Below are 72089 nucleotides of genomic sequence, written 5' to 3' on the forward strand. Positions count from 1 at the left end.
ATATCCTCTGCTAGCCTTCTAATCTTTGTGGGTTTAGGTCTTAAAGCAAAACAAACAAAACACTTCCTATTTTTATGTTTGTTCAACAGGGAGGATTTTAATGCACATGTTCAGTCCACCATTTTAACTTCTAAGTTCAAAACTGTCCACTCATTCTGTAAGGTCCAGGTGTTCGGGCAGGCATTCTCTTGCCTCCTTTGCTTCTAGCAGAATTAATCATGTGTTCACTGCATTCAAAGATTTTTAGTGTGGTTCATAACAAATTGGCTGTTAGCCCATTTGGTTATTTTTTTTTTTTTTAAGATTTATTTATTTATTTATACAAGAACTGGGTACAGGTCAGAAGCGAGGGTGGGTGAGAGAATTCACTAGAGCCAGAGTGGGGAGCAGAACAGGCAGACGGACCGAAAACACTGCTGAGGGGAGCAGCGGGGGAGGCAGGAGGGGTCTGCTGCGCCATGTGGGGTTCTCCCTGGCCGGCGGAGAATCGAACCGGCGCTGCACACGCTGCGGACAGCTTCGTAGCGCGGCGCTCAACCGCAGCGCCACCGGGAAGGCCTCCATTTGTTTATATATGCTTGTTTCCTGAGATAAAATATTAATCCTAAAATGTCAGCACAAAGTTTTATCAACGGCACCTATCACAACATACACGAAACACTTAAGAGTTTGCTGCATTCTGGAACAGTACTATATGATCAGGTTCCAAAAAGGGTAGTTTTTTCAAATATCAAAAAATTACTCAGATAAATTGTCTACTGGCTAAAAAATTTTAGTTTCTCTCTTGTTTCTTCACAAACTAAGACTAAAAACCTGTTAGCTTCTGCACAGCACTGAACCTGTTTATACAGCACTTGGAACAATTTTTGTATCGATTGCCCTCTAGTGGAATTTCAAGAAACTAACTTCTTAGTCAACTTGAGGGTGGTGTTTAAAAAAAGGATATGTGGTACTGCGGCCATCAAAACCTCAAAGAACACAACTCTGTTTTCTTAATTTTCCCAGTTGAAGGTGCATGACTTTTATAATCAAAGAAGACCTATAATTTTCAAAATAATTTGATGTTTCTGATAGAATATAAGGACACTAGGAGGCTGAACAAAAGTATAAATATAAATTATGTGTTTTCAAAATATAACCAATTCCTAATGTTTACTTTCTTTTTCTTCTCAAATTGGCTCAGTTGAATATTATGGGCATTTGGTTTACAAATGACTCTTGTAATTCAAACAGTAAATAAATTCTGAAGTTCTGTATAATAGAAAATCCATTTTATTTATAAATCAAAAAACTCAAATTTTGTTTCTTCTGTTCAATTTCAAAATAAATCTGAACTATCCAATATGTAGGTTTAAGCATGTTCATTTTTTAAAAATATTTATTTATTTATGCATACAAGAACTGGGGTACAGGCCAGAGGTGTGTGTGGTGAGAGGATTCACCAGAGAAAGAGTGGGGAACAGAACAGGCAGACTGACTGAAACACACTGCTGAGGGAGCAGCAGGCGAGACAGGAGAGGCTCTGCTGCGCCATGTGGGGTGCTCCCTGGCCTGCGATCAAACTCTTGCTGCAGTGGCTGCGGATAGCTTCATAGTGCTGCGTCTTAACCCCTTGCGCCACCAGGGAGGCCCCTAAGAGTGTCCATTTAAACAAAAACATATAAATATGTGTTAAATAGTGTTTTGGACAATCTATTTAACAAAAGAGTGAAAATCTGTACATACCTCTCCTGTCATTGAGGGTGATCTTTACTTAGCAACAACACTATACATCCCCATGCTGTAGGTAAGGGGAGGGGACTCTTGTTTTGTGTTCAGGATAACATAGGGCATGATTTATACTCGTGTGCTTAGAAACACAAATGTTTCTGAGCAATTGCAAAAATGCCATGAAAGAAGAGAAACTAAAAGAACAAGGAATTATTTATTTGATTCATATTTATAACAAAAGTGAATCAAATTTTTTGTGTGTATTATTATTTTTAATTTTATTTTTTATTATTTAATTTAATTTTATTTTTTTGAATCAAAATTTTTAAACTTTCAAATGTTTTATGTAGCAAAGGATCTATGTTGCTGGGGTGTAAAGGAAACCATCCAGGTCTCCTCTGGGTTTTTCTAGGCTGGCAAATATTCAAACATGTATCAGATTGATAAGAGAAAAGGTGAAAAAATAAAAATAAAATGATTAATAATGAAGTGTGCACCTGCATCCACAGGAAAGACCAGCATGACTGAATAACTAACCATATGGCTTCAGATGCATCTTAAATAGCTTAGCTAAGGGAGGTTGGGGAAGAGCAAGAAAAGGGAAGGTCAATTAGGGAGTTTACCAAGGAAGACACAGTAAACAAAGATATGAACATTTAAGTTTTGTCTTCTCCTTTGAAAACAGATAAGGAGATTAGGTCTTCCTATTACAGCGCAGGAGCACCCTTACCAAGACAAGTTTACATGTAAATGTCTTTTTCAAAAGAAAGCTCCACTCAGCCTTCAGAGCCCCTCCCACCATATTAACCTTTTGCCAAATACATATTTTGGGGTGGCAGATTTTTGCCCCTCTGCAAATGTCAAGCAAATAGAAGAGAAAGGCATATTATCAGGTGGGAGTCACAGAAGACAAAAATGGAGGAGACACCCTTCTGTCCTCCCCAGCCCCCCAAGAACAGAAAGTGTTTACCACCGTTGAAGTTAAGCAGTTTAGGTACAGAGTCTTTTCAGTCCCTGTCAACCAGGAATTGGTTATTTCTATGGGCCAGAGACTATGTTTTCCATCCTTCTTATTGTTTTTCACATATGCAGTCTTATTGAAGTTCTGCTCTTCTCATGCTCTGTGTATGACCATGAAAAGGGGCAAACCTAGGGTAAAAGGGATTGTTAGAGGGCAGCCCCGATACAAAATGGAAAATGGGTTGCCTGACTGTGGGTCCTCACCTGCGCTCTTAAAAGGACTTATCAATACTTACTGCAGGCACACGCAAATGGTTAATAAAAGGTTTATTTACAAGGGAAGGGCAAATGAGGAAATGTACAGCTCAGGGAGAAAAGTGGGAGACAAAGTTTTAAATGCGTCCTATCCGATCTGCGATCAGGAATCCCAAATGGCACTCTGAGAGCTGGCCGTGAGCCAGGAGCCCTGAAGCCAGGAGGCAAGCAACAGAGCGAGAGACCCCAAGGCCCAAGTGTTCGGTTTTTTATACCCAACCTGGCTGCTTAACTCCACCCTCAGGTCCCAGTCACCTTCCCTTTGGTGGTGATGGGATTTGTCTTTCCCAATGTCTTGATGACTTTGGTCTGGAGTGGGGGTGGGGTCCACAAAGCCTGTATGGGATTAGCTCAGAACATTCTTTTCTCCTAACAGGATGATCTGGTTGGTGGGTCCTTACCTCTGTGATTAGAATGCAGAACACACAGAGAGAAACATTATAAACAGGATTTATTTACATAGGGAGTGAGAAAAGGAAGAGCTGAGAGAGAGAAAAAAAAAATTAAGGGAGTTCTGGGTTGATGCTCTGGAGCCTAAAACCCCTTCCACTCTCCACCCCCTTCCTCACCTTCTCCCCATTTTGCAATAGGCTGTAGGTTGCAGAGCACTAGCCTGAGAGCTTGGAGAGGCAACACTGACCCCTCTCTGCCACACAGAGTTTTCCTACAATGGTCAGAGCAAATAATTTCTATTTTGGTATATAAGTGACTGAACCATCAAGAGCCCCATCTAAGCTGAGGGAGAGGATTGCAAATCATCCATCCATCACAGACCTTGAACTGGAGGCATCAGCGGAATGGGACTTGGGGGTTACTGAGAGGGGCTAAGGAGAAAGGAAAGGGCGCATACCTAGAATCAGAATTTGCACATATACACAACATAGGCTACCTGCAAACATTACGTGATTAATAATTTGTTTCCTTTAAACTAAACTCTTATTTTGGACTGAAAGTTCTGCCCAGTGATGCCATCAGATAGCTCTGGACAGTGACACCATCAGGAAAGCAGGATGCTTTTTCCAGGCCCAGGAAAACAGGCTCTACAGTCAAGATGACCAAGGAGGTGACAACAAACTCTTGGGACATGATGAAGACCAGGCACCAACTGTGACAGGCAGCTGGTGGTGGGAGGTTCACTTTATGGCTGTCTTTGTTCAGTTCATTAGAAAAAGGCCGGCTTGAGAATGGGTTTTTGAAGTAAAATAACCCTGTTATTTCAGATCATCGGTTTTCTAACAATAAAACACATGTTATAGATTCAATTCCTATCTCTGTTCATTTGGCTTCTGGCAGTGACAGTTAGCCCGACTCCAACATTTTCTGGTTACCTCTTTTGGAGAAGGGTGTGCTTGATGTGCAGGAGAAGGGTGTGCCTAAATATACGTTCATAAGGATTGTGACTAAAACAGTTTGTTGTGCAAGTATTTGATCTCCCCTTCTACAACAAGAGACTTTCGTCTGTAATTAAGTGCTCACAGAACCAGGACATTTTCCCTAGCCTCTTCTGCAAGTAGTGTGTGGTCATATGACCAAGTCTAACAGATGGGATATGGGCATAAATAATGTGCATGACTTCTAAGCATGACCTTAAAGCAAACGCATAATCTCACTTTCTAATTCCTCCCTCTTTCAATGACTGGGAATACACACAGAATGCCAAGCTGTCTGGAACTTAGGAATGAGAACAACAGCTAGAAATGGTGGAACAAGAAGGTAGAAAGATCCTTGGCCCTTGACATCTTTGCATTGTAGAGCCAAACACTACCTTCTGAGAGAAATAAACTTCTATATCACTTAATTCACTGCTATTTAGTGTCTTTTTCATAGTCAAATATTTATTCTAAGGAAACATGGCACAGAGAGGTTCAGATGCTACAAGGGCAGAATCCAACAAAATTTGGGGATTTTGTTATCAACCTGAGTCATATCACTCACACTCAGAAGACCAAACTTTGAACCACAAGATTATTACTACAAAAGAAGCATTTTATTAGCAAGTGGTGCCACATCAGGGAAGGGCAGAGTCAGTAAAAGGCTGTCTCCCCATGTGACAAGTGAAGGAAAATTATATAGGAAAGAAAGGAATGCAGGGACATTCAGGTCATAGAGAGAGTTTCTTCATTCTCAGGTCTGGGAAGGGGCTGGGCAGTCTAGGGGCAGTTGATCACAAAACAATTGATGCATTCCTGGACTAGTTGTTCTTTTCTGCCTTACCAATTTAAAATGACAATTTTGGGTGTACATCAGACAATTTTGTTATCAACACCCTGCAAGGAAACTGAAATATTTCATTAAGCATTAAGCAACCCATTACCATGGTCCCGAGGAATGAGGCATAATGCATTAAATTAAACTGCTAGGTCAAAAATCCTAAAGGCAGGTTTGTGTCATTGTTCTTAGCTCAGCCCAGACACAATTTAGGAGAAACATTTTAGAGAAGTGAAGAATATTTTCTGATTAAGAATGAGAGAAACTAACTAGGAAGAGCCTTGAGATGGGGACTAGCATAATATGTTAAGGTACTGAAAAAAGTTAAGTATGCAAAAAAAAAAAAAGTTAAGTATGCAAAGATAAAGAAGGTATTGCATGACAAATCTGCTTATAGAGCTAAGCACAACTCAGATCATTCTGAGCCTTACAGCCTCATGGATTAAGGAAAATGAAGATGATGAAAAATCAACTGTGGATTGTTAAAAGGTTTACTGAGAAAAGAAACAACAAAGTGATAGGTTTGGGTGGGAAGGTGATTGAGTTCACTGCAGGGGAGCAAAAACCTGTCACCCCGAAATAGATCTTTGAAAAGAGGTTTATTTCATGAGGGTGTGGACTCTGAAGGCTGGGTGGAAGTTACTTTTTGAGGTTTCAATCTAAAGTTCTCTCTGTAGCAAGGTCACAGGAAGACCTAATGCCTTTATCTCTTCTCAATAGAGAAGCAAAAGTAACTTTGGTTTCCTCAGTAAATATCCTGACTTCCTCTTTCTTTACCCAACCTCTCTTTTCTTAGGTAAGCTATTTAAGATGCAGCTAAAGCACATGAGCATGCATTCATATCTCCTTGTATTCTGAACATGTACATGCTATTATTAAATTGTCTGTCACTTTTCCTCTTATTAATCAGTCTGATGCTTGTTTGATTATTTGATAGCCTAGAAGAACTCAGAGGTACAGGATGATTTCCTTTGAGTCCCAACATCACTGTTGGATAGGGTGAACTTGAGGTGGTCATGAACAGGCAGTTATGTGGATTTGGTGCTCAAAATTATGTTCTTGAATGGAATATTATGTCATTGGCAAATGAATGGTAAATACAGCAAGAAAATTGTTAAGATAACCTAGGGTGAATAGCTATATTGAGGAAAGAATATAAAAGACAAGAGGAAGTTCTAAAATTCAGCCCTGAAAGAAATGCTAAATTAAATGACTGACTATAAGAAAGGTAACTGACTAGGGTGATTGAGAAGGAATAGTCAGAAAGAAAGAAAAGAAGCCAGGAAAGCATGTTGCCATAGAGACCAAAGAAAGAGTTTCTGTTAATAAAAAATGGCCAACAATGTTGGCTGATGAAAGGTCATATAAGATGAGCTCTGACAAGAGCCTATGGGGTTTAATCACATGGAAATATTTGGTGACCTTAATGGAGAAGTAAAGGTCATGGACAGGGTGTGAGGAATTCAAATTAGAGTGCATTGTGTAGTGAATGGAGATGTGGGGAAAAGAGACAATTCCTTCAAAAGGTTTAACTCTGAAGGGTGGGGGTTGAGGGGGAGTGTGTGGGGGGAAGAGAAAGAGAGAGGTAGAGAGAGAGAGGGAGTTATAGGTATAAGGGTTTTGAGCCTGAGGGAAGTGCTTGGTGTTTGGTTTGGTTTTTTAGGTTGGAAAATTTTGAAATGAGTTCATTTAAATACAAAGGGAAAGTTCCATTTACACGGAAAGATTGAAAATACAGAAGGAAAACTGGATGTTGCAAATGCAAGATTCCCCAGAAGGCAGGAGAGCAGGGGAATTCAGAAATCATGTGGTGGTATTCACTGAGAAAAATGAAGGATGGAAGGGAGAATGAATGAATGCAGTAGTACTGGGACCAGGGTGAAGCAACTGAGGTACCCACCTTGGGCATAAAATTTAAGAGGGCCTTCCTGGTGATGCAAAGGCTTAGGCACAGCACTGTGAAGTTATCACCAGGAGTCCTATCCCTGGCCAGCCAGGGAGCAACCCACATGGCACAGCAGAACTCTCCTGTCTTGCCCGCTGACCCCCTCAGCGGTGTATTTCAGTTAGTCTACCTGTTCTGTTCCCCTCTCTGTCTCTGGTGAATCTTCTCACCACACACACCTCTGGCCTATTCCCCAACTTTACGCATAAATAAATAAATCTTTGAAAAAAAAATTTAAGAAATTTTTATGTTATGTTCCCAGTAGTGAACATAAACACTATTTTATTTTAAATAATGAGCGTACTATTCCCAGTAAGTCAACATTAATGCAAAAACCCATGATGAACAAAATATCAAAATTTTAAATAAACACAAGATCTACTATGGGTGGGCAGAATCGGTGGTAACATAAAGTGGTTTCCTTCAGAGGCTTTCTATTTTTTGTGAAGCAGGAGGGAGGTTGTCTGGTGAGAGCAGGTAGGGAAGTAGTCTGGAAGTCAGAGATGAGAGCAGAGAAGGTTTGCAGTAGACACTGCAGAGAAGGAAGGCAAAGAGAAACACAGTAGGGATGACAGGGAGGATTTGCACCCAGGTGAAGCACCATTTGACACTGATCTACTTGTTGTGTGATCTCAAAGGCGTGTATGGAGAAGAACTCAGAGCAAGTACGGAGAGGAAAGACAGATTTATTATCATCCAAGTTCTATCAAGGAAAGAAATTTAGAATATTGGCAAGAGATTTAGTAATGAGAATGCACCAGACATTTAGTTGGTAAGATAGTAAGTCAAAACATGAGAAATAAGATAAATTAAATGTGAAAGTATAGTTCCAAAACAGAATGTAAATGTCATATATTATGGGGTGGATTGTGAATCACCAAAACTCAAACACTGATGTTCTAATTCCCATATGAAGAAAGAGAGAAAATGGCCATCTCAGCCATGGAAAGACCTCTGAAGAAATCAACCTTGAAGACAGCTTGATCTTGGACTTCCATCCTTTAGAATTATGACAAAATAAAATTTCTGTTGTTTAAATAATCTGGTCTGGAATACTTTGTTATGGCAGCCCCAGCAAACTAAAGCACCATGTATCTTGATGGAAGTATAAATAGAAAAATTTAGGATGGAAGGTCTCACAGGATCAAACACCAGAGGTGGGGGTAAGGACAATTAATGAATCTTAAATGTTCAGATTCCTGGACATTTCCAGGAATCTGAGGTAGAGTCAGAAAAGACTATCAGCCAGAAGTGGGAGGCAGCGAGGATTATTAATCACAAAAGATCAATTCAATCTGACTCCAAGGTGATAATTTCCACAATAATTTCATCAAAGTTCACTACAAAGAAAACCAAAAAACAAACAAACAAACAAAAAAAGCACCCCTTGCTCTGGTAAAAGGCAGCTCTCCTAGCTACCGTGTCTATGCAGGCATTTCTTTTCTTACACTTAACACTTTTCAAAAAGGCAGCTCTTGTCTTTTAAGATTACCTGTCTGTGTCTATGTGGATGTGTCTTTCCTTTTTTTCCTTTCCTCAATAAACTTGCTGTGTGCTGATGAATGAGAATGTCTCCTGAGTTTTCCTAGAGGCAGCCAAGCCCAAGAAACCTACACACCGAACTCCATCATCTGGAACCCAACATCAATATTGTAGAAATGATAATGTAACTTCATCACTCATTAACTACCACCTTTTCTCATGAATCCTAGAGAATCTAGAATTAAGAAAACATGGATTTCAGAAATGAACATTCACCACTACAACAAAATAAGAAAATCCCAGGGAGTCTGAAGACTGTCCTGAAAAGGTATGGGAGGTATGGCTTTAATTGACAGGTGTGTGGGGGGAAGTGGTGGTGGTGGGGGGTTGGGCCTCAGTGAGGTGATGCTCAACATAGGCAAGCAAAACAGTCACGAGAAGGTCTGCAGAAAGCAGTAATCAGTAGCAACATCCCAAGCCTGTGCACGCCTTACACTAGGATAGAAGTACTAGGGTATCTGGTAGGGGAGAGGGGCTAACGAAAACAAGAACAGGCTGCACAGATCCCCTCAGGCATTGACTTCTTTACTCCAACCTCCAGGGCTGGTAGATTATCAACTGGGGACTTGGTCTCTCAAAGCTACTTCTGGAAAGATTACATGTAAAATTCTGAATAGAGTAGTTGATTGATAGAGAGGGTACAAATGGATGTGATAAGCACTCATTCTTTGAACCCATTGGTTTCCTTCTTGAATTCACCTGGAAGATCACAGGTCTCCTACCAGCTCACATTACCAGACATTCACATGAGCACATGAGCTTACACACCAAAATAACCTGGCACCTTGGAGGAACAAGGATACCATGAAATGCAGACAACAAATTGAATCAGACATACCAACTAAATCAGAATTGTTAGATTGAATGAACCAGGAATTCAAAATAGGCATGATGAATATACTTAAGCTGAGAAAGGAAGTATATGAATAAAGAATAAAAAATCATTAAAAAGTAAATGACGCAAGGGGTTAAGTCTCAGCACTATCAAGCTACGGCCAGTCACTGCAACATGAGTTCGACCCCTGGCCAAGGAGCTAACCCACGTGGCTCAGCAGACTTCTCCTGACTTGCTAGCTGCTCCCCTCAGCAGTATTTCAGTAGATCCGCCTGTTCTACTCCCCATCTGTCTCTGGTGAATTCTCTCACTCCCCGCACCTCTGGCCTACACCCCAGTTCTTGTATGCATAAATAAAAATAAATCTTAAAAAAAGAAAACTCATTTTAAAAAATTCATAAGAACTTTAGAAATTAAAAAAAATCAAGAGTATTTTTCTCACCACAAATAACCAATATAAATTAAAAACATAGTATATCATTCACATAGAAACTAATGTACCATTGATAATAGCAACAAAAACTATGTTTCTAGGAATTAACCAAGAATGTGAAACACATCTATGGAGAAAATTATAAAAATTTAAAGACATAAAAGGTGATCTGAAAAAAGTTACACTTTTTTCCATCCTTTTCAATAGGATGACTCAAAATTAATACATCAAATTCTCCTCAAACTGATCGAGTGAATTTAATTTTCATCACAATTTTTTATTCCCAAATTCTATAAATTTTATCCAAGAATGTATGTGAAAGATCAAAAATTCATATATAGCCAAGTCAGTCTTGAAAACAATCAGTAAAGAGGAAGAACTTGCTTGGTAAGATATTGAGACAAATTACAGATCCTAGCAACAAACACAAAGTGGTTTGGGTGTAAGAACTGACAGCACAAACTAATAGATCAGAACAGGAGGCGCAGCTACAGACCTAAACATATAAAACTAACATAACATGTGGCAGTAGGAAGCATTAGGGAACCTACTTGGGAACAAATAGCCATCAGCTCTGCAAAAGTGATCTATTTAGTTCAGCCTAGAACAATTTACAAATCCTGGTATCTAACAATACACAAATATCTATCACTTACATGGGACTGATCCAGGGACACTGTAGCTAAAAGGAAGGCAGGAAATTTTTCCACTGGAGAGAATAAAAAAACAACCAATTCTAAAACCTCTTTTTAAGGCTGTATCATACATGAAACATGGTGTATGGTGTCTTTTTGGTGTCAAACTATACACATTTTTTCCTTAGGCAGAGGCACTAATATCACCCTCCATATTCTGTGGCAAGTGACAGAAGAGTCAACATTTTAAAACATTTAGGTGTCCTGCATGCTGACAACACATATGAAAAGAAACTATGGAACACTAAGCATTTCTTCCACACCCCAGAGGACTTCTCAGTTCAGGGCCTTCTGTTGCTAGCTCTGCTTGCAATTCTCTTCTCCCAGATATGATCTGCTCCCTACCCTCCTTAGAGGTCTTTGCACAAAGAGTATACCATCAGTGAAGCCTGCAGTAACCACTCTATTTAAAAATTGTGGGCCCCCCTGGTGGCACAGCAAGTAGAGTGCTGTGCTGTGAAGCTGTCCACAGCCTCTGCAGCAGGAGTTCGATCCCCGGCCTGCCAGGGAGCAACCCACATGGGGCAGCAGACTCTCCTGTCTCACCTGCTGCTCCCCTCAGCAGCGTATTTCAATCTGCCTATTCTGTTCCCCACTCTCTCTGGTGAATCCTCTCACCCCTCCCCCACACCTATGGCCTATACCCCAGTTTTTGTATGCATAAATAAATCTTTAAAAAAAAAAGAATAAAAACTGCAATTCCCTTCCCCATCTGGGCACCCCTCACATTTCCCTTACTTTTTTTTTCTCCATGCAGTAACTGTTTTGTGTCACTTGTCTGCATTCCATTTCTTGACTGTAGTCTCCACTAGGATACACAATTTTTCTTTTTGGCCAATGTTTATTCCTGGCACATATTAAGGTGCTCCATAAATGTTTGTTGGTTATTTTATCTCTGAATTCCCCTTGGCACAGGTAACAGTACTGGAGTACACATCATTTTCAAAGAAAATAAATGATCCCTTCTTGATTGTGAATCTTCTTTACAAAAAGTTTAAGTGAAACAATCTGTAACTAGCATTTATTAATGTTTTTATAGTGGGGATTCTGGTAGTGTTCATTGAGTCATTTCTTTGAGAAAAATATATCTTCTAAAAGAAAGAGAGATGAGATGAGCAGTTCTTCTAAACTTCTCTGCCATTGTGTATCAGCACTCAAAAGTCATATTATTTGAACTGAACACATTCTAACAAAAAGATCATCAGTACAGGAGTTATGCCATAGAAATCTTGATAATTTCTGGGCATTTAAAACCTTGAAAGTGGAGCAGCAGTTGAGCGCTGGGTTGCGAAGCTGCCCGCAGTCTCTGCAGCGCAGGTTCTATCCCCGGCCGCCGGCGAGGGTCCCACATGGCGCGCAGACCTCTCCTGCCACGCCCGCTGCTCCCCTCAGCAGTGTACTTCGGTCCCTGTGCCTGCTCTGCTCCCAGCTGTGGCTCTGGTGAATTCTCTCACCCTCCCGCGCTTCTGACTGTACCCAGTGCTTGTATAAATAAATAAATAAAATCTTTAAAAAAAAAATGTAAAATAAAACCTTGAAAGTGGACGTAAGGAAATGTAAAATATTCTGCTAGGATTAGAATTCTCCTGTCTCTATTGGGCCCCTTCGTCATTCCTAGGAAACGCTGATCACAGCATTTACTCCGGCGCTCCCCCGGGCCCGCCAGCGTCTAGCGCCAGCACATGTGCAGCTCGGCGGCGCGGTGGCGGCAATCGCAGCTCGTTCCCGCGCGCGCGCCTCGGCTCCCCCTCATTTTCCCTCCCCTCGTGGCCAGACGCACTGGCGTTCCGCGCGCACCGCTCACTGCGCCTGCGCGGCGTGTGGACGCCGCACGCTCCCGGAAGTGGGAGGTGTCCTCTGGAGTTTGTGTGGCCGCCGCCGCGGGAACGCGAGCCCGGTGATTTTTCAAGGGAGAAAGACGAGGCTTTCGGGCTCGGCCCACAGTGAGCGAGCGTCGGGCGCCAGCAGTTCCCTGCATACGTGACACCTGGCATGGAGGATGGGCAGAGCAGACAGCCTGGCGGAGAGGCCGTGGCTCCCGCGCGACTGCAGACGCCGCTCTCGGAGTGTGGGGAGGAGACGCAGCCTCAGAACCCCGAGGTGAGGAGCCCGCGAAGCCCCGCTGTCGGGGCGCCCGGGTGCCCCTTTCTTTCAGGGTGCTGCTTCGAATCCGCGCTCTGCGTGCCCTTTGACCCGAACCCCGACCGCGTCCCCTGGTCTCCAGCTCCGGGAGCCGTGGGGTGGTTGTCCTTGAGCTCCCTCGGGAGGAGAGTAATTAATAAAAGGAGAAGTGTGTGACCGTGTTTTTGTAAGTTCGGAATGGGGATTCTGCCCTCAACATTCTGTGCACGCGCTGTTAGTGTCAGGCTCGCCCTTACCTGTAATTGGTAGGTTGTGTTTTGTTTGTTTTAAATCGTACCAAATGCCTTAGCTTTGTCCCTTCACACTGTCTTTCAGCCCGTTGCCTCCCAACAGATGATTGTGCCTTTTATGTGGAGCTTCATCCCTGATTTTTGCCCATTTATTACTCATGTAGACATAGCATGTGACTGATTTTCTGAACGAATTTGGCAGCTCACTGGTAGATGATAGTTACAGAGAAAAGATGGTAAAAAAGAGGTCTTAAAACTTCTTCATCCTAATAGGACTGTTGACCGGAGCTGTGGATTGTCGGTAATTAATACCAATATTGGTCATTTTTTTATTAATAACAAGTGTTGATCACCTTTCAGCAAGTTCCCTAGTTTCTGCATCTTCCATCTGCAGTCAGTTCTCTGCATAGTAGTTTGAGCTGGAATAAGACCGAGCTACTTTCCTAACCCTTCAGTTTGCTGCCTGCTGGCCCTTGCCTCCTGTTGTCTTTGCTAATCGCATCGCGAACAGTTCTTTTGCTCCCAGTCCCCTGGCTTCCTTGGTGCTTTTAGGATGGGTAGTCTTTCTGGTTAAGGATCTTTGTATGCTCCTTTTGCCCAGAATGTTATTCTGGTTCTTTGCAGTTTCTCATTTTCCTTAATGATAACATTTTAAACAATATCTCTCCAGTGTCCCTTCTCTCTAAAGAACACTCTTCTGCTTCACCTCTCTCTTCAATCTCAGATACTGTCAATAGCATCATCATATCAGTCAGTTTCAAAATAATTATTCATCTATTTATTTTTTAAAGATTTATTTATGCATAGAAGAGCCGGGGCACAGGCCAGAGGTGGGGGGCGGGGCGGTGTGAGAGGATTCACCAGAGACCGGATTGGGGAGCAGAACAGGCAGACAAACCAAAAACACTGCTGAGGGGAGCAGTGGGCAAGTCAGGAGAGGTCTGCTGCACCATGTGGGCAGCTCCCTGGCTGGCTGGGGATCAAACTTGCGCTGCAGAGCTGCAAATTGCTTCATAGTGCAGTGCTTAACCCCTTGTGCCACCAGGGAGGCGCAATTATTATTTAAAAAATAATTTTTTAAAGTTTATATATTTAATAAGTGCGATATGGTTATGAGTATACTTTATTACATTTGAAAGCCTATGTTCCAAATTGGTTTTAATGGTGCAAGGGTTAAGTCTTAGCACTATAAAGCTATGGTCAACCACTGCAGCACAAGTTTGATCCCTGGCCAGGGAGCCCAGCAGACCTCTCCTGTCTCACCCACTGCTCCCCTCAGCAGTGTACTTCAGTTAATCCACCTATTCTGCTCCCGCACTCTATCTCTGGTGAATCCTCTTACCACCTCCACACCTCTGGCCTACACCCCAACTCTTGTATGAATAAATAAATAAAATAAATCTTTAAAAAGAAAAGTTCTGAGGATCAAGCTATCAACTTAGAAAAGGAAAACAGTTCATGATTATAAAAAAGGAAAACAATTTTGGAATACCTGTCTATGTAAATGAAGATATGTAATTTCAAGTTCAACAATGCTTTTAAGTACTTTGTCACACAGGTTCTGGTTCAAATTTCTATTGCTAACTGCATCTCACAGTAAATCTTTGTTTGGTACATTAGATTTTCTGTAGTCGTTTCCCATTATGTAAAGATTCTCTTATTTGGATAATATGTACAAACCATACAGCCACTTACTTTGACACGTGGAAAGTAAAAAATGTCCCAGTACTGTGAAGGTATTTCTTTCCTTACTGTGGAATCTGTCTCCTCTTACTATATAAGGCCAGTACTGTGTGTGACATGGGACAGATGATACACAGAAATGGAGGAGGATGCCATTGTCCATCACTGTACTATTAAGTAAACTAATTTTGTGTTTTTGTAGGTTACTCCATGTAGGTTTTTTAATATTTTCTTCCTGCCCCTTTGTGTATTGACTTGAGTATTCTTTGGAAACCATTAATGTAGACCTGAAATTTGGAAGGACACTGGTCGCTGAGAATGGGACCTTGACTGTAACTCAAACTTGACTGAAAGAAGAGACTAGAGTTGAACCTTGAGAGGAAGCAGATCTCTCTTAGTAGAAATTATTCTTTATAGCCTAGCTGGCAGAGTCTAAGAGTTACTTGTGGGTAATTTTTTTGGTTATAGTTTTAGATAAGGTAGCGAATCAAAGAGAGAATCTAACCAAAGTGAAAATTTGCTTAAATTAACCAGGATATCTGTTTTGGTAGATAAACTGTTATTTGTTGTTAACCTAATTTTATTTTATTATTTTTTTAGATTTATTCATTTTTATACAAGAATTGGGGTACAGGCCAGAGATGCGGGGGGGGGGTGAGAGGATTCACCGGAGACAGAGCGGGGAACAGAACAGGCAGATGGACCAAAGTTCACTACTGAGGGGAGCAGTGGGCAAGATAGGAGAGGTCTGTCCCTCCATGAGGGTTTCTCCCTGGTCAGCCGGGAATCAAACTGGTGCTGCAGTGGCTGCAGATTGCTTCATAGGTTGCGCGTTAACCCTTGTGCCACCAGGGAGGCCCTGTTGACCTAGTTTTAGTCTTCCATCGAAGATGAAGTTTAAAATTCAAAATAAGTTTAGATACAAAGGCTATATTATCTGGATTAGATTGAGTGATAAAGTAACAGTTATCAGAAATTTAAAATGTTCTGGAAAGCTGATTGTTTTCTTTTTCATAGATCAGTATAATAGTTTATACATTTGTCAGCAGGGAGCACCTTAATTATTCCTTAATTTGTGGACAGTTCACACTTTGAAATAACTGACCTATTCCTCAAAGCAGATAGAAGTAATTCTTGAGTATTTTAGCATAGTATTACTTTTCCAATAAACGTGTTGTATTAAATTAAGACCTGAAAGTAGAAAAGAGTCCCTGAATCATCAGGATCAGTTTTAATTCAGGAACTGAATCAGAAACTGTGGGCCTGTCTATGGTTATCCCCTCCCCTTTTTAAAAAAGTTTTATTTTATTTATTTATGCATACAAGAACTTGGGTCTAGGCCAGAGGTTCATTGGGTGAAAGGATTCACCAGGCATAGAGTGGGGAGCAGAACAGGTGGATTGACTGAAACAGACACCAGGGAGGCCCTCGTTATCCCTTCTTAATTTGTAATTGCAGTTCACATGGGGGCAGTGAAGCAAATTATAACTAAATTAACAAGCTTTAATATGGATTAATAGTAAGAACTGAAGTATTTGGGGAATTCTGCAACATACCTAAAATTTGTAATATTGCATGTGGAACATTTAGTAATTCTGGACTAACTGGGAATGATAAGAATCAGGTCATGTTTTAACACCAGTTTTGATTTATGAAAAGAAAATAGGTTTTTGTCCATACAAAAGCCAATTAGTACATATGTAGCTTTTGTGTTTTGAAACTGAATGTTTCCTTCTTTGCGTCCAAGGAAGTTTTTAACTAGCCTTCTAGTCCATTTTGTTTTTATATTGGACATTTTCTTTGTGAAATAAAATCAGGTTAAAAAATTCTCAGAAGTCATTGATTTATGACAAACTTAAATGTTTGTCATTTTTAAATTTAAAATTGATTTGTCATTTTTAGAATATCATTAGTGAAAAGATTTGTTCTGCAGTGCGTGATTACAAAAATTATTAATAGCCACAGTGGCTATGTTATTAGGAGCCTGATATATATAACCTCATTTAATTCTTAGAATGGTCTTTCCCAAATTCTATTTACCATTACTAAATACTATTTGAGATAATTATTATTTTACTTTATTTTATAGATAAGGAAACTGAAGATCAAAGGCCAGTAAGTAGCTACCCAAGATCATGCTACTAGTAAATGGTCAGCTGGAGCTCTGTGCTGTGGTGGTTGTAATCCCAACATCGCTTCTTTTTACTTAGCATCATTGCCTTTAAGGAACTGCATTACTCATAGGAGAGAAGGGTAAATTGTATTGGAAACATATCTTCCTATACTTAACTCCCTCAGCAACTACAGTAGGCACTATTCATTAAATATGTAACATAAAGATGCCTTAGGATTTGAACCTTGAAGATGTTTGAACTAATATTAAACTGTGGCTGTGTTTCTTTTCTTTTGGTAGAAAAAGCAACGATGTAGATTCGATGGCCAAGATACAAAAGGATCCAAGTTCATTACCTCCAGTACAAGTGATTTCAGTGACCCAGTTTACAAAGAGATTGCTATCACGAATGGTTGCATTAATAGGATGAGTAAGGAGGAACTCAGAGCTAAACTTTCAGAGTTCAAACTGGAAACCAGGTAATTAAAAATAACTCTTTAAAATTATATAAGTAACTTTCTAGAAACTCTTGCCAAAAATCTTGGAAACACTGAAAATTCAGAAATACAATCTTACCATAAAGAAATAACCATTATTAACACAAGGTATTTTATTGCAAACACAGCTCAATACATGCTCTGGCTTTTTTTTTTTTAGACTTTTTATTTTTTTTGAAGATTTATTTTTATTTTATTTTATTTATACAAGCACTGGGTACAGTCAGAAGCGCGGGAGGGTGAGAGAATTCACCAGAGCCAGAGCGGGGAGCAGAGCAGGCAAAAGGACCGAGGTACACTGCTGAGGGGAGCAGCGGGCGGCAGGAGAGGTCTGCGCGCCACATGGGACCCTCCTCTGGTGGCCGGGGAGCAGCCGGGAATCGAACCGGTGCTGCAGAGGCTGCGGGCAGCCTCGCAACCCAGCGCTCAACCACTGTGCCACCGGGGAGGCCCTGCTCTGGCTTTCTTTTCAGCTATTGTGCAAGCTAGAGAACATGAACGTGTACCACATATGACGACTGTCATTTAATTCTTATATGAGATTCTTTGTGTACAAATCTTGATTATTTCTGTCAGCTTTTTAGATGGTATACCAAGATACTTGATTTGAAGTTTAAGAATATATTGAAGATCTACCAGCAATGTATAGAAGTATGTGTCTTACATATCAAGATTGTTTCAAAATTTTGTTATTGTCTGTTTGGTTCTTGGAAAATTACATCTTGTGTTTTTTTTTTTTTTTTAAAGATTTATTTATTTATTTATATAAGCACTGGGTACAGTCAGAAGCATGGGTGGGTGAGAGAATTCACCAGAGCGGGAAACAGAACAGGCAGACTGACTGAAGTACACTGCTGAGGGGAGCAGCGGGCGGCAGGAGAGGTCTGCGTACCATGTGGGACCCTCGCCCAGTGGCTGGGGAACGAACCCGCACTGCAGAGGCTGCGGGCAGCTTTGCAACCCAGCAACCGCTGCGTCACTGGGGAGGCCCTTACATCTTGTTTTATTGAGAGTAAATATTTTTCTTTAATTTTCTGTTGTGCACTATTTTCCTTTGTTTTTATAAAGAGATTTCCTTTGAAACCAGGTAATTTTAAGAAATCACCTACTAGGAAATACATTTTTTATGTTTTAGTTCTGTTTAGTAAAAATATACATAATGATACTGTGCATTATGTTTAAACTTGTATTGAATGAGAAAACAGTGTAGCTTAGCCAGCTTTGTGTTTGTGTATGTATTTTCAATGAAATGTATACATAAGTTTTTAATAATTTCTTGCAAAACGGAATCACTTTATTTTTTATTTGGTGCATGGAATCCAGGAAAACTTGAATTTTTTATTGATAGTAGAACTGCCATGCACTAAGAAAGAAAGTGACAACATGTACTAGATGAAGTCTGTTTTGTTTCTGAGTACTCCTGAATCCTTACTCCCTTATAAGTCATATCTTCCTCTTTTGCTTCGAAATGGAGCTTTACTATTTTTTAAAAAGTACACATGTATAATTTTTCCCTTTTAGATTGTCTGGGTCATAATTGTGAAGAGAATTTTTACCTAATGTCTACCTGACTCTGTTATGAAGGTGCAACCTTTAGCAAAATTTTTGTCCTCCTAAGGTGTGAGAATCAATACTTCTGACATGCATGGGAACCAGAGATGTAGATGTATGTTTATACCTTCATTCAGCAAGCACTTGGTTATAAAAATAACCCCTCCACACCTTTTTTTTCCCCTCCACACCTTTTTATTTTTAAAGATTTATTTATTTATGCATACAAGAACTGGGGTATAGGCCAGAGGTATGGGGCTTGAGAAGATAACTAGAAACAGAGTGTGGAGCAGAGCAGGTGGATCTACTGAAATACACTGCTGAGGGGAGCAGCAGGCAAGATAGGTGATATCTGCTGCACCATGTGGGTCAGCCCCCTGGCTGGAAATCAAACTCAGAACTCATTTTGCAATGACTAGAAATGGCTTGACAGCACTGTGTCTTTAACCCCTGAACCACCAGGGAGGCCACACTTGGTTATTTTTAAGCACTGTAGTAGGCATTGAAGTTACAAAGTTAAAACAGATATATTCCCTTTTTTGGGCAGTTCACAGTCTCTTGGGAAAAAACACAATCACAGTACAGAGTCACCAGTGCTTTATTGAAGGTCTGTCCAGGTGCAGCATAGGAATACATAAGAATTAAGGAATTCCAGATGTGGCACTTGAATTTTGTGGGCCAAGCAGAAAGGAAGGTATTTTATTGCAAACACAACTCAGTACATGGTCTGGCTTTTTTTTCAGCTGTTGTGCAAGTTATAGAACATGAATGTGTACCACACATGAAGCAGTGACTTATGTCTTGTTTGCAGTATGCCACATACCGTGGGGAATGGGAACATTTGAAGATGATACTAAAATCATAGGTGGTAGCCAACTTGTGAAGGAACTCAGTGCTAAAGTCTGCATTTTATGTTGTAAGCAGAAGGGAACCACTGAAGGTATTTTAGCAGGGAATTGGCATTAGTTCTTAATTCCTAAGGTGAAGACTGATTGTGATAGTGAAGTAATGTGCCATTGTCCAAGAAGCTAATGGCAGAATATGCCAGAGAGAATTAAGGACAATCAGATTCTGAATTGGAATTGACAGAAATGGTGGTTATTTAGATATGAATGAGCAAGGGAGATGGCAAGTTTTTCTGGAGCAACTGGTGTATTTGTGTTGCTGCTATGCTTGCAGGTAATCCTTTAATGGATGTAGTTTCTCCAAGCAAAAGGAATAAAGACAAAGTCATTTAAAGTTGTCACATGACATAGTCACTCACTAATGGAAGGAGTTAAACTTCCTTCCTAGGTTTTAGTAATTTGGAAAATGGCAAACAAACATATTAAGACATTTTGTCTTAAAACATCTACATGGTTAATTATTGGTTCCTTTCATGCTTTGGATTCTTTTTCAATGGTAGTTTAAAAAGGAAAACAAAAGGCCAACAAATATTTTTAATAGTCATTAATGGGTGATGTGACCAAAATGCCTTGTTAAATTTTAATTAGGGCAAGTTCTTATTTTTACTACCATTTTATATCTGCAAATCATAATAGCACCCAAGCAACATCCAAGCAAATTCTAGTATCGGGTGTGACTTTTCAGTTTTTAAAGAAACGTAATGTATGAAGCACATGACCAACATTATCAACCATTGTTACCTATTTAAAACAACCTTTTCCCCTCCACACCTTCCTGTTTGTGGTACATATATTTTGAAAATACGCGTAATGTCCTAAATATTATACTCAAGATAAGTTAAGAAGCCTTCCAATTAGGACCTACTGAGTATGACAGTATTCTTGTGGACATGGTTCACTCATTGATATCTTCTATGTTAGTTTTTCTAGTTAGGTAGTTAATAGGCATTGAGCTTTTTCAAAAAGATTTGTTTATGCATACAAGAGCTGTTGTGTAGACAGAGGTGGGTTGGGGCAGGCGGTAAGAGGGATGAGAGGATTCACCAGAGACAGAGTGGGAAGCAGAACAGGCAGATCTACTCATACTGCTGAGGGGAACAGTGGGTGACACAGGAGAGGTCTGCTGTGCCATGTGGGTCAGCTCCCTGACCAGGGATTGAACTCGTTGTGCTGGTAATAGCTTGATAATGCTAAGACTTAACTCTTTGTGCCACCAGGGAGGTCCTAGGCATTCAGCTTTTAAGTTATAACCCTTTCATGGTTATGGGGTTTTGTTGCGCTCTCTCACTTTCAGAAGTCATAAGAAGGGAAAGACATAGCGTGGTAAGTTCAGTTTAACTGAATTTTCATACTCTGAAATTTGTATTTGATCAGTGTAATAATTCATTGTTAATTTCAGTTTTTGTATCATGTATGTCATCTTTTTAAATAAGGTAATAATGGGCGTATAGGCAGTGTATGTTGACAAGACTTAGGGTTTGAAATATCAGTATATATAGGAGAAAATGCTATTTTATACTACATAAGTAAAAAGTTACTTGCAGAGGAAAACACTGATGTTTTATTGATTTTTTAACAATTAGTTCTTTCCTGACTTAGCTTTGAATCTTGCTTTCTTTGCATTTATTTTTGCTAATATTTGTTAAATTGTATTGTGTATTGTGACTATCATTGTTTAAGCCAATACACTGGAAAGAGTTAAGATTCTTGACTGTAAAATTCGCCTATAACTTAATTTTGTTCTTATTTTTCCTTAGGGGAGTAAAGGATGTACTAAAGAAGAGGCTGAAAAACTATTACAAGAAGCAGAAACTGATGCTGAAAGAGGACAGTTGTACTGACAGTTACTATGACTACATTTGTATCATTGACTTTGAAGCCACTTGTGAAGAAGGGAACCCACCTGAATTCATCCATGAAATAATTGAATTTCCTGTTGTCTTGTTGAATACTCATACCTTAGAAATAGTAAGTAAATTGTTATACTTTAATTGCACTTTTATAGCAATTTCTGGGATTCACCGGAAAGGCAGAGATCTCACTTGTAGTTTTAGCTAGAGTTACCATTCTAAAGTGGGTTTTTGCTTTTGCTGTGTACTTTGTTTCAGCTTGATAAATAGAAAAAGTATAATAAATAATTTCATAGTCTACTCATTTGCCAGTAGCCAAAATTACAGTATTTTTTTTCCTCTGCTTGGAACATATATCTAGCTGGACATTAGAATTTCCTGGGGAGTAAACAAAACAAAAACAAAATAACCTGATGCCTGATCTTAGTCCTAGAGTTTCTGATTTATTTGTAAAAGTGGTGGGGCCCTGAAATCAGCTTTTTTTTTTTTTAAGATTTATTTATTTATACAAGAACTGGGGAACAGGCCAGAGGCGTGGGAGGGTGAGAGAATTCACCAGAGACAGAGTGGCGAGCAGAACAGGCAGATGACCGAAAGCACTGCTGAGGGGAACAGCGGGTGAGGCAGGAGAGGTCTGCCACATCATGTGGGCATCTCCCCGGCAGGCCAGGAATCAAACCAGCAGTGCAGAGAATGCGGACAGCTCCACAGGGCTGCGCTCAACCCTCTGCTCCACCAGGGAGGCCCTGAAATAGCTTTATAACAAAACTTTCTGGTTGATATATAGTCAGGTTAAGAACCTACATTTATGAACACTAGTACACTAATGTGTACTCTGATTTCTGAAAATAATAAATTTCAGAAATCACCTTTCAACTGACAACTATCCGTCTCCCTAATGAAAAGTTTATGGGGTAGTGACTCTTTGAACCTTAGCTTATTTTATTTATATATATATGTATATATATATGTATGTATGTATATATGCTTTAGGTAGTTGTTAGTGCATTATTAGTTCAGAAAGTCAGCAAGAATTCTCAAAGAATACCATTTGCCTTGTAAAATCTAACATGTCAGCTACCCTCAAGTTACTTCTGTGGTTTCTCTTGTTAAGTATTATGCGATTAAGTATTAAATAGTTTATGTATTAAAATGCACAAATTTTTCCTTAAGTCTTGTCAAAGCCTGTTTTAATTATATTCTTAATCATTCTATTTACATAATTTTATTGTTCAAAGCAGATTAGAGGTTAATAAATGAAAAGGAAAAAACATCAGCTATGAAGGTAAATAATATTGCATTTCACAGTAGATTCCACTGCTCTAGCAATTCCCTTTTCTCATTTACACATTAATGATTTATTGCTTCCTACTATATTCCTGTCATATACAGACACGTTATTTTACATAAAAAGCTTTCACTCATTCCCATTTATGCCATTTCTTTGTTCTTTCACATCAAATTTCTTTAAAGAAATTATGTGTATTTCTGTCTCTGTTTCCTCCCATTCTCTCTTAAACTGACACCACTGGGGTTTAAATCCCATCACTCCATTAAAATCACTTATCAGTGTCATCTTTGACCTTTACCTAAATTCTGGTAGAATTTCACTTCTCTGTACCTGAAGCACTTTCTTCAAGTGACAGCTAGTATACCTCATTCTCTTGATTTTTCTCCAGCCTTATTGGATTCCCATTTGCTTTGCTATTACCTCCTTTTCTTCCCAGCTTCCTAATGGCAGACTCCTCAGGGTTCAAACCTACTTCCTCTTTTCCCTATAGATCCCCTTTAATGATCTCATCTAGTTCTTTAACTTTTAGATACTATAATGCTGATCTATGCCAAATAGATCTCTCCAACCTGGACCTCTGTCTCAAACCCAGACTGCCTATTTGACATCTCTACTTGGACATTTAAACAGACATCTTTAACATATCACAAATTGAACTTACCCTATTTTCTGCCTTACTTAGCTTGAGTAATGATACTTTCTTTAAAAAAAGATTTTATTTTTTGTGTGTGGAAGAACAGGGGTGTAGGCCAGAGGTGTGGAGGGTGAGAAGATTCACCAGAGACAGAGTGAGGAGCAGAACAGGCAGATTTACTGAAATACACTACTGAGGGGTACAGTGGGTGAGATAGCAGAGGTCTGCTGCGCCCTCTGTGTGATAACTCTGTGGCCAGTAATGGAACTGAGTCCTTGGCGGTGGGGTGGTAGCGCTAAGACTTAACCCCGAGGCCACCAGGGAGGCCCCCACCAATTCTTGTCTTTCTAATGCTCATTTTAGAAACCATGGAGATGTCCTTTACTCCAGCTGTTTCTTTCTCATTCACCCAGACCAACACTGACTCCTGTTTCTCTGCCTTCAAAGTATATGCAGAACCCAGCCACTTAACTGCATTGCAATGACTCCTATCTGAGCCCTGATCATTTTTTTGTCTGCATTTATTGCATTTACCATCTAGCTGGTCTTTGTTTAATCCTTGTCTCCCGATAGCCAACTCTTAACTTAGTGGCCAGATTAATCCTTATAAAATATAAGTAAGATCATTTCACTCCTCTGTTTAAAACCCATCAGTGATTCTCCATTTCACTCAGAGTAAAAACCATGTTCCTTATATGATCTGGCCTCTAATTGTGTTATCTTGACCTGCTTGCTGTTTCTCAGAAAAGCCCCACATGTGCTACCTCCGCACCTGCCAGAGCTTTGGCTCTGATTCCTCTCCTTCAGGGGGCTTGCTGCTCCTTCCCTTCCTCCTACCTCCAGCCCTTCCTTCCTCCTCACCCTACCTTGCACCTCATTTTCTAGATAAAGACTATCTGGATACCTATTTAATAATATTGTTGCAACAGCCCCTTAACTGCTCTACTTCATTTTTTTTTTTAATACTCCTACCTAGTTCTCTATAGCATCATTCTGTTAATAGTGTTAAATAATGAATAAAACTTTATGAATGTTATATTCAGTATTATCAGCTTGTAATAGTAAGGAAAGTTTTGCCATATATTTTTGAAAGATTTTCTTTTAAAATTATAAAAAAAATTTGACAAAAGAATATAGACTTCATTTAACTGTGAGATTAAATAAAATTTTTTCTTCTGTGATATATCTGGTAAGTAAATATCTAACTTTTGAAGTAAGAATATTCTTTACTGTTCTTTGCTGTTTTACAGGTGTTAATAACCGTTTATAATTCAGCTTAATACATTAGTATAGAGAAAGATATTCATTTTTAGGAAGTATAAATGTTTACTTTTCTTAATTTTTCAGTCTTATGTCACAAAGAGTATTTTGTCTTTTTCTCATATCCACACAGTATTAAAAGTTGCTAACTCGAAACCTATAGGTTTTGAAATTATCCTTAATTTTTAACAAGTGACTTAGGGCAATCTGGTTCAGGGAGCCAGTATTGGTTTAGAGAAAAAGCGCATAGAGATCTGAACCTGATGATGTTCAACCATACTGACCTTCCAGAGTTCACTGAATGCGAGTATAAAATGAGAAGACAAGCATGAAAACTGTTTGAAGAGGTTAAAAATTGCTACAGAAATGTAGTATTAACAGCTTGTAAATTACTACATATCATGTCAAATTTTGAGTATTCAGAATTCAGTTTAGTGGAATCTATTAAAATAAGGACTGCTGAGGAGTAAATGAGAGTGCAGTAATCTAGAGTAATCTAGAGCATTATAGAGTAATCTAGAGCATTATAACTGAAGAATAACATGCCACAAAAGAATTTGTTACCATTTAAAAAACTATCTTGAAGTGGTTTTTACAGTTCTAAACTATTAAAAGAAAATTATTAACACTTTGTTTTTTAGGAAAATGTTTACTTTGGTTTTGAAACTTGCTTTCCAGGCACTTGGCTTTTCTCTTTAAATTTTATTATTAAGAAGAAATTTTTTAATTAAAAAATTAGAGTGTTTTGGTAGTGGAGAATTATCCATAATTGTCAAACTCTAAAAAGTCTGTATGTGAGCACCTAGAAGTTACAACTTCCTGTGACTGAATTTGTTATATATCATGTGTCATGCATCTTAAGTCATAGAAATATTTTAACATTTAACTTGCTGTCCTTCCCTTATAGGAAGATACATTTCAGCAGTATGTGAGACCAGAGATTAACACACAACTTTCTGATTTCTGCATCAATCTAACTGGGATCACTCAGGTTATAATTCTATGTTCTTTTTTTTGAGTATGAAAGAGTTTTGAAATTAGGGATTGATTTCATAGTTTAAAAAGATTATTGTAAAAAATATTTAAAATAGTATGATACTTTCCTTGCTTGGTAAAGATCTTTTATACTGTGATAATTAAAGAGTAGAGAAGCAAACTAGTCTGTAGTGACAGAAAGCAAACCAGTGTTACCTGGGGACAATGATAGGGATTACTAAGGAGCAGAAGGACACTTTTTGGGGTGATGGATATTTTCAACATTGTGATTATAGAGATGATATATGCAGACACAAAAAATTTACCAAACTTCCACATTTTAAACACATCAGTTTATTGTACACATGTTATGCTCCAATAGAGTTGTTTTAAAAAACAAAAAAAAAGAAAAAGCAGATTTTAAACCTGGTAAAAATTTTCTAAGACTTTCCTTTTTAAGGAGTTGTATTGATAACTCTAAATATTTCATTTGCAGGTCTCCCTAGTGGCCTGGGGTTTAAGTCTCAGTGCTATCACCACTTAGGCCTGAGTTTGATCCCGGGCCAGGGAGCTAATCCACATATGGCACAGCAGACCTCTCCTTTCTCACCTGCTGCTCCCCTCAGCGGTGTATTTCAGTAGATCTGCCTGTTCTGTTCCCCATTCTGTCTCGGTGAACTCTCTCACCCCCTACATCTATGGCCTATATCCCAGTCTTCTATACAAGAATAAATAAAATTCCCTAAAAGTAAACAAATAAATAAAGATTTCATTTGCTTGCAGCATTAGTAAAATAAGTACTGCCATGCTGGACTTGCAGATGAAGTTATTAAAATTTTCTATTACAATTTGACTTTACGTATAAGTTATTTTTTTAAAGTCTCTGATTTTTGGTTATATTCTAATGCGGTAGACCCTTTGTTCATTTACATAGTTGTTTTATTCAATCATTCACTCACTTACTGACTATATGAGTGCACTGTAATATTTGCCAAGGTATTTGGGGTATAAAAATAGTCAAGTTATTGTCTGTCCTATGTTCACAATCTAAGTTAGGACAGACAGAATAAACCAGTAGTCACAATATGGCTAGAAAGTCAATGTTTTATCTCAGGCTATTGTGGGCATCTATAAATGGGCTGTCTGTGACAGAGGGGATGGAAAGGCTGTCCTGGAATAAACATCCCCAAGTTGGTGGACTTGGGCTGAGTCATTGTAGGTAAATTGGCAGAAAAGAATGATTGGGCATTTTGGATCTGACAGCAGAACTGTTAGTTGTTTGGAATCATTCAAATATGTATGGATTGTTAAGAAAGTGTCACAAATTAAGCTGAAGTGATAGGCAGAAGCAAGCCAGATTGTGAACAGTCTGATTGTCCTGAAAGCCTTGGAAGTGTTTGGAGAATTTTGGGTATGAAAATGATGGGTCAGATTTACATTTTAGGAAGATCAGTCTGGCAGTGGTGTATAGTATGTTGTAGAAAGATGTGAGCTTTGAGGTTAGGAGACTAACTTTAGGGGAGTATAACTTTTAGCTGAGAGAAATTTCCCTTTTTGTCCCTGAAAAATTAGCCACTAGAATGAAGCTTAGAAAGGAAAACACTCTCTCCTCCTCTTCTTTCCGCTCCCCCTCAAAAGATCCAGTCATCCAAGTTTTTTTAATCATAGACTTGACTCACAACATGAGAAAACTAATAATGAAAAAAAATTACTTTGTGATAGTGAAGATTAGAAGAGAGGCAGAGAGAGCCACTAGGGGATTATCTTAAATCTGATTTTGGGAGGATTACATACTTCAATTGATACTCGTCTCTAATACTTGGCTATAAATGATTTTTAATTGCCTTCAAAATGAAATGTTTAGTGAACCTCGGACAAGGAAATCATGAAGAATATAAAACATCACATTGTTGTTTTCCCTCCAATGTCTAGGTATTTTTATACGACTTTATGTAAAGGCGCAGATTTTTTTAATATATTTTGCTTTTATATCTTCAGGATCAGGTGGACAGAGCTGATACCTTCCCTCAGGTACTGAAAAAAGTAATTGACTGGATGAAATTAAAGGAGTTAGGAACAAAGTATAAGTATTCCATATTGACAGATGGGTAAGTTGTCTTTTTAAATCTGTTTTTTAAGATTAAATATACCCTTTCACTTAACTTTCAGAATTCCACAAAAGGTATTACTTACTAACAGTACTAAAGTTCCCTTCAGAAAGCATTATTTTTCCTTTCTTAATTTCTAGTTTAATGTTAATTCTAAGGATCAAAAAGAAGGAAAAAAGCAATGATAAATTTAATCCAAGACTAGGGGATTAGAGAAAGATGCATAACAATACATAATACTAAAACAACTTTACTAAAATTATCATGACACTCCTAGCTGAGAAGTCGTTTGTGTACTTATTCATCCTTTTCTCTCTACTCAAAGGCTCTCTTTCTTTCTATTTTTTTTAAAATAAATTTTATTTTTATATTCCCCATACAATTGCAACCCCCTTATTTTGACTCCACTCCCTCCCCTCCCCGCCCCCAGGTTTTTGTTGATTTTGATTTTCACTTTCTTATAGTTATTCATTTTCCTGGTCCCTTATTTAAGTTTTCTAGATTCCTGCTCTGAGTGAGACCATCCGGTATTTTTCTTTTTCTTTCTGGCTTATTTCTCTGAGCATGATCCCTTCCAGCTCCATCCATGTTGCTGCAAATTGCATGTGTTTATCTTTTTTGTATGCTGAGTAATATTCCATGGTGTATATGTACCACATCTTCTTGATCCAGTCATCTATTTTTGGGCATTTGGGTTGTTTCCAAAGCTTAGCTATTGTAAACAGTGCTGCTATAAACATAGGAGTGCAGGTGCTCTTTGGAATTGATGTTTCTGTGTCCTTTGGGTAAATACCTAGGAGTGGAATTGCTGGATCATATGGAAGCTCTATGTTTAGTAGGTCCAGAAATCTCCACACAACTCTCCATAGTGGTTGGACCAGTTTGCACTCCCACCAACAGTGCAGGAGAGTTCCTTTTTCTCCACAACCTCGCCAACATTTGTTGTTGCTAGTTATTTTAGTATGTGCCATTCTCACTGGTGTAAGATGGTATCTCATGGTAATTTTGATTTGCATTTCCCTGATTACAAGTGATGTTGAACATTTTTTCATATGCCTGTTGGCCATTTGCATTTCCTCTTCAGAGAAGTTTCTTTTTAGCTCTTCTGCCCAGTTTTTGACAGGATTATTTTCTTTGTTGTTGTTGAGTCTCATCAGCTCTTTGTAGATTTTTGTGATCAGTCCTTTATCATTAGTGTTGTATGCAAAAATGTTCTCCCAGTCAGTGGGGTTTCTCTTTGTTTTTGTTATTGTCTCTTTTGCTGTGCAGAAGCTCTTTAATTTGATGTAGTCCCAGCTGTTGATCTTTGCCTTCACTATCACTGCTTTGGGTGATGTGTCTGCAAAGATGTCTTTGATGTGCATATCACGTAGTGTTTCGCCTATATTTCCTTCTATGTATTTTATGGTTTCAGGTCTTAGTCTAGTTCTTTAATCCATTTTGAGTTGGTTTTTGTGTATGGTGTGAGGTAGTGGTCAAGCTTCATTTTTTTGCATGTAGCGACCCAGTTTTCCCAGCACCATTTATTGAACAAACTTTCTTTGCTCCAGTGCATATTCTTTGCTCCTTTGTCAAAGATCAGTTGACCATCAATCTGTGGGTTTATTTCTGGATTTTCTATTTGATTCCATTGGTCTGTGTGTCTGTTCTTGTTCCAATACCATGCAGTTTTGATGATTATGGCTTTGTAGTATAGTTTGAAGTCTGGGAGTGTGATGCCTCCATTCCCTTCTTTTTTTTTTTCAGGAGGAAGGTTCTCTTTCTTGACTGTTCAAAGCCCACCTTGTCTTTTACTCCAGACACTCCAACTCATAGTGATCTTTTTTTCTTGAACTCTTACATCTGTTATGATATGTACCATTCATTTAGCTTCTGACTTCTGACTAGATATTTAAGCTGTATTTATATTTGCAAGGGCTTTGATAATCTATTCAGAGTAAGATTTTTTGCTACTTGATAATCTTCTACGTGTTATTCTAAGTTGTATACATATTGTATTGTGCAGTAAGTGAAAGCACTCACTGTAGTGCTGCACTCAAAGTGTGACAAAAAGCATGTTAAATAAAAAGCTAAGTGGGAGGATTAGAAAGATTAAAACAAGTATTACAGAGTCTCCCCTTGTGGCGCAGCAGTTGAGTGCTGGGCTACGAAGCTGCGCGCAGCCTCTGTAGCACCAGTTCAATCCCCGGCTGCTGGGCAAGGGTCCCACATGGCATGCAGACTTCTCCTGTCGCCTGCTGCTCCCCTCAGCAGTGTACTTCGTCATTCTGCCTATTCTGTTCCCTGCTCTGGCTCTGGTGAATTCTCTCACCCTCCTGTGCTTCTGACTGTACCCAGTGCTTGTATAAATAAATAAATCTTAAAAAAAAACAAAAACAAGTATTATAAGCATTGTGCAAAGATAGCTCATATACTATAATGTAATTAAGGTTGAAGAAAAGTCCTAATCAACTTCTGTTTCAAACTATGGAGAGATTGTACACTAAAGTTGTGATGTCACCTACATGTAAAGGATATAGGGCCCCTCATACAATGGGAAAGAACATTGTATTTAATCACGTCATAATTGTGTTTAAAAACAGAAGTTTTGGGAAATGTTTAGAAATCTGTTACTGATTTTAAACACTAATGAGCAATAGTCCTGCTAAAGTATACAGGTGTTTATCATAGTATAGTATGTTTGATTCTGGACAGACCATTTAAAACCTGTACAATTTCATACTAGCACAAGTTGATTAGTGTTACAGAAACATGCCATAGTAATCAAGTTGCTCATTAACTGCTTGATGCCAACTACTCTTGTCTCTTTCAACAATTTTGCTCATTGTTTGTTGGTTTGTTTCAAAGCACCTTCTCAAAGAACTTCATGTGATAAATCTGACATTAAAAGTAAACTTCACAGTTAATTTAGAATTATGACCATATACCACACCAGATTGAGGTCTGCCCCGGTAGCCAGAACTGTAAAAATGATCAAAATGACACAAGGGATGGTGATTGGGGGGAAAAAATGAACCTAACAAGAATTAATGAAGGAAAATTTAATATACCTCACTTGTATTTTCTTTGTTTTTTAAATTTTACTTCTCAGTTGGTGTTTTTGAAGAAAAGAGGTTTATTTTCCAAGCTGGATGTTATGTGTTACTATGAGAGAGGTGATGTGTAAATAAAAAACAAATAATTGACTTAAAGTACTCATTTGTAAGAATAGTGTTGTATTTATCTATTTGTTTTCTTGTTTTTAAGTTCATGGGATATGAGTAAATTCCTGAATATTCAATGCCGGCTAAGTAGACTCAAATATCCTCCTTTTGCTAAAAAGTGGATCAATATTCGAAAGTCATATGGAAACTTCTACAAGGTAAAATTTCTGTATTTTATTTATTATACTGTTCTTGATAAATTTATTATATTTTTCATGTATGTTAAATTGTGATTTACTATGTGCTTTTTCACAGAAAAGGGCCATGTAATTAGTTGTTAGTTTTCAGATTCCAAGTTAGTAAATGATTATAGTTGTTTAGGAACATAAGCTGTATTTCTCATTTAACTTGTTACAATTATTTAAATAGATTAACTGCGTATATGTACTGTTCAATGACAGGTTTGAAGCTGTAGGAGTATTCAGTGTAAAAAATTGATACATGTATTTATTATAAATTTAAAAATAGTATTGCGAGACAGAATAAATGGCTGTCTTTTATCATGACCCTCACCAGGACTACTCCCTATTCTCCTAAGAGAAAAACTCACTTTTTTTTAAGTTGTTTTTTCTATTAATCTTCATGTTTCTTTTTTTTTTTTTAAGAGATTATTTTATTTTTGTGTAGAAGAACTAGGATGTAGGCCAGACTAGGGGGGTTGTGAGAGGATTCACCAGTGCACAACAGGCAGATCTACTGAAATACACTGCAGAGGGGAGCAGTGGGTGAGACAGGAGAGGTCTGCTGTGCCCTATGTGGGTTAGCCCCCTAGCTGGGAATCAAATTCAGGCCTAAGTAGTGATAGCTCTGAGGTTTAACCCCTAGACCACCAGGAAAGCCCATGTTTCTTATATATGTATGCTATTTCTTGAATTGTCTGTTTGAGATAGCTGTTGGGTTCCAAATATTGGGGTGGAGAGGATATTTGAATTTTGGGAATGTGTAAGATTTTTATGTTTGTAAAAGTGATTAGGTATTTAAATAGATTGACATACCACCCAATATTATCTTTCTTTATCTTTATTGCCTTTATTTAGTTACTTAGAAAGGCTGAAAGGCTAAAATTCTTCTGTGTATCTTTTTTTTTTTTTTAAAGATTTATTTATACAAGCACTGGGTACAGTCAGAAGTGCGGGAGGGTGAGAGAATTCACCAGAGCCAGAGCAGGGAGCAGAGCAGAAATACACTGCTGAGGGGAGCAGCGGGTGGCAGGAGAGGTCTGTGTGCCCTGTGGGACCCTCACTGGTGGCTGGGGATCGAACCGGTGCTGCAGAGGCTGTGGGCAGCCCCGCAGCCCAGCGCTCAACCGCTGCGCCACCAGGGGAGGCCCTCTTCTATGTATCTTAAGAAAGAAAAAGAAAAATACCGGATGGTCTCACTCATAGCAGGAATCTAGAAAACTTAAATAAGGCACCAGGAAAATGAATAACTATAAGAAAGTGAATATCAAAATCAACAAAAAACTATGAACCAGAGATACTTTTTGGGGGGTGGGGGCAGGAGGGGAGGGATTGGGGTCAGAATGGGGGGGTTGCAATTGTATGGGGAATATAAAAATAAAATTTATTATTTAAATAAAAAAAATAAAACTAAAAAAAAAAGTCAGTCAAGTAAAATAATACATTACAGGAAAATAATCATGCAAAAGAATTAAGTTTGTGTTTAAAAGGTAGAGCTTCAATTTAGATAATCTATCTAGAACAATACATTCTTTTTTCATAAATGATTTCTTAAATCACAAAGCTTGAGGATTTTTGATACCTGTTTATATGTATTTTTATCTAAAATTTTAAAATCATTTTTTTAAAACTGAAAGCTTATGTTATTTGCTTCATTTGAACAAGAGTATTTACCCTTTGCCTAATTTTGTTAAGCTATAACTGTAAATTTTCAATTTGTTTTTAACTTTACAGTGACTTATACAATACTATAAATTTATTTACTAAACTATTTTTCAGGTTCCTAGAAGCCAAACCAAACTGACAATCATGCTTGAGAAACTAGGCATGGATTATGATGGACGGCCTCACAGTGGTCTTGATGACTCAAAGAACATTGCACGAATAGCAGTCAGAATGCTTCAGGACGGATGTGAACTCCGAATTAATGAGAAAATGCATGCGGGACAGTTAATGAGTGTGTCCTCTTCATTGCCACTAGAGGGCACTCCAGCTCCACAAATGCCACATTCTAGGAAATAACAGCATTTTTGCTCTTTTATCCTTGGATCATTCACTCACTCTAACTGGAGTTGCTACAAAGAGGTAGCAGATGAATACTTATTGAATTAGCTCAAAATTTAAGCACCTTAAATATTTGGAATCTTATACAGCTATAGATATATATATATACATATATGTATATGAACAGATTTTGTGGGGAGGGCATGTTGAATTCTTTGCCACCAGCACTTTTTATATGAACAGTATTGGTTACACAGTAAGAGTTCCTGCTTAGAACTGAAATTTTTAATTTAAGGTGTCCAAGCTGTGTTTCTTTGGTTTTAAAATACAAAGGCTTGTTGGTGCTCTCCTCGAATGTCATATTTATTAATCTTAGAATATATAATTAATTCTGTGTTAGCATCAGTAGATTAAATTAACTTTTTGAAATGTACAAAAGATTGGAAGGTGGGCATTTACTAGCTTTTGGTTTTAAGAATTTTATAGTGCTTTTGAGTTTTGAAGTTTATATGTGAAGTTCAGCTGTGTGTTGTGAATGTCATAAAGTGCTTGGCACACATCTGCCACATTTCTTTTCAGTTCATAATTGGAAGACTTGTAATAAATTTATAGGGTCTGATTAAAAATTCAGTTACTGATGAAATTAAGGAAGAGTCAGAAGAAAATTCCTTATAAAGGACTGTAAGGGCTAGAACTGGAACTTATAATACAGATACATCGGTGGGGTGATTTTGGACTTTTGGGTTCCTGCCCTCTTGTGACATATATCTGCCCGAATTCTTAGATCTAAGAGGCCATGCTTTGAAATAGACTTAAAATAATGGTCATCACTTCATTTTGTATTTGTATAGAACATGATGAGTGAGGTTAATAAAGTGAAATGTTTTCTACCTTATGTTTTTATTACTGAAAACTGATTTCACATAGTGAGTGACCACTAATGTTAAATATTTAATTCTTAACATTCTAAAAACAAAAGTGTTTTTATGGAGCTGAGAAAATAAAACTCTTCTTTATCTAGAAGCTAAAAATATGTATTTTCAGAATTGAGTTTCCCTTACAGCTTTCATGGTACAATTTCATTAGCAGTGTTGCTTTACTTTACTTTCTGATAATAATTGTGATGCTGCTTTATTTTAATGATTTATATATTATAATCAAATCAGTTTTATAGAGGTCTAACTGATGCAAAGGAGAAAAGTAAGCATTTTGTTTTTTTAGTTTGAGTTGTGGTTTCTTGCTTGAAAGAAAGAATTTCTGACTTTGAGTAATAGTCATAGAGTCAGTATAATATAAAAAATAACAAGTGTACAAAGACAGCCTGATATGGATTATAATGAAACAAGAAATCTAGATATTTTAGGATTTAGAATAGAATAGATATGTGCTGAGATTTTTTGAATTACCAATAGCCCCATATAAATTTACCATAAATTGTTCAAAGTTTTAAAGAACTTTATTCAAGTATTTACTGAATTACTGTGCCAGGGCAAAGGAATAGAAAATAGCAAATTGCTCTAGAGCTGTGGCCGCTGGCTTCTTTAGGCACACGCCTTAGGGGTTTTCCATATAACCACCTTACCAGAGAATTCAGGTTCATGCTGTGGCACAACTAATTTTCTTTCCCTAGCTTCCAGAGTTGCTCATCAGTGGCTAAACCTTTAATTGGGATGTCTGAGAATGGCAAAGGAACCTTGTCCTCTTTTGTTTCTACATCAAGCTGCTAATTCTTTGCCTATTTTCTTTTTGCCAAATTTCCCAAATACCAGCAAGGTCATTTTGTACTTCTTTTTTAGACTTTCAATGTTAGCTCTTAATACCCTTTTGGCTTAACCAATTATTTTATCGAGTGAAGCTTTTTAAATTTATTGAGGGATAATTGACAAATACAGTTATATATATTTAAAGTGTAAATGTGATGATTTCATATATATCTACCTTGTGGATTGATGACAAAGCTCAAGATAATTAATATACCCATTACCTCACATAGTTAACTGTTTTTGGTGGTGAGAATGTCTGAGATTTTATCTCAACATCCTCAAGTATACAGTACTATATTATTAATGTATAGTCACCATGCTTTGTATTCTTTATATTAGATTCTCAGAACTAATTCTTACAGCTGAAAATTTCTACCCTTTGACCTACATCACCCTATTTCCACCATCAGACCTTGGCAGCCAGCATTCTATTTTCTGTTTCTTTTAAAATGGCTCTTTTGTGTGTATTTAGATTCTACATGTAAGTGATACCATATTGTATTTGTCTTTCTCCATCTGGCTTACTCCATTTAACACTCTAGGCTTATCCAACATTGCTGTGAATACGAGGATTTCTTTTATATGGCTGAGTAATATTCCATTGTGTGTATATATATATATATATATATACACACTATTTTTATTTCAATATTTTTTATTCTCTTCTTTTCACAGAAGTGTGTTTAATTCCAGTATATTTGTGAACTTTCCATCTTCCGTAACTGATTTCTGGTTTCTTACCATAGCAGTCAGAAGAGATACTTGATCTTTTCTTAATCTTAAATTTGTTAAGACTTATTTTGTCACCTAATGTGATCTATTCTGAGGAATGTTCACCGTGTGCTTAAGAAGAATGTATATTCTGCTGCTGTTGAATGGAATGTTTGTATATACTTGTTGGGTTCCATTTGGTCTAAAATGTCATTCAAGCTTATTCCTTTATTGATTTTCTAAATGATTTGTTATTGAAAGTGGAGTGTATGAAGTTACCTACAGTTATTGCATTACTGTCTTTTGTCTTCAGTTCTGTTAATAATTGTTTAATATTCTTAGGTGCTCCAATATTGGGAATGTATATATTTATAATTGTTATATCCTCTTGATAAATTGATTCCTTTATCATTATATAATGACCTTCTTTGTCTCTTATTACTGCTATTGAGTCAGTTGTTTTGTGTGATAGAAGTATAGCTATCACTGCTCTCTGATGTCTTGTTTTGCGCATGGACTGTGTTTTTTTCATCCCTCCACATTCAGCCTGTGAGTGTCTGTAAAGCTTGGGGAATTGAAGCTCTTTTAGGCAGCATACATAGTTATGTATCACTTATATTCTGAGAATTGTTAGTTGATTTCATTATTGTGTGACTGTCAGAGTGTAATTACCCCAACCTAGATGGTAAGCCTACCAGGGCTGTATGGCATAGTCTCTTTGGACCACTGTCATGTATGTGACACATCATTGAAATGTTGAGCGACACTTGACTTTTATTTGGTCTTGTTTGTTTTTTCCTCCAACCACTCTTATGTATTTTAATTGGAGAATTTAAACCAGTTACATTTAGAATAATTGTTGCTAGGAAAGGACTTCCTGTCTCCATTTTGTTAATTGTTTTCTGACTGTTTTGTAGTTCCTTTGTTCTTTCTGTCTTTGTGAGTTGATGATTTTTTGTAGAGGTATGCTTTGATTCTTTTTTATCATTTGTGTAACTGCTTTAGGTCTTTGCTTTGTGGTTACCATGAGGCTTTCATATTCATTTTATATTTTAACAGTCTGTTTTAAGCAAGTTGATAACAAATTCAATTCCATTAAAGATCTACACACTTACTTGTGTGCCTCAGACTTTATTATCGACATCCCAATTTACATCTTTTTACATTACATATCTGTTAATGAAATACTGTAGCTGCGTTTATTTTTAACATTTTAGTCTTTTAACCTATATGCTAGAGTTCAAAGTGATTTACATACCATCATTGCATTATTAAGAGTATTTTGAATTTGAATATCTTTACCAGTGAATTTTATACTTTTAATACATTTTCATCTTACTAATGAACATCTTGTCATTTCAGCTTGAAGAACTCCCTTTAGCATTTCCTGTAAAGCAGAACTAGTGGTGATAAATTTTCTCACTTTTTTTTTTGGTCTGGAAAAGTCCATTTCTGAAAGTCATTTTTGCTGGGTACAGTTAACAGGGTTTTTTCGGGGTTTTTTTTTTTTTGGTTTTTTTGAGCACTTCAGATATACAGTCATGTATCGCCTAACAAGAGGAATACATTCTGAGAAATTTGTCAGATGATTTTGTTGTGCTAATGTCAGGGTGTAATGATGCTCCCTAGGTGCTACAGCCTACTGCGCACCCAGGCTGTAGGATAGTGCCTATTTGGACTACCTTTGTATACATGGTCTGTCATTGACGGTAGTATCTTTAAGGGATGTATGACTGTAGTCCCATTCTATCCTAGTCTGCAAGATTTCTGCTAAAAAAACCTGCATATGGCCTAGTCAGGATTCCCTTGTATGTGATTGGTCTTTTTTTCTCTTGCTGCTTTGACAATTACCTCTTTCTTTGATTTTTGAGATTTTGATTATAATATATCTTGATGAAGATCTATTTTTATTCTGTCTTTGAACTTCGTGTACCTGGATAACCATTTCTCTCCCTAGAATTGGGAAGTTTCCAGCCATTATTTTCTTAAATAAGTTTTCTGTTGGTTGCTTTCTTCTCCTGGAATTCCCCTAATGTGGATGCCGTTGCACTGGATGGTAGCCCATGATTCATGGATGCTTTCTTCACTGTTTCATTCTAATTTTTTTTTTTTTTTCCCCTCTGGAGAGTATCAAGAGATCTGTCTTCAAGTTCACAAATTCTTCTGCCTAATTGAGTCTGCTATTGAAACTGTTGCATTTTCCTTTTAATCACTGTCTTCTTCAGCGTTTCTGTTTGGTTCTTTTTTGTGATTCCTGTCTGTCGAACTTCTTATTTCGTTTGTGCATTGTTTTCTTGAGCTCCCTGAGTTTGCATCTTTTTGAATCTCCCTGAATTTCCTTAAAATGATTATTTTGAATCCTTTTCAGGAAACTCACAGACCTTCATTTCTTTGGGGTAACTGGGATGTTATGTTCCTTTGGTGGTGTCATGTTTGTTTTTTTGCACGTTTCTGATGGCTTGCATTGATATCTCCATGTCTGAGAGAGCAGTTACCACTTCCAGCCTTTGGTCTTGGCTTCAGTGGGAAAGAATTTCACTTGAAACTGACTGTGAGAACACCGACTGGGTGGGATGCAACATCTTTGCTAACCAAGCGGATACAGGGGATCATCAATGGCTAAGACTATTGTGGTCCTGTGGGTCACAGTGGTGGCTGGGGCGCTTGGGGTCATCAGAGACAAAGGCTGCCCTGGTCTTCCTGTTCACCTTTTTTTGCCCATGGGGGGAAGTTCTGGCTGAGGGCATTACTCCTGGTTGTTGGTCTGGCATGCTGACACTCAGAAGTGGGATCCTGGATCAGGTCTGTGTGGAACTATCACAATGCTTGCATTCTTGGGCATATGTACTTGCAAATCAGTAGCACTGGTGTCTAAGTTTAAGTGTGTATAAATAGCCTATGGAACCAAGGCTTAGGTTTCTGCAGCTAGCCACAGTGACTCAGGCAGGGAGAGATGTAGCAGAAGATGCAACAAGCCCTGGGATGGTAGGATGCAGTAGTCACATGGGGCCAAAGAACAGAGTGCAGTAGCAGCACTACCTGGGGATGGTGTGTGACCCCAACTCTGGCCCCAGATGACTGTATTAGAATAATAGCACATTCCTGGTCATAGCCTGTTAAAACTATGTGTTGGGGACTCTAGAGGTATGTAGCAAAACAGCCACAGCTTGACCCTGCTATGATAAGTCAGAGCCATGCCTGGAACCCAGGGGTGAGGCTCAGAACAGTGGCGGAACAGCCCTAGTAATAGAAGTCAAAGCATAACTTGGGACTCGGAATGACAGAACTCGGAAAGGAAGATGACAGATGCCACAGTAATGGTGGGCAAACTTTTAGCCTAGCATGGGTGGGGCTCAGCAGCGGCAGTTATCGGGGCCTACAGCATCTGGATCTCAGAGAGCAGGCAAGGCAGTGCCTGGAATCAGGTCTCACTGCAGTGACAGCTCCAGCCTGAGTTGGAGACAGAACAGAGGGGACTCTGGGCAACTCTACCAGTGGTGGCATGGGGGAAGATTGTGGGGTCCTCAGTAGCAAAAGCTCCACAAGGTAAGACCTGCTGGGTTTCTGTTCTTTTCCCGATGGGGTGAAATTCTTATGAGGGGATCCTTCTAAAACTTAGCTACTCTTGACTGGGAAATGAGATGACAGGCAAAGTGCTTGCTCTGCTTTTCTTACGTGGCCATCCTCAATTTTTGAGCTCTGTAGCGTTTTCCTACTTCCCTGTAAACTAGAACTCTTTCAGAGTTAGAGAAACAGAGCCCCCCCCCTTTTTTTTTGATTTGTAGTTACTTACTGTTTTTCTTGGGCAGGGGAGGAGACTGGCATTGGGACCTCTTAGCCCTTCATCCTGCTGATGGCACTCCCCTAATGCATTTGTAGTAGCTCCAACTTTCCCTTCAGTTTATTATTCCTTTTGTCAAACCAACTTTTAATTTTCTCAGACCAGTGCCTGCTCATTATACCTTTTCAATAAGATAATGTTAAACACTAGAGTACTGATTTTTACTTTTTTGGTGTGTTCTGTTATCTTTAGGGTATTAATACTACAAATTTTTATTTTTTTTTTAAAGATTTATTTATGCATACAAGAACTGGACTACAGGCCAGAGGTGTGGGGGGTGAGAGGATTCACCAGAGACAGAGTGGGGAACAGAACTGGCAGATTGACTGAAGTATACTGCTGAGGGGAACAGCGGGCGAGACAGGAAAGGTGTGCTGTGCCGTATGGGTAACTCCCTGGGCAGCTGGGGATCGAACTCATGTTGCAGAGGCTGCGGACAGCTTCATAGCTTGCATCTTAACCCTTTGTGCTACCAGGGAGACCCCTACAAATTTTTATAAGGAAAATGCTTAAAGAGAAATGCCATTCACTCAATATTCTTGGAAACCAATAATAGTAATATTTTCCTTACCAGTTTTTTATTAATATTGTGTAATATGTACTGCATGCCATAACAATAATATTTATTAATAATTTATTTTCAAACAACTTTTTTTCTTAATTGTTACCTATTTAATATCTTTGCTTTCTGTTTTTCACTTGTTATGACCTATTGAGATGACTAGGATTCTGTTGTAATATTTCAAATCCACGATCTTTAGAAACAACTAAGATATGTACCAAGCACTGTATTTTGTCCATGTTTTATTTGTTTTGTATTCTTGTGGATAAAATACTTCAGAACATTTACTGTGAAAAAATTTTACTAAAGTGTCTTTTTTTCCTCCCCTAAAATAGACCTGTTTAACTTATCTTCTAGGAACAAGTTCTACCTGGATTGAAATGAAAAATCACAGGAGTCCCTAGCATGTTACTTATTAAAAGGGAAATGTCATATTTGAAGACTAGTTTAAATGGTCATTTTTTTTAACTAGGGCCAGTTGACTTGCTCTCTTTGGTATGTCATGAATGAAATGATCATGAAAAACAGATAATTTGGAGGTGAGGGAAAGAGCTGAAAGTGAAATTCCTGAGAGAAGGAAACAGGTAGTTAACTTTGAGCATCTTTGGCTGTAGGTAGAGTTGCCAAGGAAAGGAACTCTCTGTGTCTTTAGCCTGCCAGGATACACTGTAAAAGCTCTATAGGTTGTATTTTGAAGGAATACTTTCCGTCTCTGGAGAGCTATCAACTCCTTGAGAGCAGGGCCTCTGACTGCTCCATCTTTGATTCCAACCACATGTGATTTCAAAAATGTTTTGCACATAGTTGAGTGTTAGTAAGTGAATGACAGCATTTTTTCTAAGAAGTTTCTTGTGCATCCTGAAACAATTCAAATCTCCCTGCCTCCACAAAGCTTCCGAAGCCCATAAACATGTTAATCCAGAGCTTGGGCTGGTAAACGAGCACCCAAAGGCCAAGTCCAACCTGCTTCTTGATTTTGTATGGCCTAAAAACTAAGCATGTTTTTACATTTTTGTTAAAAGCACCAAAAGACTAATAATATTTTGTTACATGAAATTAAAATCTAAGTCTCTGTAAAGTTTTATTGTGATACAGCTACCATGCTTATTTGTGTTTGCGTATATTCTCTGGCTGCCTTTGTGCTACAAAGTGCAGTTAAGTAGTTGCAACTGACCAGCAAGACTGAAAATACTACCTTGCCCTTTGCAGAACAAGTTTCCTATTCCTGCTTTCTTGGTATGGAGCAATATATAAATTCCATCAATAAGATATCAACTGTGGTAGTATGATAACCTAGAGCTGAATGTTAAGGTACAGTAAGAATCGCATCTATCCTTGAACAATGAAAGCACTTTAAGCCAGGGTTTCATAGGGATCCTGCAGGGTAGGCATTATCATCTCTACAGTTAGAAAAACTTGCTGAAGTTTAAATAGTGAGTTTTTAAACTTGGCAGACTGACTGGAGGCTGTGTTACCCTTTGCTATGCTACCTCCCCTACTGACCAGCTCATCTGATACTTTAAGGTTCTCTGCATAATGGGCACATTTTCCTGCTGCAGTTAAAACGACATTTTCAATGTCTGTACTAAGTGTTACATAGCAGGAAATAAGTTTATTCTTTGAATGAAGCAAACACAAAATACTGTTACTTCAAAGGTAACAAGTTGCAAGACTTCTTAGGAATTGGGTCAGCGGGGAAAGAAAAGATTTGTATTTGGAACTTTCTCAGCTTTTCCAGGCAGACTAATGAGTCTGTAGTGAGGCACAGAGGTCAAAGGGCTTAAGCTTGACTGATTTGGGACTGACTGGTGAGGGTAATTGTTTTCATGGATCCTGTATCAAGATTGGAGTAGGAGACTGATGATTATGAGGCTGATGCTTCCAAGGTTTTAGGCTAGATCTGCTTATGTACTTCTGAGTGTTCTCTAGGAAAATTTCTTTAGGGTGACTACTGATAAATCATTGTGGCGTCAGATGGTATGATCAATGGTGTGATCAATAACAAGTTTAGAATACTAATCATCTCCCCTCCTCCACTGAGCTAAAGAACAAAATAGGAGAAAGTACATGATTTTCTTTATAGTAGGGGATGGCAGATGAGTGAGTTTGAGCCTTCCCCTGCACATGTCCATTTTTCCTTGATGACTCCTTCCCCTTTGAACACAAACCTGCTTTCCTTTTGATTTATTTTTGTCATTTGAACCACAGAAAATGAGCTTGACACCATGGAATTCCTTGTGGCTCCCCCCTCCTGTTTTCTAGCCACATTATTATCTTTACCCCAGTTTCTGCTTCCATCTGAATTACCCATATTAGCTGAAATCTAACTGATTCTTGTTGTCTCTTCTTACATGCTGTTTTTTTTTAAAGCTTCCTAAAACTTGCTCATTGATCTCAGACACTTTCACATTTCTCACAGGATAGAACACAGCTCTGTTTGCGTATAAGATCATCTACAGTCTAATTTCTAGCTGCCTTCCAGCTTTTATAGCAGCCACCTGCCTTGCACTAATCACTATTCTCCTTACCGTCATACCTGCACCATACCTACTCTCCCCTACTGTCTCCAGCAAATTAGCCCATCAGTCTCGTTTTCTTTTAAAGATTTATTTATTTTTATTTATGCATACAAGAGCTAGGGTGTAGACCAGAGGTGTGGGGTCAGGGGGTAGGGGTGGGGTGGGAAGGAAGTGTTGGGAGGATTCACCAGAGACAGTGGGGAGCAGAACAGGTAGATTGATTGAAATACACTGCTGAAGGGAGCAGGGGGTGAGACAGGAGAGGTCTGCTACGCCTTGTGGGTAGCTTTCTCTCCAGAGATCAAACTCACGTTGCAGTGGCTGCTGATAGCTTGATAGTGCTGAGACTTAACTCCTTGTACCACTAGGGAGGCCCAGTTTGGTTTTCTTGATTGTGAATTTTTAAAGACCTACTTTGATTCCAGTCTTCTTCCCAGACTGCCCTGCCTTTGGCAGTAAGCTCCTCTGTTTATTCATTATACTCATTATACCTTTGGATACTTAGTTTGTGTTACACAGGTTCATATTTATCTTAGGGCTTTTTATCTGTTTTTCCAATGAGATAAATTCTTTCAAGTGTAGTTTTTTTTAATGTTTTATCCCCAGAACCCAACATATAAGGGATACTCAATTAAAAATAATTAGTGGTAAAATAAATCCATAAAATCAGTACCTTTTCTTGAAATTGCAAACAGTAGAGAGCTTATCAGAGCTTGATTCTGATAAAGAAGCAGTTGCTGCTTGAGTATAAAGATATGAGCAATTCTCTATTCCTGTTACTATGTACCATAAATCAATTTTTAGAGATTCTAATGTGATAGCAGAAATGTTTCATCCCTGGTGTTGCTTGACTTTCCCTCTAGGTGCCAGGAAAAGCAAACAAATGTTAAGTTCTCCTTCCTATTTCAGTCTATGTACTGTTGATTAAAAAAAAAATCTCTAATTGGCCTTGAAAATGTCCTTGCTTACCTTGCTTCTGTCTACAGCAGTTATTTTCAAACTTTTTTGCACAAGTATTCACTAATAGTCTTTTAAAAAACAGTTTCAAAAGGAAACTGTTCTTTTGTACATTTAAAGCTGCTCCTAAGTTTAAATACTGGCAAAGGGTATAATTTCCAGCATAGTATAAATATTGACATTTCAAAGCAAAACATTCATCACTTTTTCAAATATATTCAATAGTCTAAATATAAAAATTTAGTACCATCAATCACATAAAAAGTACATAAGAATACTTAAAATTATACATCTTTACTTTTTGAATGTGGTTTTTTTTTTTAATTGCAGTGTCTCCACACGATTTTATCCCAGAGTAATACACCATACCTCCCACCATAAGGCCTAGATGGAACCCCAAAAATTGAGTTTGGAAAATTGTGGGGTTGTAATACTGCAGTAATAATGGGGTGAAAAAATATGTTTTAGTCTGTACTGTCACACACCTAATGTAAGGTAGTGCAACTTGCTGTACAAACTCATTCACATAATTGAGTCCCTCTTGGTCACAAGACAATCACTTTCTCACCACATGCTTTCCCCTAGAAGCGTAGACTATTTGGAAATAAAGAATTAGGTTGGCAGATGAGGGCTCATTCCATTAACTCAGACTCATATTCCTGAAGCTATCAGGATTTTACTGTATGTTTTTATGCCTGAAAGTCATATTGATCATACTAGCTTATATCTTTGCAACAAAAACAAGTATACCTTAAGGCTGTGTGAAATTTCTTCAACATTGAGTTAAAACTATTATGCTTTATCAAAATATAAATATATCTAAAATGTTAACTTATTAAGTGAAATGTAATATCTGAGCAGCTTTGTATCCTTGGGTAAACATGGTAACTCTGGAATGAAAGAGGGGGTTCAGCATTTCTTCTTTCACCTCTATCTCTGTAAATGCTGGAAAACAGCTCCTAAATCAAGAGATAGGAGTGCACATGGCTTTCTTAAAACGTTTTTACTCAATTCTTTAAATTCCATGCCAAAAATCGCATTATGTTTTCAATCATCCTTTACCTGACAACATGATTATTGTTCATTTTTGTTGGAAATGGAGAATTGATAGCTGCCCAACTCTTAGAAGAGTTGCTACTTAGGATTATTTATTCTCAAATTTGAGGACTTAAACCCACGAGATTTTACCAAGATTCAAATGATTATTATTAACTGCCCCTACCAGTTTTTCATTTTAATTAAGAAAATGAGTAATCAACCCATTACTCTCAGAATAACTTTTTGGATGTAGTGTTGGTAAAAATTACAGTGCTTTAAATATATTTTCATCATACTATATTTTATTAACTATGAATATCCTTAAAACCTTGGAGCTGCTGGTTTAATTATCCACTTTATAGTAAATGTCCACCAAATAGCGATCAAGTTATATCAAGTTACCCACCATTTCATTATTGAATTAAATAACACAATTCCCCATCAGGAAAAAATATGACTAGAAAATTCAAATGTTAATGAATTTTCAAGGTTATTATAAAAATCATTAAGAACATTATAGTACGCCACTTATAAGAGATTACTAACAGCAGTTATGGTTTTAAATCATGTGTATTTAAAATATTTTTTTAAGCATGATAATATACTATTTTTCATTACTTATAAAAAGTCACCTGTAACTAAGTTATTTAGGAAGCAGGTCCGTTAATAAAAGGCAAGATATTCTGTCAATAAAGATGTATGCATATATTGATTTAGGATATTTAGCTTTTGGAAGAATTAAGACTTAAAAATTAACAATCTTAGATAGGATAGGCCTTTGCGTGACTCTTGGAGTCTGTTAGAAACTAAGTGGTGTGGCAGCTAGAATCTATTTTCTCTTAATTGTTGGTTGGAACTATTAATTTCATAAGATTAAATTGAACTTTGTATTTAGAATAACTATTTCATGATATGGCTGAAAAATTTTTTAGATCTACTCAGTGCATCATGGAAATCTGGGAGTCCTGAAGAAATATTCCAAGTGACAATGAACATAACCACCATCACTAAACTATTCTTGTTTTTTTTTTTAAAGATTTTTATTTATTTATTTGTACAAGCACTGGGTACAGTCAGAAGCGCAGGAGGGTGAGAGAATTCACCAGAGCCAGAGCGGGGAGCAGAGCAGACAGAAGGACCGAGGTACACTGCTGAAGGGAGCAGCGGGCGGCAGGAGAGGTCAGCGCGCCATGTGGGACCCTCCTCCGGTGGCCGGGGAGCAGCTGGGGATCAAATCGGTGCTTCAGAGACTGCAGGCAGCTTCGCAACCCAGCGCTCAACCGCTGCGCCACCGGGGAGGCCCAACTATTCTTGTTTTGACTGTTTAGGGGTATTTTCTAGTCAGTGATTTCTTTAAGAATGAGCATTTTAAATACTGGGAAAAATTACTTAATGAGAGAAGTTCTTTTTAGCCTTCAGTATTTCTCAGTTACTTGCTTTGTTGGCAGGGCTTCCATCAGGAGCAGTATATTTCTTGTCGGGAATCTGGAGATAGAAGCAGTCAATTTATTAAATAAAAATCATAGCTTCCACTGTACCTCACTTTACCATCTATCCACATTTTGAACATCTTAACAATTCCCCAAATAGGCCATCTCTAAGTTTCCCCTACCAGAAATATAGAAAGGGGAAGTCAGTATGCCCCCAAGACTGACACTTGTGTGCCCTGTAGATTTAAGGTCTGCAGGCAGTACAATTCAGCTGGAGTTGGGAGGGCCCGCAGGGCCTAGTGTGTCGTGGATGTGGTTGTGTGGTGGTTTGCAGATTGCTCTGTGTGAGGGCAATTATGTGAGAGATGAGAATGTGGAGGAAGTTTCCTTTAAACTTACCTTTGCTGAAGGACCCTTTGAAAAGTTTTGAGGTACCCCTCATAGGGTTAAACATACCCATACGAAGACTGGTCCACAGAGTGTTGGAAATTTCCATCCTTGTTTCTCTCTGTTTCTCAAATGCTTTAATCAGTGATATTGTGGTATTTTGTTTTTTGAGTGTGTGGTTCACAATTGATAAAATTTTTTATTTAGGACTTCTTAGCATTGAGAAAACTGGGTTAATCTTTTGTGGGAGAGTAGAAAGCAAACTAACCTGCCCCTACCTCATTAATGTCATAAAGCTTATCCATCAACCAGCCAACACCAAGCCTTTTGAGTCCCTTTATCTGATAATGTCAGGAACACCTGGGTTAGCATTCTTTCCACCTCCATCTAGTGCTTATTCAGGCCCGAGCAGTGTTGAAACTGCATACAGACTGGGCATAGCGTTAGGAAACAGTTTTCAGTGCAGACAGCTGAAACCCAATCGCTTGTGCTGTTGAGTGTTTGAGCGATTACACGGCACTTCTGCTAGCTTGCTTAAAATGTGTAAAGAGCGCTGTGGGGAACAATGACCATGACTTGTGCATTCTCTGTGTGTAGTCAGAAAAATGTGGGAACTCCAAACAACAGTGATGTTTCAGGTCATTCAGGAAAGACAGGTAAAATAGTTAATGTGTTAAGTCATCAAACTTGCCTTAAATCCTACATTTTTATACAGGCAACTTCCGTGTGTTCTACCTATTAGAGTTTGGGGAGGAGGAAGGGACTGGGAACTTTTAAAAATTAGATGTAGTAAAGTTTCAACTTAATTTAAGACATTCTTTTAATTTTGGTCATTTTTTTGGCTCAAATTTCTGGAGTAAAAGTGCACAATAAGAATCATTGCCTTAGCTCCTTATTCTTGATGCATTCAAAGACCACATTCTATTACATGTTTTATGGCTTTGCTAAGTAAAGTCATTTATTCCCAGGTTCTGTTTGACTGTCAGGTTGGGGGTGAGGGGATATATTTGTTGGAGCTAGAAGGGAATAGACTAAAAGGAATCTCTGTAGAAAGAGGAGTGATTTGGGACTGTGTAACCCCAAATCCATCGTCCTGTGTTAGTTTCCCTAAGCTTGTGTCCTTTCTCACCTTGGTTTATTTTCTCCTGGGACACACAGGTGTTTATCACCACCCTGCAAATGTTTCCCAAAATCTATTGCCTTAATCTCTCTTTTGAGCTCTAGAAATTCTTCTCTACCAGCTTATTGGATGTTTCATGCATATCATCAGCATCTTTAATACATTCAGAAACAAACCTGGTTATCTCCCTCCCCTCTTTCTGCCTCTGCCCAGCTTATACTTGTGTCCCTTGCTGATCACTCACTTTCAAAAATTTGGCAGAGCTGCGCATTCCCAGTTCTTTATACTTAGAGGGATGCTTCATTTGTCACACTGCGGGCTTGCTGTGGCTTTCTGCCCTTGGAGGGAGTCTAGATGTGATTACCCTTTCATTCATCTAGAATGAAAAATTTGCTAGTGAAACTGGAGGTAAGTGTTGCTTTCAGGAGGTGATTTTTGAGTGTGCTTAAATAAACCCTTCCATTTGTTGCTCCCAAATGTAGGGCCTCATCTGCCTGGTGCATCTGTGATCTCTGAAAGACTCTGAACTAGTTTGCTGTAGATCCTGGAGACAAGAGGCTTAGCTACTGCCTCTTTGCAGTCTGTGTTTCATCCTTCTTTTGAAATAGGTGGGTTTTTGACTCTACTCTTACATCTCAGCGCAACTCTTTTGGTTTCTAGCATTTGAGTCATGCATGAGTGGAGGGAGTATATCATTCTGATTTACTTTAATAATTTTCTGTCTATTTTCACACTTGTAGTCAGTGTAAACCATTTCTGATATCCCTCGAACACTTGTGTCTTCAGGACACTTTTGTCTTTTTTTTAAAAACCCCGCTTATAGGATAAGTGATGAATATTTCTTTGTGTGGTCCGTCAAAGATGGTATATTTAGGAAACCTATAGATGCAGTGCCCTCCCCTCACTGCCCAGTTTCAGGCCCAGCTTGTGTGACTGACTCTTTTGTGACTCAGTCATGAATAGTCAGTGCTGTGGCTGGTCCTTGTCTGGACCCAGTATGAGCACATCCTCAGACCTGCCATGTAGGGGCCACACCTAAAACAAACAGCCTTCTGTGGAAAGGGCCTTCTCGGAGTTCAGAGCTACCGTGAAAAGGGAGGACACCAGTGGAGAAATCTTTTCCTCAGCCATTTGAAATGGATGAACTGCACATAGGCCTACACTCACATTCTGTTGGAAGCTTTTAAATAGATAATTCTAGAAAGTCATTCTGTACTTGACAACTGTATGTGATGAAAAGTCACTCTTTTCCCCAGTTCATGTAAGTAATATACCATCCAAAGATTATATTCAATTAATGAATATCTATTGAGTATTTCATTCTAATTGAGAAAATGAAGACTTCACAGGGAAAGATAGCTGACAATGTAAAGTAGGTTTCAAAAGGGCCTAAGATAGAGCTTGGTGTTTAAAAGCATAAGGGTTTGGAGTCAGGTCTGGATTTTGATCTTGGTTCTGACATATATTGTGATGTGACGTAGGCAGGCTACTTTAACCTTTCTAGTTCCCGGTTTTCCCTATAAAGCTTTCTTTGTAGGCTTGTTGTAGGAGTGAAATGAAGTAATACCTGAATCATGCCGCTTGAACTATGAGTGATTTACCTAGAGTGTCAAACTAAAACAGCCTGTACATGTATCATGGTGCTAAGGGCAACCTAATTAACATGGCACACTGGATGCAGGGATAGAGTGCTAGGGCTCCTAAAATTTTTCATGACTCAGGGATGAGTGATCCCAGAAGCTGGAATCAGTATTGAGATTCTTGGTAAAAGCAAAATGACTTTTTTTGGCTGTGGGAATAAGGGGAAAGTGAGGGACAAAAGGGAAGCCAGGACTCAGATTAGCAGACACATCACTGCAGCAGAAGAGTTCTCCAGCCACCCTACAAGAAGATTTATTTTCCAGATGCCTACGATTAAGTGGAGGTGATGGGGTAGTAAAATGATGACAGTGCATGATCAGGTTAAGGTATGCAAAAGATAAAGGAAAGGAAGCAAAGATTAATGGACTGGACAGTCAGAGAAGCCTTCTTCTAAGTGGAGATACAAGTTAAATCTTAAAGAAAAAACCAGTAGCCCTAGAAAAAGAATAGTCTGCTAAGCAGTGGAAAAAGCATGTAAGAAATAAAAGCATGAGAACGACACACAACTTGATTCTCTAAGATGGTATTTTTTCAGTGGAGTTCTATTTTTCCTAGGACCTACCCTGTTTTTTTTTTTTTTAAGATTTATTTATTTATGCATACAAGAACTGGGGGTACAGGCCAGAAGTATAGGGGTGGTGGTGGTGAGAGGATTCACCAGAGAAAGAGTGAGGAACAGAACAGGTGTATTGACTAAAATACAATGCTGAGGGGAGCAGCAGGTGAGACAGGAGAGGTCTGCTGCATCACGTGGGCTAGCTCCCTGGCCTGGGATGGAACTCACGCTGCAGTGGCTGCAGATAGCTCCATAGCGCTGACACTTAAACCCCTTGTGCCACCAGGGAGGCCTCTAAAACTGTTCTTGACTCTTACACCCATAGTACCTGTATCATCTGCTTGGCTAGCAGCAAGCCAGATTTCTTCTTGTAGAAACTATTCTTGATATCGTGTCTAAAAATCCTGACCATGAAGCATTAAGAATAGTGACATTAGTTCCAATTCTGATCTGGCTTCTCAGATTTCCACTAGACTGGTTCTACAGCAAGTGCTCTGTCAGACGGGGAGTTCCCCATCCCACTCACGTATATTTACACTGAAATAAATTGCTCTCTCTAGCTGTATAGTGAGAACCTCCTCATACAATAGATGGTTTAAAAGGCAGCCTCTTGTTCGACCTTAGTAGAAAGATTAATGGATACCAAAGACTTGAGTTTCAGTGGCTCTCAAATATAATTTATCATCAGAATCGCTTGAGGAATTCTTAATGCAGTGTCCCAGGCCCTACTACTAGAAATTGTAAGGTAGAGCCTGGGTTTTTATTTAAAAAAAAAAAAAAAAAGGAAGCAAAATCCCACGAAAGACTGATCATCAGCCAGACCTGGGAACCTTGGTTGAGAGGACAGCCACCGGGCTAGCCATTGACCATCGCTGCTGAGGCTCTGACCAGTCCTATTCTTTTTCTTGAGAAAAAGCTAAAAGAATGACTAGTCATTCTGAGCACGTCTCTCAAGTGGAAGTGATGAATGCCACCTTGGAGTGACAGCAACTTTGCAACTTGTGGGCAGAGCAGTGAAACCAGTTCGCAGAGAGACAAAAGCAGCACACGTGCAAAGCTCCCCAGATGAATCAGAGCAGAGATGTCCTGTGTAGTTTCCAGCTCCTTTCTGAAACCCACTACACTCCTGTCTTTGCTTCTATGAGATGTGCCTTTATCCTTATAATAAATCACTCTCTCTGGCTAATGGCAGCACAAGTTGGTTTCTGTTACTTGTAATTAAAGAACCCAACTACTAGGAGCCAAACTAAAATAGCTTCTCTAAAGAACAATCAAGGCATACACTTTAAACACACTGTGGTATGAAATATTAACTTTCTTCCCAAACAAGTCTGGAAATGGGTTCAGGGGAGGAAAAAACAAAACAGTCTTACTCTTGAGTAGTTTATTCAACTATTAACTTGGTACAGGGAGTACTCCTCTATGAAAAAGGAAAGAAAGTGTATTGGCTGGAAGCAATGAAAGGAGGCAATGGAAGCCACACACGAGCAAGCAGGGCCCAGATGGACCTCCCTGAGGGAAAAGGAAATGCAGCCAATTGTGTGGCACTGATGATTACTGAGGCCGAGCCGACCTCAGTTACGCTGATTCAGTCTGCACCTTCTCCCTCTCCCACTCTGAGTCAGCCTGAAGCTGGCACAAGTCTCTAAACTGGACTGAGATTTTTGACCCATTGGGTTGAAACAATCAACACTGTCCAAGAAACAAATAGAGCCCAGCTGTTCTCAGAAGGGAAAACAGGCGAGCTACTCTTTCCCTGCAACCCCTGCCAAACCAGGATGCCCTCAGGGGCTTCCTGCATTGGGCACTTAAATGCTGTTCTACTCTTGATCAGAAAACACATTCAAGTCTACTTAGTCACAACCACATACACCTACAAACCAAATGGACATCCAGCCAGCCAGGCGACTGGGAATTTATAGCTGTGTCCTCTGGATGGGTCGCTGAGCTCAGTCAGTGACCGCTTCACTAATAAGCTTGAGGCCACAGAAGCCACTGGGGCCAAGCATCTCTCCTCAGCTGGGACCTGTGGCCACAGCATGGCCTCAACCAGATGCCTGCCACTAGAGGAGAGATTAGAGATGGGCCATAGAAGTGCTGAGGCAGAAAAAGTCAACCCTAACAGTAAACTTGGATCTGTAATGCCTTCATGTCCCTAATTATGGTCCTCATGATTTTCCAGACTCCTAAGGGTTTTTCAGAATGCCCTGAAAAAGGAGAGTGGGGTCTGAGTTTCTCCCCACCCTTGGCTGCTGACAGAGCAGTTCTGCCTTTATTTATTCTTTGGGATTCTCATCATTTCGTTTGCAGAATGGATTCATAACTTGTATTGTGTTAGCTCATACTGAATGTGTGGGGGCCTGCATGCAGGCAGGCACATGCATATCAAAGCTGTGCTTGGTATTTTAGATGCCTTAGCTTGATTCCTTTAAACAAGTCCAAGAGCTCGATTTTATTATTATTTACATTAGATTTGAGGAAGTAAAGTCAAGTATTTTGTCCAATACCACAAAGCTAGAATGTCGGAAGGTAAGGAAGGTAAGGAACCCAGCTCACTCTGACTCGGAAGCTGTGACTGACATTGTGCTCGAGAAGGATTACAGGGCAACTCCTGAGGGAGGAAAGTAAGAAGTCCGCCTTGCACTAAAGTAATCACTCGCAATCCTACCTGTACATTGGAATCCCCTACGAAGTTATAAAGGTTGCAGAGGCTCTGCCTCCAAGGATACTGACTTACTAGATCTGGGAGCAGCCTAGGAAGGAATTTTTTTTTGTTTAATAACTAAGGACCACTAATAAACAGTGATAGGAATTTAATCATTGAAGTTACATGGCAACATGATTTGAGGGTGTCAAAGGGAACTTGCTCATGGCAAATTACTCAGCTGATGGTATAAAAAAATGTACTTTAAGAAAGAGAAAGAAGGCCTCCCTGGTGGTGCAGCAGTTGAGCGCTGGGTTGCGAAGCTGCCCGCAGCCTCTGCAGCGCCGGTTCGATCCCCGGCTGCTCCCCGGCCACCGGAGGAGGGTCCCACATGGCGTGCAGACCTCTCCTGCCGCCCGCTGCTCCCCTCAGCAGTGTACTTCAGTCTGCCTGCGCTGCTCCCCGCTCTGGCTCTGGTGAATTCTCTTACCCTCCCGCGCTTCTGACTGAACCCAGTGCTTGTATAAATAAATAAATAAATAAATCTTTAAAAAAAGAAAAAGAAAGAAAGAGAAAGAAACAAAACTCCTGGATAGTTCTAGGGCAAGATGGAGAAAACTTTCCTCCTTCTCTCCCACAACTCAGCTCTGAAGTTGTGTGTATGTGGTCATCACTTACTTGGGGCTTACAGAGAGAACAGCTAACCTGTGGAGTAGACAGGAAATGGCATGAGAAACCCCATTCTGTCTTTTAAGTGTGCAGGCCAGGACTGGAATAGAATGAGGTGAGTGAGGCCTCGGGTCCAGAATTTAAGGGGACTCAAAACATCAGAAACTCAGTCATCACAATCAATAATGTTTGAGAACGTGCAATGTCATGCAGAAAACATCCATGGTGAACAAAATGTCAAGAATTTAACTACAAACAAGGGCCTACTGGGTTGGGACTGGGATGAGGTGAGTGGACGAGTCTTGGAATTTTAGGATTGGGTCTCCTGTCTCTAAAGTGGAGATTTTTGCATTAATTTTGATTTCCAAAACTATTGCATTAAAGAATTATTTTCCTTAAATTTTGTGCCCCACCATGAGTTCCAGTAAATATTCCCTCAAGAGGAGCAAACAACATTTTTGTTTTGTTTTTTTTTAAACTTGTTCAGATCCTTCAGCATTGAGGGAGGGGCCTATCACAAAAGCATCAGAAGAACATTTGCCCTCTAGAGGCCTGATGGAACTTCCTGCCTCAAAGTGAAGACGTTGATGGAGAAATAATCTTGTGGTTCAGAGCAGCAGGTGGGAAAAGAGGAAGGATGGGGGGGCCACCCATGGCTCAGTTCAGCCTGTGTAGGGCCAGCAGCCTCTGTCAGGAAGGTCAGCCTTGGATTTCTCTTCTCTGTTGATTCATCAGCCTGAACCTGACAACACAAATCCTAACTGCTACCTTGGTAAGTTAACCTGTTTGACTTTCAGTTTTGTTTCACTTTTTCTATAAAATAGAGCTAATGATATATTTCTCACAGGAATGTTTTCAGGATGAATGAGGTCATTTATATAAAGTATTTTTTGCATACTATTTGGCACATTCTAAATGCTAAAAATAAGCCATTATTATGTGCTTATTCCATTTTATACATCTGTGTAAAGGTCTACCATATCTCAGTCCACTTTGGAACATTTCACTGATCACTGATAACTCACTAGAGGGTAGGCCAAATCTGTCAGTTTTGTTGCTTGTTAGTAAATTTAGGAAAAGTCACTAAAATAGATTGAGACTGGAAAAGGAACCTGGATTCTGGTCTCAGGTTGAGTACTCACCGTGTGAACTCAGGTATACCTCTTCACATCTCTGGGCCTCTTTATTTCTTTGTCATAATGAGCCATAATGAATCTAGTAGTATTATCTTTCCTGTTGCTTTTCTGTTGTGGGGATCAAAGAGATAATAGTGCAGAAGTGACTCACAGGTGCACACTGATAGAAACAATCTTTATGAAGTTGAAATATTTTAAGTGAGCTCATTTCTCAGGTTGATTCACCTGATTCTGACACTGAACTTCAATAACACTTAGATTCTTTATTCGGGACTTTTTAAAATTATTATTATTATTTACTTATGTAGTCCCCATAGAATTTCCTACCCCAATGCACCCGTGCACCATCACCACAGTCCCCTGTGCTCCTCCCTTCCTCCCTCTGATCCCTCTCCCTCCTCCTCCCCTGTAGGATGTCTCTGGTTTATAATTGTCTGTCTGTTTTTGTTTTGTTGAGTTTTGTACTGTTATTATTTTTTCCCCTGATGTCTTATTTGGTTCCCCTATATTTCTCCTATAAGTGAAGCCATCCGAAATTTTTCTTTTTCCTTCTGACTTATTTCACTGAGCATAATTTCTTCTAGCTCCATCAAGAAGATGTGTTATATATACATGATGGAATACTATTCAGCAATCAAAAAAGATAAGCTCATGCAATTTATTCAGAACTTTAAAGCAATAGCAGAAAGGATTACTTGAGAGTAACAAAGTTGGACTATGGAATGAACTAAATTTTATTTGCTAAACTTTTACTTCAAATAGAACAGAAATTATTTCCAGTGTGAATGCTTTTACTTTCACATAGGGAACTGAGGGTACATTAAGAAACATGAAGGAGAAACACATCCCTGCTTATCCCGCCCTCAACTACTTCTTGTGTTGTCCTGAGTTTGTATATTTTGATAAGTGTCCCATGTAATAACACACCCCCCATGAGGATGTGTTTGAATAATCATTTCTATTTCTCAAATCTCATGTACTAATTTGTGAGAATTTCTGGTCTTTTTTGACTCCAGTTGCTCAGAATCCAAACTTTATTTTTTTAATATAATTTATCATATATATATATATATATATATATATTACATCATTGTTCATTTTTGTACAGTGTTTGCTTTCTCCTCTCAGGGGTAGTCCCCATGGAATTCCCACCACCAATTCACCTGTGCACCATCACCATAGTCTTCTGTGCTTTTCCCTCCCCTGTTTTGATCCCTCTTCCTCCCTCTCCCCTGCAGAATGTCTCTGATTTATAGTTACCTGCTGTTTTTTTTTTGTTGTTGTTGTTATTATTATTATTTCCCCTGATCCCTTATTCGGTTGCCTTATATTCCTCCTATAAGTGAAACCATTCGATATTTTTCTTTTTCCTTATTTCACTGAACATAATCCCTCCTAGCTCCATCCACATTGCTGTGAATGGCATGAATTAATCAGAATCCAGACTTTAAATGCAGAGTCATTCCCCAACTATTGTTGGAGAGTGAGCATGGTGTAATGACTAAGAACAGGGGCTCTGGAGCCATACTATTGCTAAGTGACCTCCCTCTGTTAAATGGGGGTGCAATAATCACCTTGCTGTTGTAGGGTTGTAGAAAGAAATAGGAGTATATGTATAAAGTCCTTAAAATAGTGTCTAGCAAATACTAATTACTCAATAAATGTTAACCATTACTGTGGTGATCTCTATTCTTGTTAGCTAATACATTGCTCAGTGTAATTCTGAAAGTTGAAGTTTGATCTATGGGGCAAAGTCTCTGAATTCCACCTATCACCTGTTTCACCTTCTGGCAAGTTTCTTTTCCCTCCATTTCTTTGCTTTCGTCCTCTCTTAATGGCAGCAATGGAAGGATTTTATAGAAAGACTAATTCCAGAAAGTCTTTTACTCCACAATATTGAACATCTCCTCTTCCCTCTCAACCGACCCACTGCTTGTAGCCACTGAGAATTCTGTCATCTTGCAGCCCTATGTCCATTGTGGATGGTCTGCAACAGCACTTGGTATTATATAGAATAAAGTTCTGATAAAAATCACTGAAGTTTGATTGGTATCATTGACATTCAGTTGTCTGTGCTATTTATTAAAGCTAATTCATATTTTTAAAAATGAAGTGATTCATGCTCTTATCTAAAAACAATTCTAAGGTGTATTTGATAAGGAGAGAAATAGAGGTTGCTGTAAAGTTCTGGTTTATCAGAATATGGGCATTTTAGGTTAGCTGATGACAGGGTGGTCATCGTAGATAATCATAGATCACAGTTATGGAAAAAAAGATTTATCCACAAACATGGAGCACCTGTTGTGTAGTAGCTGCTGATGGAGGCTCCTGGGTTTATAAACAAGATAGGTCATGCACCTGCCCCTGGATTTTGTATGTAGCCAGTCAGATGTGCTGTCCTCAATGATATGGCTTGTTCTGAAGAACAGTGTCACAGCAACATATTTCATGCTGAGTTAGGCATTTCTTTGATTTATAAAATTAGAAAATAATAAGCTAGGATCCTTATCTTGTTGTCTTTTGTTTTTCACGTAAGAGGCAAATAAAACTCTACTTATGATTTGCACAGATGCACATTGGAAGATTGGAATTATTAATTAAAATAGACTATCAAAGGAAAAATCTAATAAAGAACTTGTGATATAAAATAGGAGTTAAAAAAATCACTATTATCCCATTACCCTAAGATTGTTAGTCCTTGATTCCTGTTTTGGATTGGAAATAAATGTTTACAAGTATATACAATTTAAGAAATGACAGGCACTTTGTCATAGGATCTCCTGTGATCTTCACAGTTGTTCTGCGAGCACCGTCTATAGTCTTAGTGGAAACAAAGTCTCTGAGAGACTGACGCTTGGCCAGGCTCACAGAATTACGATACTGGTGGAAGAACCAGGATCTAGCCTAGAGTCCTTAACTTCAAACTCAGAATTCTTAGTAGATGCAGGAGACCTTTTTCTTGTGTTTGATTTCCTGTTGCTGCTGTAACAAATTACTACAAGCTAGTGGTTTAAAACAACATAAATTTATTACATTGCAGTTTTGAAAGGCAGAAGTCCCAATGAGTCTTGCTGAGTTAAACTCAAGGTGTTAGTGGATTGTATTTCTTCTGGAGGTGCTAAAAAAAATGTTTCTTTATTATTGATATGTCTATCAATAATAAAATAGGTAAATTGTGGTCATACACTGGCATGTACAGGTATACAAATGAATGCGCTACACATATAAATAATAACATGGCCTGTATAACATACTCAAATGTGATACTGAGTGAAATTAGCTAGTCACAAAAGACTACATGGTATGTGACTGATAATGTGAAATTAAAAGAAAAATGCAAAAAACTCCACAAAAAACTAATTCAACTAATCAATCAGTTCAGTAAAGTGGCAGGATACAAAATCAACACGCAAAAGTCAGTAGCCTTCCTATACACAAAAAATAAATCTGAAGAAGAAGAAATAAAAAAAAATCCCTTTTATTATCGAAACAAAAAAAAATCAAATACTTGGGAATAAATCTAACAAAAGAGGTAAAGGACCTATACAAAGAAAACTATAAAACACTGTTAAAAGAAATAGAAGAAGACACAAAGAAATGGAAAGACATCCCCTGCTCATGGATTGGAAGAATAAACATTATTAAAATGACCATCCTACCAAAAGCAATATACAGATTCAATGCTATTCCAATAAAAATGTCAATGTCATTCTTCAAAGAAATAGAACAATTATTGATGAAATTCATATGGAATCACCAAAAACCCCAAATAGCCAAAGCTTTCCTGAAAAAAAAAAGAAGGGAATGGAGGCATCACACTCCCAGACTTCAAACTATACTACAAAGCCATAATCATCAAAACTTCATGGTATTGGAACAAGAACAGACACACAGACCAATGGAATCAAATAGAAAAATCCAGAAAAAAACCCACAGATTGATGGTCAACTGATCTTTGACAAAGGAGCAAAGAATATGCACTGGAGCAAAGAAAGTTTGTTCAATAAATGGTGCTGGGAAAACTGGGTCGCTACATGCAAAAGAATGAAGCTTGACTACTACCTAACACCATGCACAAAAACCAACTCAAAATGGATTAAAGAACTAGACATAAGACCTGAAACCATAAAATTCATAGGAGGAAATATAGGCGAAACACTATGTGATATGCACATCAAAGACATCTGTACAGACACATCACCCAAAGCAGTGATAGTGAAGGCAAAGATAAACAGCTGGGACTACATCAAATTAAAGAGCTTCTGCACAGCAAAAGAGACAATAACAAAAACAAAGAGAAACCCCACTGACTGGGAGAACATTTTTGCACACAACACCAATGATAAAGGACTGATCACAACAATCTACAAAGAGCTGATGAGACTCAACAAAAACAAAGAAAATAATTCAGTCAAAAAGTGGGCAGAAGAGCTAAAAAGAAACTTCTCTGAAGAGGAAATACAAATGGCCAACAGGCATATGAAAAAATGTTCAACATCACTTGTAATCAGGGAAATGCAAATCAAAACTACAATGAGATGCCATCTTACACCAGTGAGAATGGCACATATTAAAAAAACTAGCAACAACAAATGTTGGTGAGGTTGTGGAGAAAAAGTAACTCTCCTGCACTGTTGGTGGGAGTGCAAACTGGTCCAACCACTATGGAGAGCTGTGTGGAGCTTTCTGGACCTACTAAACATAGAGCTTCCATATGATCCAGCAATTCTCCTCCTAGGTATTTACCCAAAGGACACAGAAACATCCATTCCAAAGAACACCTGCACGCCTATATTTATAGCAGCACTATTTACAATAGCTAAGCTTTGGAAACAACCCAAATGCCCAAAAATAGATGACTGGATCAAGAAGAGGTGGTACTTATACACCATGGAATATTACTCAGCATTCAAAAAAGATAAACACATGCAATTTGCAGCAACATGGATGGAGTTGGAAGGGATCATGCTCAGCGAAATAAGCCAGAAAGAAAAAGAAAAATACCAGATGGTCTCACTCATAGCAGGAATCTAGAAAACTTAAATAAGGGACCAGGAAAAAGAATAACTATAAGAAAGAAAATATCAAAATCAACAAACAATTATAAACCAGAGACACTCTATGGGAGGGTGGGGGGCTGGGAAAGGAGGGATTGGGATCAAAATAAAGGGGTTGTAATTGTATGGGGAATATACAAATAAAATTTAAATTAAAAAAATTAAAGAAATAAAAGAGAAATGCAATACCAAACTATACTGTTGAGGGATCTATCCTTAGGTGAAATAGAAAAGAAAAGCATTAAGAAAAAGGAGGCATAGTGGAGAAATGTGGTGAAAGATGTTTGGAGTAAGTTGAGTGAGTTTTGGTGTATTGGAAATTCTTTTTTATGACCTGGGTGGTGGTTATGTAGATATTTACCTTGAGCTAATCATTGTGCCATATATATTTTAGTTTCGAAAAAATCTTTTTTTGGTATGCTCCATTTCACAATTTAAAAATTAAAAAAAAAATCAAAATGTTCAAGACTAAAAGGGAAACCAGAACTCATTAGGTAGCTTCCAATAACCTAGGGTGATATTGGAACAATTAAGCACTAAATTTAACTTATGGTTCAAAGGGGCCAATGCAAAAAGGAATCATGTTTTGCTGTGTAGTTCTTACTGTCTGACAAAAATAAACATGCATATTTACCTTGCCTGGAAAGACAAATATTTCTCAGCTCTAAATCTGGGCAGAATATTATGCTTATTATATAAGTGATAAGAGCAATATATTCAGTAGCAGATTTTCTGAAGACCACAAAATATTCCTCTCAAACAGCCATTTCTTATCTGAATTCTTGAAAAAATCAGACATCATGACATTAAATCATAACTCTGTGAAGGCATTTCTAAGTTGACACCGTCCTGTTGCTTTCTAGGGCAAGGGCATACCAGTGCTATAGAGGAGCTAAAAGAATTCCAGCTGTTTCTTGAGTGCAACCTGATGTATCTTTTGTATGTACCCTCACAGAGAAGTAAGTGGCTATACCCATCAGTGTCCCAGGCCAACTCACCCTTGGTGGAGGATTTCCTCAGACCCCTATCTTGGCCCTATTTTTTCCCCATGGTTCCACTGTTTCATTTCTTGACCTTGGTCTTGACTTGGTCTTGACCAAACTTTCTACTCTGACTATACCTGAATCCAGCTTAAGATTGGGGCTAAGGATCCCAAAAAGTCACTGCTTCTGCAATACTGTGGTGAGTGCAATGGATGCAGTGTCTTCTTATGCCTCTCTGCCTTCTCCAAGAGACTGTGTCTTTATCCCCTCCCCAAACTGTGCAGCCCAGCACAATGGTTGAAAGCATGGACTTTGGGTTCAGGCCTGGGTTTGACTCCTAGGCCTACTTTAGATGTATTTTAGATTATTTCTGCCTATGGAGAATGGAGATAATTGTATTACTTGCCTTACTACATGTACGTTAGGACACAAAAAGTGAAGGATAGTAGAGCATGATGGTTGAAAGCATGAACTCAGGCACCATACTACACATCACAGCTCTACCACATGCTAGCCATGCAATCTTGGACATGTTTTTTAGTTCTTCATGCCTCAGTTGACTCACCTGTAAGAGGGGAATAGTAGAGCGTTGTCCTGAAGATCAAATGGTAGGTGATAAAGCACCTAAAATAGGGTGAATACTGGGCCTCCCTGGTGGCGCAGTGGGTTGAGCGCAGTGCTGTGAAGCTGTCTGCAGCCTCTGCAGCACAGGTTCGATTCCCAGCCGGCCAGGGAGCAACCCACATGTTGCAGCAGACCTCTCCTGTCTCGCCTGCTGCTCCCCTCAGCAATGTTTTTCATCGTCTGCCTGTTCTGCTCCCAGCTCTGTCTCTGGTGAATTCTCTCACCCTCCCACGCCTCTCGCCTGTACCCCAGCTCTTATATAAATAAATAAATCTTAAAAAAAATAAATAGGGTGAATACTGAGTTTAAGCTAAAGATTAGAATGCTGGGCCTCCCTGGTGGCCTTGGGGTTCAGTCTCAGCACTAAGGTCGGGTTTCGATCCCCAGCCAGGGAGGTAACCCACATATGGCACAGCAGACCTCTTGTCTCCTCCTGCTGCTCCCCACAGTAGCATATTTCAGTTGATCTGCCTGTTCTGCTCCCCACTCTATCTCTGGTAAATCCTCTCACCACAACCTTTGCCCATTCCCTGCACCTCTGTCCTACACCCCAGTTCTTCTCTGCAAAAATATATAAATAAAATCTTAAAAAAAAAAAAAGGGTTAGAATGCTGAGTAAGATGTAGTAAATTTCAATGAATGTTAGTGTTTTTTTTTTAAAAAAAATTAGTTTCTGCTTATGTAACCCTTCTCTCTATCTTCACAACTATTGGGTTTGATTAAGGAGTAAGAATCTGAACGCAAGCCTTGGGTATTTCTGACCAAAGTCTTATGATGGGCAGATGGAAACAACCATTTCCATCCTCTGGTACCAGAACTAATACTGCAGTGTCAGGGAAGAAGCTAATCAACAGTAGAAGAGAGTTAAGATACAAATAATAGTAATAATATTCGAGTGGAGGAAAGCCGAGAGAGAAGCAGCCAGATCAATAAAGAGACAGACATCTAATTGTATTGGAGTGAGTAGTGTTTCCCTGGTCTGGAGTCCCAGAAGTTTCAAGAAACTTTCCTATCTTTTTAATCATGGTTGAACAAAAACCTTTTTATTCTGTGAGCTACCCTTATATATTTCTTTTCAATAAATCCTATATATCAAATTTAAGTAAGGATTCTGTCTCTTGCTGTCAAAAGAATTGGCAAGAACACCACTAGTTTGGAAACAGACACCTTTTCTTAATCTAACTGGTCTAGCTCTCCTAGTGCCCTTCACCTGGGTTCCTGCCAGTCCTCTCTCACACCAGCAGCATTTGCCATGAGTGGAATGTACCAGCATTATCAGTTAATGAATTGAGAAACACAATTCAAAATGCACACAGACTGAGGTGGATTCTTTACACAAAGAACTGTGTTAAGCACTGTGATAAAACCTGAGTGGTAGAAATCTGGGTCATAGTGATCAATGAAGTAAAATATGTTTTCTTCAGGTTACATTTCAGAAAATGGAAGTAAAGAGATTTATCCAGAAAATACATTTCAGAATTGTGGATGATAAAAAATATAATGAGTCTTTTCCTAGGTTCCTGGCACAGAACTTCAAAACCCATGGGAATTTTCTGAGAGATAAGAATGTCTTTGTTGTTCACATTTCACTCCTTTCTGACCAAATACGAGTTTATGCTATTGAGATGACTTACGGACAAGCCTCAGGTAGCTCCAAGAGAGGGGCTGGCTGTACCAAAAGACCAAACTTGGGTTTAGAGGGTTAGAACTCTCAGCCTCACACCTAGATCTCCAGGGAAAGGAGAGTGGTTGGAGATGGAGTTCAATAACTGATAGCCAATGACTTAGTCATTCCAAAGTAATGAAACCTTGATAAGAACTCTTAAATGAGATCCGGGGAGCTTCTGGCTTGATGAACTCATCAAGGTTCTGGTAGGATGGTGCACCTGAGAGGTGTGGGAATTCTGTGCCCTCCCTCACCCCCTCCTCTGTCTCCATACCTTCTCTAACTCATCTCTTCATCTGGCTGTTCTTGTCTTAGATCCCTTATAATGAAACTGTAATTACAAATGTAGTACTTTGCTAAGTTCTGTGAGCGTATTGTGAATTAGCAGACCTGAGGGGCTTTAGAAAATCCTGAATTTGTGGTCTGCAGGATAGAAGTGTGGGTGGCCTGGGGACCCCACTTGCATGTGTGTCTGAAATGGGGGAAATCTTTTTTTTTTTTTTAAGATTTATTTATTTATGCAAGCACTGGGTACAGTCAGAAGCACGGGAGGGTGAGAGAATTCAGCAGAGCCAGAGCGGGGAACAGAACAGGCAGACCGATGAAGTACGCTGCTGAGGGGAGCAGTGGGAGGCCCTCGCCTGCGGCCGGGGATCGAACCGGAGCTGCAGAGGCTGCGGGCAGCTTCACAGCCCAGCGCTCAACCGCTGCGCCACTGGGGAGGCCCTGAAGTGGGGGAAATCTTATGTGGTAGAATCCTTTACTTGTAGGATCTATGCCTACTCCAGATGGCTAGTATGAGAATTGGGTTAAATCATAGGGCACCCAATTGGTGTCAGAGAAGGACTTTTGGAACCAGCTAAGAACCTTAGAGGAACTGGCTATAAGAACTTTCTTCTGAAAAGCAAGCACTCAGTCTTTTATAACCTACAGAGAAGCATGTTAAAACACTCGGAGACAACATAATAGTCAACAGATCTTTTTGAAGTGGAAGAAAATATACTCATGATAGGTGAGTAAACCATATATGGCATAACAAAGTTCTAGGCCCAGCGTGCTTGCTGCCTGGTGTGATAATGAGCTCCCAATTCCAGGTTCACATATGAGGACTATGTGATTTGTATTTATTCTGCTAAGATTCCTCAGAGTGTGTCCAGTTAATATATAAAAGTAGCACCATGGAATTGGATATATCAAAGGTAATATAAATTGCAGTAATAATGACATTCTGGACTATATTTAAAATAACCTATGACTGAACTTATCTGTATGGTAGTCTCCCAGTATAAGACAGTTCTGAGAATCAAATTATGCTCATCAAATGAAACCATTGTGACCCCAGTTAGTCCTGATTCTAATTCACTTTTTTAAAATAGGCTTCAGCTTTACTTTCCTACAAATAAAGTTAATATCTCTCTTTTAAATGTTTTTGTTTGTATTTATTTTTTATGTGTTTGGAGCTAGGTCACTGAGACTAATTCATACATGTCCCTTGCGAACTCTGGGGTCACTGGGTACTTACATGCCTAGTGTCCCTGGAACTCTTAGGCAGTGCATCAACAAGAATTTTCAAACAGTAGGACTTCTGGGCAATAGAACTATGACCCTCAGATGCAGGAGAGGGAAAAACACTTTCATTTCTGAAGACCTGGTATAACATGGATGGGGTCAAGTAGCCCAGAATCCAGGAGCACAGCTCTGTCATCATTTCATCTCTATTTATATTTGACCTATCTCCTTCCCATCTTTGTTTCCTTAATATGCTAGGATGAAAGTTATGTAGCATCCCACTAGGATTTTTCCATATTGTTAAACTATTAATGAGTCATTAAAGAGAGAATGGAGTTGATGAGCCAGGCGTGGTTTACTTAATTGTTTTCTTATTGTTGTTACTTAGATTACTTCCAAATTTTGCTTTTATAAATATAGCTGTAAAAATATTTGCCCATAAAGCTTTTTCTACATTTAGGATAAAATTGTACAAATTATTTCCTGAATATTTTAACACTTTTTGACACATTTACCAAATAGTTTTCCAAAAGGCTCTATTTTCTAAAAGGAAGTGTCTAGAATACCTTTCTTCTCTATTCCTTTGCCAACATTGAGTATTGCAATTTTTTAAAACCTTTGTTAACATAACAGTTGAAAAATGATCTCATTTGCTTTGTTATCTACTTTTTTCAATTATTTTTGAAGTTAAACACTCTTTACTCAAGAGATTGCTAGCCAGTTATTTCTTCTTTTCATATACTTTACTCAGCTTGGGACCATTCTTCTCATAACTTCTCATAGCAGAATGGGTCAATGAATGTCAAATCAGGGGTTAGGGAACGTTCTGGTGGTCACACTGAAGACTCAGCATACATTCAGGAATCTAATAGCTTGAGGGTTCTTGCTTAGAAATCACTATTGTTAATCACTATTGTTAGTTGTGATTTGCAAACAAGGATTAGGCATCTTTATTAATTTACTTGCTCAACAAATAATTTTAGGCGTCTTCTATGTATTAAATATTATTCTAGACACAGTGAAAAATATCAGACAAAACACCTCTTTATGGAGAGTACATTCTTGTGAAGAGAGGAAGAAAAGAAGCATATTAAGTCTGTTATTTAGAACATTAGATATAAATGCTAGAAGAGGGGATTGCTGAAAGAGGAATGAAGAGCCCTGGGGGAGGGGGTGGTGGTACAGGCAATACTTTCATTATTTTTCATTAAAATAATACTGGTTTGTGGCATTATTTAGGTTTCAGGTGTATAGCTTTTTTAATCAACGTGTATATACTATGCTTGCCATCAGAATTCTAGTTTCCATCCATCACCATACAGTTTACCCCTTTCACTTGAGATACTTACACTCCCCCACCCCGCCTCCCTCCTGCTTTCCTTCTGGTAACCACTGATTTAGTTTATAGTCTCAAAGTTTTTTTTCATTTTAGTTTATCTGTTGTTTGGTTTCTCTACATATCATGTATGAATGACATGTTTGTATTTCTCTGACTTATTTCACTAATCATAATACCTTCTAAGTCTATCCATATTGTTGCAAATGCAAAAATTCATCTTTTTATAGCTGCATAATATTCCATTGTGTATATGTACCACATCTCCCTAATCCACTCATCTCTTGAGAGGCACTTAGGTTGCTTCCTGGTCTTGGCTCTTATTTATAATGCAGGGCAACAATTTTAATTAGGGTGATGTGGGTGGACTTTATGGGGAATGTGACATTTGAGCAGAGACTTGAAAGAGGTAAGACAAATTGCCCAGAATGGTTTGCAGGTAGTTGGCTTCAGACAGAGCTATCATCCAAGGCAAAGGTCCTGAAGCAGGGATATGGCTGGTGTGCTTGAAAAACAGCAGGGAAGCAAGGATGGCTAAATTGGAGTGAGCAGCCAATAGAAGAATAAAAGTTGGGGTCAGAGAAGTCAAAGGGATGGATCTTGTAGGGCCCCTGGGACCATGATAAGGATTTGTGCCTTCCTCAGATTGAGAGGGGAGGTACTGGAAGCTTTAGAACCAGAGCAGTGACTTAATTGTGCTGCATTTAAAACAGCCTGCAAGGGGTCAAAGACAGATGCAGGGAGATCAGACAGGAGACTGCTGCAGATATGTAGAGGCCTCATTTGGCATTAGAGGTTGCAGGGAGCCTCAGATTCTGAGAGAGTCCAGTTCATCAGGGGTTCCTGATGAAATGAAAGTGAAGTGTGAAAAAGGGTGGTGTCTAGGGCTTTTTCATTTTAAGAACTGGAAAATTCTGTGTACAATGGTTCCTTAATGAATGTTTCTAAACATTTCCTGAATTAAAATCACAAGCAGATTTGTTCATGGAGAAGATTCCAGGTGTTAAGGCCATTTTAACTAAATCCTGTGGTGATGACTCAGAAGGGCCATGGTCTTAACCACTTTAATGAAATGACAAATGAAAATGACAGTAATGTTGTGGCATTTGGTCTATCCTTTTATGATCTTCTTATGTACCTATATAACTTTATTTAATTAGACTAAGAGATGTATTTACCAGCTTGGCAATCACTTGTGGTTTCTTATACAGGATTTATGCCTGATATGTTTTGAACTCACCAACACTTGCAGGAATTTCATTTAGGGTTCTCTAGGTGTTCAATAGTTGGGTTGTTAGACATACTGGAAGTAGTGGATGACACACTAATGTCCGGCAGCAGAGGGAACTGGGATCTGTGGCGGTGCGACGATTGTGTAGCTTGTTAGAACAGAACCAAGACTAGAAGCCAGGCCCACAGACTTCCAGTCCAGTATCTTTCTACCTCATTTTGTTTTCACCCTGTATCATACAATTTCTCCTTGGATATTAGCACAGGTATACCTGCTATATATTACATACCAATCCTCCACCCACAGTTTCCTTCCCCCAAGCGAGAAGTTTCCACCAAACCTTGGACAATTGCACTTAAACTTTATAGCTAAAAGTATAGGACACAAAGAACATATATTTTCAGAATCATAGCTAAGCCAAAATGGCTCTTCTCTTTATAATTAATTTACCTCTTTTGAAAATCAAAATTTTTTTCCCAGAAAGCTCTGAAATCTTATAAGTGATAGGCATAAGACTATTTCACTTTTTTTTTTTTAAAGATTTATTTATTTATTCATACAAGCACTGGGCACAGTCAGAACCGCAGGAGGGTGAGAGAATTCACCAGAGCCAGAGCGGGGAACAGTACAGGCAGAAGACGAAGTACACTGCTGAGGGGAGCAGCGGGTGGCAGGAGAGGTCTGCGCTCCATGTGGGACACTCCCCTGCGGCCAGGGATCGAACTGGCGCTGCAGAGGCTGCGGGCAACTTCGCAGCCCAGAGCTCAACCGCTGCGCCACTAGGGGAGGCCCAAGACTATCTCACTTTTGAAGATGCATTTCTGGAAGCCTCACCTATCAACTTCCAATACATCCCACATGCTATCCTGTTCTTCAGGAAGGCTGGAAAAATGTTTGTGTTTATTTTATTTTATTTATTTATTTTGTCTTTTCTATTTGTGGTTTTCTTAATCAGGGTGAATGGGAGGCTTGATATTGTGAGGGTATCAGTCTCTCTGCCATGGGGTTATTTCCTGACACCAATAGAAGCCGCCTCCTTCATTGGTTGGTTTACTTTTCCTTCTGGGATTTATCACTGTCTGAATTTATCTTCTCTATTTACCTGTTTATTCACTGTCTTTCTCTTACTTTATGACCATGTAAACTCTCTCAGAGCAGAGAGCTGGCCAGTGCTGTTCACTAGTGCCTCTCGAGTGTTTAACATATGATAGACACTCAAATATTTACTGAAAAGAATAAAAGAAGAGTGGACTCAATGATGCAAGCATTTATAAGCTTTTGGATTCATATATAAATATATATTAGTATATAGTTTATTATAAATATTTATAAGGCTTTGGATCCATATAAATCATCTTCCTGAAATGTCAAAAATTCACAATCTCATCAGTAAAGTCTATGAGGATCCTTTTCCAGCATTCTCTCTGAACCTGGGCATTTATTATAACTTATTTTAACAGTACTTATATCATAGGCAAAAATATTTAAAAGAAATCCTTATTATACTTTGTCTTTTTTGCATTGTATTTTAGAAAAATTTTTACTCAGATTAGTTAAATACATTTTTTCCTGGTTGTGGTAACAAAGAAGGACAAACTTTATAGTGGTCAGGGCAATTTAGTTAATCTTCCCTGAGAATGCTGTGTAATTAAAGATGACTGTACCAGCCTTTCTGATAAGGAGATCAAGTTGTGCCATCAGAATGATTTGTTGTACTCAAGATGGGAATGCAGAGGACAATGAGGGTTCAGCCAAATAGAACGTGTAAAGGTCTATAAAGACACCTAGCTACATTTGATGGGACCGTGGAAATGTTTGAAGTCCCAGAATGACCAGTGTGGACAAAAAGGAAGATACCAACTGGCTTTTTCCCAGCCACTTACTTACCCACAGAGCTTTCATAATGAATCCACACAAGCACTCATTGCTGATAAGGACCAATTAATCCACTTAATCAATGTATTTCATCCTTGCCAGTGTGTAGAGCAAGAGGACACTTGGTACCTGAGAGCTTTTGGCTCCAGCTTCATATGTATAGATTAGTGTTAATTTTTTTTTTCCTTTTTTTAAACTGTGGCACTGGAAACTGTATTTCTACCTTGGGGTGATTTCATTTTAGATCTCTTTGTTCCTCAGGCGTGGGCAGAAGGTACCAGCAGGGATGTGTGGTGGTGGTCAGGGAGTGGGGAGAAAACCTTTCACGGGCAAGTCGGTTAACTCTGTCACTCAGCTCTGGAGACAGCGGCTACTGGAGTCAAGTCTCTCTCCACTCAGTGCTGCTGGGTATTTTGGTCTGTTGATCTTTTAGTGTCTGTAACCAAAGCAACATTCTGGCATGTTTGAGAAGGGAGAAGTTGTTAAGATTATTACTGTCACGAGGAAAAGTCCTTGTGTTTGCACAGTATGACACAGGGCATTATTCTAAAGAGAAGATTGTGTGGCTATAGATATCTATGATATTTTTCCTACCATTTTAATAAGACTAATGATAATTAGTAAATTTGACATCCTCGTATCTCACAGGAACGTCAGTGCTTGATAAATACTTTTCCTTTTCTAAGGTTTATATTCTAGCTATTACAGTTGCAAGTTCAATGCGCATCCATCATAAAATGCCTAACCTTTCAGCTCCCTCCTTGGAATTCAATATAATTAAAAGCAGGAGGTATTTGTTAAGTTTCTAGCAATGCCAGGCCTATGTGTGGAGCTTGGGGGACACAGAAGATGTACAAGTTCTGTAAATGATGTTCTAATTATAGAAAGGAACAAAATATATTTTCTAGTTTTTAGTTCCCAGTGCATTCATGTGAGAAATGCTTAGGATGGGACGATTGACTTCTTTAATTGGTCCCTCATTTTGCAGGGAAACATGGAAAATGTTCCCCTGTGATCCATTCTGTGGCTGATACCTTCCTTTAAGTGTTCAAACTCAAACATGTTCACACTCACAGTTTTTGCGCTTCAGTAGTGCAAAGTAATTCAACTTTGAAGCTAGTGATATCTTTTTTTTTTTTTTTTTTTTTTTTTTAATAGAGGCATGCTTTATTTATTTGTTTGCTGGTTTGTTTGTTTTTGTTTATACATGCACTGGGTACAGTCAGAAGCACGGGAGGGTGAGAGAATTCACCAGAGCCAGAGCGGGGAGCAGAGCAGGCAGAAGGACCGAAGTACACTGCTGAGGGGAGCAGCGGGCGGCAGGAGAGGTCTGCGCGCCATGTGGGACTCTCCTCCGGTGGCCGGGGAGCAGCCGGGGATCGAACCGGCGCCGCAGAGGCCGCGCGCAGTTTCGCAACCCAGCGCTCAACCGCTGCGCCACCGGGGAGGCCGAAGCTAGTGATATCTTGAGATGACAGAAAGGTAGAAGTCCCCTAAGAAGTGTGAAATATGGAATATAATGGTTTTGAGTTTCCCTGTGGTTCTTTACTTAACATTTGATAATACCTTTCCTTCTTGGGATCAAAGATATCCAATATTTGCCGCCTAGCTCTGTGAGGTTGCGGCTTTAAGACTTATTCTCACACCGCATTGACCCTTCTTCTGGTTTCTTTGTAGGCTAGAAAGACAAAACAACAAAAAATCCCCAGCTTTATTGATACATAGTTCACACACTATGCAATTCACTCGTTTAAAGCATAGGATTCATTGTTGTTTTTTCTAATCATATTCACTGACACGTGCATCCATCACGGTGGTTTATTTTAGAACATTTCATCACTTTCAGAAAGAAACCAATATCCTCTAGCCATTACTTCCCTAGCTACCCCCTCAGTCCTAAATAATCACTGATCTTCCTTCTTTTATCTTAATGTCTGAAGCCCTCAGGAATCAGTACTTTGATATAAATCTTCACTATTTTTGATCAGTTCTTCCCTGCCCTTCATCTGGAGCCAGTGCACTGAGGAATAGAATGACCCACAGACAAAAGTAACAACAGAGAGAGAAGTAGCAGGTCAGGGTTAGCACAAAGTGTTCTCAGGCGAACTGAAAAGTTTTCCTGTTGTTTGGAGAACATCCAAAGCCTTAAGTCTTGTCATGGAGATCAAACTGCTTGGAGTCATCTGTTTGCTCTTCTGAAATACAAGAATATTCTGTTTTCTAGCTTTTCTCTATACCTTCCCTCTATTATTTCCTTTAATTTGCATCTACCTTCTACTCTGCTCACCTTCAGCATTTTTCATTTGTATCCACCACATTTATCAGGGAACAAATGCATAATCCTTCTGGCTTTTGCTGTCAGTCATTGTGAATATAGGTTGTCTTCTCAACCATAAACTTTATCACATCTTTGTCCTTGATTTTGGAAGGAATAGTGAGCCAACATTATTTATCTTTGCTGAAGGCTGTATCTTAACCACCTTATAATAGCATTAATCTGTCAAGTCATCCCAAAGATGCAAGGTTCTATGTATTATCGAAATGGAGGCTTCTTTTTTATAAAAGGGTGTTGTCCATTCTTTCACTAAAATATCTCCACTTATGGTCCTGAATACTTTGCCAAAGGGTAAACATGAGTGAAGGTATATGTGGGAACATTTAGATGGGAAGGAGAAACCCCCTCATCACTGGTGGGCAGGTTAGAAGACACAGCATGGTATATAGATCAGTAGACCTAGACATTTATAACTAACAAGCAGAATTTTGATGATTTTTCTTGGTTTTCCAGTTAAATTTTTATTTTAAAAATTACAAAGTTTTCTTGGCGTGCACGCCAGGGGAACTTACACCAAACGCCAGGGGACCGCGGTTTTCCATCCAGTTTCCATCTCCTCAAAGGTTTTGATTCCCTGGCTCACACTACCACATCTCATTGGCTGAGCTTAAATTACATCTGAAACACTAGATTCTTAAAATATTGTGGAAATAAAAATTTCAGTTTTTCTACATGTGCAATCAAGAAAGATACTTCAAAAGACATTAAAGTGTGAAATAAGGAAGGGGGCGGAGCAACATGGCGGCGAGGAGACGCTGCGAGTAAGATCTCCCATTAAAAAAGTGAATAGGGAGGAAAAGCGGCAGGTCCCAGTGAGAACTGGGCCACGGAAGATAAACGGGTGACGCCAGCGAACTGCCCAAAGAAGAAACTGGCCATAAAAGAGGACTAGAAGGGAGGGAAGCGCAGAACCCTGCTCCCCTCCCCCGCCCACAGAGGCGGCACTCTCCGACCGGCAGAGAGGAGGAAACAACAAACCAAAACGGCCCACAAGAACAAACGACGCAGCAAGCGGGACTGTGAGTGGAAAGGAACTATTGCAGCCACCACACCCCGTGAACGGGAGCTGAGGCGAACCCTGCAGGATCCACCGCGGCGGTGAGCGAACGGCTCCGGGCGCCATTAGAGAAGAACAAAGACCCCGGGAGACGCGCACACAGCCCGGGCTGCTGGTAAGCCTGCGCGGATAGCGGCGCGCTCGGCGCGCTCGGCGCGCTTGAAAAGCAAGTGC

At 38.9% G+C, this 72089-nt stretch overlaps 1 protein-coding gene and 1 long non-coding RNA gene across 2 annotated transcripts; both read left to right on the forward strand.

The window, feature by feature from the left end:
• Positions 1-12481: 12481 nt before the first annotated feature.
• ERI1 (exoribonuclease 1) lies at positions 12482-41063 on the forward strand. The gene is made up of 7 exons (XM_037525994.2): positions 12482-12743; positions 17112-17290; positions 21522-21732; positions 25707-25790; positions 27773-27882; positions 31129-31243; positions 33044-41063. Exons 1-7 carry the CDS (start codon positions 12636-12638, stop codon positions 33284-33286), a joined length of 1050 nt encoding a protein of 349 aa, XP_037381891.1. The 5' UTR covers positions 12482-12635; the 3' UTR covers positions 33287-41063.
• A 7547-nt stretch (positions 41064-48610) lies between these two features.
• Positions 48611-60198, forward strand: LOC129146768 (uncharacterized). Its single transcript, XR_008553966.1, has 3 exons — positions 48611-48857; positions 53594-53878; positions 60163-60198. It is a non-coding gene; the product is annotated as an uncharacterized LOC129146768 (long non-coding RNA).
• Positions 60199-72089: the final 11891 nt, after the last annotated feature.

Source organism: Talpa occidentalis, unplaced genomic scaffold (genome assembly GCF_014898055.3).
Source record: "Talpa occidentalis isolate TD23 unplaced genomic scaffold, MPIMG_talOcc4v2.1 talOcc4.4, whole genome shotgun sequence".
Taxonomy (NCBI): domain Eukaryota; kingdom Metazoa; phylum Chordata; class Mammalia; order Eulipotyphla; family Talpidae; genus Talpa; species Talpa occidentalis.

Bases quoted from the DNA above. Each gene is read 5' to 3' on its own strand.
- ERI1 (XM_037525994.2), top strand. From the start codon at position 12,636: ATGGAGGATGGGCAGAGCAGACAGCCTGGCGGAGAGGCCGTGGCTCCC. The intron at 25,791-27,772 runs GTTATAATTCTA...TTATATCTTCAG, and splicing joins ATCTAACTGGGATCACTCAG to GATCAGGTGGACAGAGCTGA. The intron at 27,883-31,128 runs GTAAGTTGTCTT...CTTGTTTTTAAG, and splicing joins TATTCCATATTGACAGATGG to TTCATGGGATATGAGTAAAT.